The 71,476-nt window shown below is 39.4% G+C and overlaps 6 protein-coding genes across 12 annotated transcripts in view; 3 read left to right on the forward strand and 3 right to left on the reverse strand.

Annotated features, from left to right (window-relative positions):
• Positions 1 to 5,905: 5,905 nt before the first annotated feature.
• Positions 5,906 to 9,708, forward strand: LOC121799818 (putative pentatricopeptide repeat-containing protein At3g16890, mitochondrial). Of its 5 annotated transcripts, XM_042199309.1 has the most exons (4): positions 5,906 to 8,327; positions 8,809 to 8,978; positions 9,094 to 9,166; positions 9,576 to 9,708. In XM_042199309.1, exon 1 carries the CDS (start codon positions 6,002 to 6,004, stop codon positions 8,156 to 8,158), a length of 2,157 nt encoding a protein of 718 aa, XP_042055243.1. In that variant the 5' UTR covers positions 5,906 to 6,001; the 3' UTR covers positions 8,159 to 8,327; positions 8,809 to 8,978; positions 9,094 to 9,166; positions 9,576 to 9,708. The 5 variants fall into 5 exon arrangements, with proteins under 5 accessions (XP_042055243.1, XP_042055240.1, XP_042055241.1 ...); XM_042199306.1 differs by having other exon boundaries at positions 8,809 to 9,166; XM_042199307.1 differs by having other exon boundaries at positions 8,826 to 9,166.
• A 1,338-nt stretch (positions 9,709 to 11,046) lies between these two features.
• Positions 11,047 to 15,994, forward strand: LOC121799820 (AMSH-like ubiquitin thioesterase 3). Its single transcript, XM_042199311.1, has 14 exons — positions 11,047 to 11,296; positions 11,657 to 11,721; positions 11,825 to 11,900; positions 12,000 to 12,176; positions 12,249 to 12,349; positions 13,183 to 13,288; positions 13,379 to 13,425; positions 13,612 to 13,933; positions 14,106 to 14,195; positions 14,280 to 14,342; positions 14,739 to 14,813; positions 15,222 to 15,284; positions 15,378 to 15,430; positions 15,577 to 15,994. The coding sequence occupies exons 1-14, from the start codon at positions 11,174 to 11,176 to the stop codon at positions 15,749 to 15,751; spliced, it is 1,536 nt and encodes a 511-aa protein (XP_042055245.1). The 5' UTR covers positions 11,047 to 11,173; the 3' UTR covers positions 15,752 to 15,994.
• A 137-nt stretch (positions 15,995 to 16,131) lies between these two features.
• On the reverse strand, positions 16,132 to 20,549 carry LOC121799817. Of its 2 annotated transcripts, XM_042199304.1 has the most exons (7): positions 20,201 to 20,549; positions 19,522 to 19,583; positions 19,042 to 19,216; positions 18,866 to 18,924; positions 17,211 to 18,773; positions 16,953 to 17,097; positions 16,132 to 16,872 (listed from the first exon to the last, which is right to left on the reverse strand). In XM_042199304.1, exons 3-7 carry the CDS (start codon positions 19,151 to 19,153, stop codon positions 16,199 to 16,201), a joined length of 2,553 nt encoding a protein of 850 aa, XP_042055238.1. In that variant the 5' UTR covers positions 19,154 to 19,216; positions 19,522 to 19,583; positions 20,201 to 20,549; the 3' UTR covers positions 16,132 to 16,198. The 2 variants fall into 2 exon arrangements, with proteins under 2 accessions (XP_042055238.1, XP_042055239.1); XM_042199305.1 differs by lacking the exon at positions 19,522 to 19,583.
• Positions 20,550 to 33,041: 12,492 nt separating this feature from the next.
• LOC121801097 lies at positions 33,042 to 34,481 on the reverse strand. The gene is made up of 2 exons (XM_042200557.1): positions 34,417 to 34,481; positions 33,042 to 33,438 (listed from the first exon to the last, which is right to left on the reverse strand). The coding sequence occupies exons 1-2, from the start codon at positions 34,479 to 34,481 to the stop codon at positions 33,042 to 33,044; spliced, it is 462 nt and encodes a 153-aa protein (XP_042056491.1).
• Positions 34,482 to 40,572: 6,091 nt separating this feature from the next.
• Positions 40,573 to 41,082, reverse strand: LOC121801098 (zinc finger protein 6-like). The gene has a single exon (XM_042200558.1). It carries the CDS (start codon positions 41,080 to 41,082, stop codon positions 40,573 to 40,575), a length of 510 nt encoding a protein of 169 aa, XP_042056492.1.
• Positions 41,083 to 60,861: 19,779 nt separating this feature from the next.
• Positions 60,862 to 71,476, forward strand: part of LOC121799821 (importin subunit alpha-2-like) — an 11,452-nt gene continuing 837 nt past the window's right edge. The window contains exons 1-12 of one of the 2 annotated variants that reach the window (XM_042199312.1): positions 60,862 to 60,983; positions 61,062 to 61,277; positions 62,095 to 62,191; positions 62,306 to 62,397; positions 62,497 to 62,628; positions 62,804 to 62,989; positions 63,101 to 63,264; positions 63,342 to 63,420; positions 63,580 to 63,708; positions 63,933 to 64,060; positions 64,148 to 64,504; positions 64,636 to 65,169. In XM_042199312.1, the coding sequence (XP_042055246.1) occupies positions 61,068 to 61,277; positions 62,095 to 62,191; positions 62,306 to 62,397; positions 62,497 to 62,628; positions 62,804 to 62,989; positions 63,101 to 63,264; positions 63,342 to 63,420; positions 63,580 to 63,708; positions 63,933 to 64,060; positions 64,148 to 64,502 (1,572 nt within the window). In that variant the 5' untranslated portion in view covers positions 60,862 to 60,983; positions 61,062 to 61,067 and the 3' untranslated portion in view covers positions 64,503 to 64,504; positions 64,636 to 65,169. Of the gene's footprint in view, positions 60,984 to 61,061; positions 61,278 to 62,094; positions 62,192 to 62,305; positions 62,398 to 62,496; positions 62,629 to 62,803; positions 62,990 to 63,100; positions 63,265 to 63,341; positions 63,421 to 63,579; positions 63,709 to 63,932; positions 64,061 to 64,147; positions 64,505 to 64,635; positions 65,170 to 71,476 lie in introns of those variants that run through there. The other variant, XM_042199314.1, reaches the window with a different exon arrangement.

The raw sequence follows: 71,476 nt of genomic DNA on the forward strand, positions 1-71,476 counted from the left end.
GAAACTGAATCAGGTCTCAAATTCCATAGTAGGCTGCCAAATAAGATATTTCAATTGTCAAATCAAATTTGCAAAATTTTGGCATCAATGAATGATGGTTCCAACATGTCATGACATGAGATGATCAATCGTGGGAGGATTTAGAAGCATAGACAAATGTCATGAGGTAGCACTGATCATGGTTCGATGACATCATGTTACTGAATAATGATGTCACATCAATGGATTCACAGGGTTGCAACCAACGTGAAGTGAACTTTTTAGAAAGATCGGCTAGATCAACCACGTTAAGGAAAAAGAGACACAATAGCCTTAACTTGGTGTTGCAGAAAGAAAGTCATTGAGCATGAAACAATATGTGTAGTGAAACTGAGCTAAAAATTTCACTTCTGCAAGGAAGAACTTGCCGCATGCATAGTTACGAAATAAAAAGGTGTACAAAAGTTCCAAGAAGAATATTCCCTCATTTGAAGAAACATGTTTGGGAATGGGATCGTACTGAAGGTCATAACTACAAACAACTTTAGAAATGAAGTTCAAAGGCGGAAGTTCATAAAGTCAAAATATTGTCCTTACAAAAGATGAATCAAAGAAGACTACTAATCAAGATGTCCAAAAAAGACGAAGGCAACCACAAATTTTCAAGAACTGAAAGTGAGTCATGACATGACATAGGAAAAAGAAATAATGAGCATTACTTGCAAGGTTTGAGTCAAACAGAGTCTTAAATTGAACAGGGCTCCCCGTTAATCGAAAGAACGTAGAAAGAATTTCTTAGGATCCAAGTAAGTACTGCTGATTAAAATCATTCATTATAGCCACGAGGGTCACACTCTCTCGTTCATCTTTCTGAGGCCGAACATGGTAACATCGTTCTACAAAATTGCGGATTCCAAGTTGAGATTCATCGTGTCGTTACAACTAATAACAGTAGTCGAAAGCCATATCTTCATATATTCCTTGCACGTGATAATCGTCATTTTCTTAAAACGTTGTAGTTATACTCGCGCTCTCAACATGCTATAACGGTCGTTTTCGCCGCATCGCTACTTTTGACCGAAGATCGGATTTATCTATTAGATCGCAGGTATGATCTCTACATCCGTTGTAGGATCATTTCGCATCTCTTCTTGCTTCGAACATTTTCTCGTTTGGAACATCTCTTCAATTTGCACTTCTTCTTTTCTTAAACTCTTTATCATATGCTACGTCTTTTCGCATTCTCCTTGTTCTCGTCATTCAGAAAAAAAAATTCTGAATTTGTAATCATTCGATAAAGTTCGAGTTCACACCACATATTTCCATTTGTCCTATCACTCGGAAAAGTGATCTTGCATTTGTCAACAACTAACTTCGATATCATTCAAAACTTTTGAAATAAAATTTTCTTCAGACTCTTACACTTTCCTCAAAATTTTCACATCTCACTTTCAGCTTTAGAGTAAAAGTTTTGACTCAAAACTCAAAACATACTTGAACATCCACTTTCATCACTCGTATAAAACACTCCATAGAGTAACGCTTCATACTTCGCACCTCATAACATATATAACATCACACTTCGATGGCTCAATTTTCCAATTTTTTTTTTAATTTTTTTTTTAGTTTTTTTTTTCAAATTTTGTTTTTTCAAATTTTTTTTTTCAATTTTTTTTTTAACAACTTTCCACAACATAAACATTTTTTTCTCAATCAAACTCCACTAGACAACGAGTCATTAATATTACAAAACATCAACCACAAAATCCTTTTTCCATTTTTTTTTCTACATATCAAACCATGCAAATCTTTCAAAACTCATAACACATTTGTATTCCAAACAAAACACTCATGCACTTCACATATATGTTTGAAACAACATTCTTAGATTACTCATTTATTTTCTAAAAATTTTAACATTCTCAAAACAACTCATCAACTTTCGTCATTCATGTAAAACACTCCATCATCCTATGTTGACATGCTCACGTCGTAGTACTTTCACACATATAAAACATACTTAGTCTTGCTCATGCTCCATATAATCACATCATAACAATATCATGATCAACATACCACACGTGCTTAGATCATCTTGTCAATCATGCGCATACTTCACATAATCATACTATCACAACATCGTGTTCACATATATAACACGTGCTTAAATTTTCATGTCAATCGTACTCATATTCCACATAATCATATCATCAAAATTCATCTTCACGTATAACATTCATTCACATGCGTACACTTGCCAAAACATCCTCATCATATCATCATCAATTTCATACATCGATCTCACATTCTTTCAACAACTTAAAACATACCTCACTTTCTTTGGTTGAGCGTGATGCCTTGGATGTTGAGCCTTCGTGACACTTCCAGTTTAAGGTTTACCATTCTAGACTTAAGGTGAAAGAAGACTCTCGGACCAGAGCGAAAGAACAAAGCTCTGATACCACTCTGTCACGACCGCCCGTACTAGGGGTGTTACAAACGAGGCGATCGTGACCTAGGGTCAAACATTTAAGTATAGCATTTAAGGATAACAGTTCATAAGAAATGCTCAATTAGCTTAAAAGAATAGTATTTTAGTTCAGAAATATATATAGCAGCGGAAATAAGGTTTCAAAGAGAGTCAAGGATGACGCCTATGTATGAAGACACAACACATCCAAATTCCCCATGCCGACTCAACATCCACCGCAACATCCCGCTCAACCTGCACATAGGGAAAACACATGCAGGGCTGAGTACTTGTTGTACTCAATGGGCTCATGCCGAAAACATTTTCATAAAAACAGTTATGTCATCCATACCAGTGATCTCGAGTTTTATGTGTAGTTAAGAAATATCACGAGAACACAAAAACATTTCAAAGTCTGGCCAGACAATCAATCTCCCCACTTTCTCATCAATCATTCAATCACATTCTCTTTCCATAGTGCGACGAAAGTGTGGCCACACTATTCGCCCACGAGACCGGCCGACTAGCAAGGACGGCTCACGATCCCACTTGTGTACACAGCCTGATAGGGTTTGCGGCCCTACTCAGACCCGAATTCGTTTCATTCATTCATTACAGCCATATAGCCTAACGGAGCAAGCTCAGACGAACTAGGCATCAGGCAACAATCTCATAAACAAAACATCATGGCATGACATAACACTTTAAACCACCCTTATTTCTCCATAATCATACTTTTGAAAGCGTAAAAGAGTTTAGTAAAAGAAAGCCCACCTCGTTTGCTTAAACCATTCAATATCCATTTAAGGCAACCCTCGTTCCTCGAGCTCACGTATACTCAATCACCCTTGCCAACGACAAAACAGATCAGCCTTTCGTAAATTTATATTATCATGCATGTCCTATCGTTCCTTTTATCATTCTCTTACCCATATATAAATCATGTATATCACTTATAACATAACAATATAGTCATCTTGTAAAGATAAATATTTGGCAGAACTGCGCAACCATTTTGTAAAAATCACTATAAAATCACCCGACTTCCGTTGGGGCTAAAACTTTACCAAAATGCAGTAGACTCATCAAATAACTTCCAGTTTAAATTTAATATCAAAATACCCCCTTTTGGTCGGTCAATTCGGAAACGTAACCTACTGGTCGAGAAAATATTTTCTGACAGAATTGCACAGTCAACTTAAAAAATTCACCAAAAATTCATCCTTCCTCATATGATGCTAAAATTTGGTCACAACACATTAGACACATTCAAGTTCACCCAGTTAAAATTTCACACCGAAATCATATCATTTGGTCAGTCAAAACATTTATGCAACTCTCTGATCGGAACATAAAATTCTAGCAGCACTGCGCAGTTCATTTGAAAAATTCACCGTAAATTCATACGATGTCCAATAAGGCTGAAATTTTCACAAGACTCAGAAGACACTTCAAATTTTCATCTAGTTCAAGAATCACATCAAACGGAGGTCATTTAGTCGGTCAAACAGATTTCGAAACATTCTGTCCGAGAACACACGTTACTGGCAGAATTGCGCAGTCGACTTCAAACATTTTTCAAAAATTCATTTTTCGACAAAAATGGCTGAAATTTATATGAGACACAGAAATCACCTTAAAATTTACTCAGTAAAAAATTTTCGTATCAAAATTCAACCGTTTGGTCAGTCAAATACACGTCGGAATCCACTGTCCGAACACCACAAATTTCATACTCAAAATTTCGAAATTAGGGTTTCTTCCACAATCATCCAAACAAAATTTTCTCATGCTTATAACACACAATCATGCTTGATAAGACTCTCTTAACATGTTTGCACATAAACTTAGATCATTTACCAAGGATTCAAATCAAACTTCACACAACTTAATCAAAAATCGCATAACTATCAAAGTTCTCAAGCAAACTCACTTTCCCACCGATTAACTTTGCGATCTATGATTCCTACACCCTCTATATGCATGTAGGATTCAAGAATAAAGTTTCAATGAAGGAGATGAGAAGAAAATCTTAGTTATACCTTCTTGAATCAAGAAAAACGAATGGTAGAAACAAACGTTGACACGATTCGTCCCTCTCCCTTCACCGCTGCCGCCGCTGCCACGAATCCGCCGTCGCGGATCCGCCGCCATCGGCTCCTCCTCTCTCTTCTCTCTCTCGGATTCTCGATTGCGAAAGAAATGAAATGAAATGAAAGGAGGTTGTATTTATAGAAAATATTTTCATAAAAGACAAAAATTCACGTCTTTTTGTTTCGATGTGACGCGTAATTAATGTGGCATTGAAAAACGTGCCTGATGTGACGCGATTCTTATCCAATTGGAAAGCGTGCCTGATGTGACGCGATTCTTATCCAACTTTTCGTCTCGATTTGTTGTCGAAAGTGTATTTGATACGTGGTTTATTCTTTCGTGTAGGTAACGATTTAACGGGTCGTTACAGCTGGATAGAAAAGCAATGAGCGTGATTCGTCTGTCGCTGCCCAAGAATGTGGCGTATTACACGACTACATCAACATCGACAAAGGAGATGATGAAAACATTGGAGGAAATGTATCAGAAACCATTCACAATGAACAAGGTAAATTTGATAAGACGATTGTTTAATCTGAGAATGATAAAAAGGAAAGCCGATGCATCAACATCTGAATGAGTTCAACATGGTCAATATGCAATTGAACTCAATTGCTATGAAATTCATTGACGAAATTTGTGCTCTAATGTTGCTATCGTCATTGTAAAAGAGTTGGGTTAGCAAGCACGCTAACAAAAGCTAGCGACACACAGGCAAAACTAAATTTAACAAATAGAGGGATCTAATGATTGGTGTGGATATATATCGCCAAAGAGAATCAGGATCTTCTGTTTTAGTGTCAGTATTGAGTATGGAACATAAAGACAGATCGAAATAAAATCTGAAATGTGGAATGTGGTGATTGTGTACAATAATACATTTACCCAAGATAGAAATACAAGTGTCGGGTCTGCAGGTCCAATCTAGGGGGATTGTATATAACACCGTTCACATTTGTGCAAAATAGAAATGCAAAAAGAAACACAAGTGTCACCTCTCTCTATCTTAATCTAGTTTAGCGAGCACAAAACTGTGGATGTGACACCATGTCTAAATTTATAATAACAATCTCTAATTTTTCTTTATATGGAGTATATGTTCCACTTTTTTTATTTGGAAGTGTTCATACTCTGAGTATAGTTGAGTCATTTTTTTCTCTCTCTTATTTTATTATCTTTCCACCTAATATACTTCATTAAACATCTTTTTTCTTAATCCCAAAAAGAAATACCTCAATTACGTTGGAATTGGAAGTAATAACTTTTGTTCTTTAAAATTTTAAAATTCACCAAATAAAAGTGAAACATAAGAGAGAGTGCTACTATAAAAAAGTTTTAAGTTTAAAGGGGAGGTTTCTTAATTATCCCTATAAACCCTAAACCCATAATTCGGTTCAATTTTATAAGAAAAACACTTCTTCAATCTAAAACACAAATCTTCCTGTGCCCAATTTTCCTATGAGAAAGCTTTCATCTTTGGCTTCTTGGGCTGCACCTCAAATCCAAAATGTTGCTGCAAAAATTCAAATCCCGATTAAGCCCAGAAATCCGTCACCCACAAAACTGAAATCCCCCAAAAATGTCGTCCAAAATCGCGTAGTTTCTGCAGCGGGTAAGCTTGAATTCAAAAATTCTAGTTCTGCTTCAATTTCACCTCCCAAACCTCACATTTCAGATCGTGACCAAAGGTTGAACTCTAGAGTTATTGATCACGGCTACTTGGCTGAAATTCTGTCCAGAAAAGACTGGGTTTTGCTGCTAAATCATGATTTTGATGCTAACAGAGGTAATTTGAATGCAACAGCGGTGGTTAGCGTGTTGCAGAATCAAGAAAATGTTTTATGCGCGTTGCGGTTTTATGTTTGGATTTCTAATTTTAGTGCTTCTCTTGCTAAGAATCAAATGATTCGTAGTGCTTTAGGCAATGCCCTTTATAGGAAAGGTCCAGTTCTCTTGTCTGCTGATTTGATACATGACATCCGAAACTCGGGTTGTCAAGTGAGTGAGGAGTTGCTTTGCGCGTTAATTGGTAGTTGGGGAAGATTGGGGTTGGCAAAGTACTGCTCTGAGGTTTTTGAGCAGGTTTCTTATTTAGGGATTACTCCCAACACGAGGTTGTATAATGCTGTGATAGATGGGCTTGTGAAGTCCAATTCGCTCGATTTGGCATACCTCAAGTTTCAGCAGATGCAGGTGGATGGCTGTGTCCCGGATAGATATACGTATAACATCCTCATTCATGGGGTCTGTAAGGCGGGCGTGGTGGAGGAGGCTCTTCGGCTGGTGAAACAGATGGAGGCTTTGGGATATTCGCCTAATGTGTTCACATATACCATCTTGATGGATGGATATATCAGGGCTAGAAGCATAGACAAGGCCTTTAGGCTTCTTGAGACGATGAAGGCTAGGAAAATTAGCCCAAATGAAGCAACATATAGGTCACTGATCAATGGTGTTTTTAGTTCTGTTGCCCCGGTTGAAGCGTTTAGGTTGTTGTCAAGATGGGTGGATAGTGAGCTCGATCTGCCTAAAGTGGTTTTTGATAGTGTGATATATCACCTCTGTGATCATTCTTTAGCAAAACAGGCAGCAGACTTTTTAAGGAAAGTTGAGGCACGGGGTTATTTTCCTAACAGCTCAATAGCTAACATTGCCATGGCTTGTTTGATTAAAGGATTAGATGTTGAGGAAACATGCCAGATATTTGAGCATTTCATTAAAAGAAGTGTGAAGGTGGATTTAAACACTAGTTTAGCACTTGTTGAAGCATTGTACAAGTCAATGAGAGAAGAGAAGGGCAATCAATATATAAGATGGATATTCGAAGAAGGACTTTTCAACAGTGTGTTCTCGTATAATATGGTGATTGACTGCTTTTGCAAAGCTGAAATGATGAATAGAGCATTAGAAACTTTCGGGATGATGACGAAAAAAGGTGTTTTCCCTAATTTGGCCACTTTTAATACCCTTATTACAGGGTATTACAAGTTGAGGGATGTAGATAAGGCACGAAAAATGCTACTGATGCTCTTTGGTCAGGGTTTTAGACCAGACGTGTTCACTTTCAGTTCTATGATTGATGGCCTATGCCAGGTTAATCGGACTGTTGATGCTTTTGATTGTTTCGAAGAGATGTTGGAGTGGGGAGTCACTCCCAATTCTGTCACGTATAATAGTCTAATTCGCTCGTTGTGCTTATCCGGGAATGTTTCCAAAGCAATGAGATTACTGAGAAAGATGCAAATTGATGGAATCCAACCTGATATGTATACATTTAATGCTCTAATAAAGAAGTATTGTAGAGACCGTAAGATCAATAAGGCCCACAGGCTTCTGAAAAGCATGCTGACACTGGGCTTGCGCCCAGATAATTTTACATACATTGCATTTATCAATGTACTGTGCGAGTGTGAGAGGTTTCATGAGGCGAAGGGTCTGCTGACTTCGATGGAGATGAATGGATGTAAGCCTGATGCTTATACGTGCAACTCGTTTATTGATGCCCTGGTCAAGTCAGGGAGGTCTCAAGAAGCCATGGACGTATGGTCAAAATATAAAGAGAAGGGACTGACTCTGAAACCTGTCCCTTCCAGATCTGAAGTTTTGGTTGGTTGATTATTTCATCAAAGATGGACAAATTTTCATTGCTCCGTCAAGTGCTGGTATAGACACCAACCATCCATTACAAAGTTCATCTTGTCATGTAATATGTCTGTGGATAGCCTGAGTTGCATGGTTGAAGTCGAAATAGAAGGGCTTGATGCCAGTTCAAAATGGCTCTCTGGTTAGTTATTTAGTTTTTTTTTCACATCTGTGAGATTAATGCAAATGAGGTTGAATCGGGCTACTTGAAGTCGATAGATCAGTAAACTGGTAGTTATTTGCATTGTCAAGAAACCTTAATCATAACATTGTTTTATTTATTTGTAAAGAGTTTTGGACAACCAAGCATTGAAAACCTGAGTTGTGTAACTATTTTTGTTCAGTGAAATGTCAAGAATTTCGGATGAGACGATGTTAATAAATAATGCTTGTTATTTGTGGAGCATTTACTTTGTCTAACTGACATGTCTTACTTTCGTTATAGCGAAGTGAACATACCTCCTGTTAAGAACTTTTCTGTTTCGATTCTGGAACTGTGCGTATGACTAGATGTGTATGACTAGCAACAGATATTTTGGCATTCGCTGTGTATTATAAAATACTCTACTGCTTTGCTAAATGAATGTGTAAAGCTTACTGATTCTCTCTCCATATGTGATCAGGACATTTATGCCTGCAGGGAATCTCTTGCGCTCGATTAATGTAAACAGAATTCTTGAAGGATTCTGCTTGAAGCTCTAGCTCGTTTCTGGATTGGAGATGTTGCTGTTGGTCGAGAAGCTGTTGGCTTTGTCATATCAATATTTTGAAACTTCACGGTTTTGCCAAAAATGTGTGAATACTATTGGTCTCAGGGACCTTCATATTTCTGAATGTGTGGAAGTATTGGAGTGTATAATTGTCACTCAAAATTAGATCATTACTTGTACTAAAAGCTTCTCGTGCAGGTGTGATTTCTTGCCCTTCAATAAAAAAGTAAGTCAAAGTAGGTGTGAACGGCCTAACCATCCTCTTATAAAGGTATGACCATAATTTCAGCAGATTACCTATACTTACACTTTTTTTCTTGATTTATTTTCTATAGTTCTGCTAATGATAATTAATTACTTGAAAATCATACCACTCTATATCTAGTTGGATACGAATGTGTTTTCGGGTAGTTGTGGCAACTAGAAAACGAAACCGTTTGTCTGATTCATAGCTATATATACTGCCAAATGGCTCTTCCATTCAGTGTTTTCAAGTGCATTTTTCAGATGAGATTCTCAGCATCTGCTCATCGTTTCCCTCTCGTTCCACTTCTGCTTTACATCTTTGTATGCAGTAGTAAATTTGGTACAACTGTATAAGCTTATTTGAGCTGTCATTATTGTTCAAGAACTCTTGTAAAAATGCTGAGTTTTCTTTGTTTCCATGACATTTCTAACAGGAACGGCGTATGATTATCCCCATCTAGGTGCTGCGGGTGTGGTTGCGGACCAGTATCTGCCCAAAGCAGAACACGAGGAGGGAGTGACAGGGTTTGTCCCTCAAGCTGGAATCATAGGCACCGGTCCTTCCCGTATCTTTGACAAAGCCCTCGGATGCCTCAGAGCTAACTACGTAAGTGATCATAGCAAGAAACTAAAAAAAGGCAGTGTCTTGAAACGAGCCGTGTGTGCAGATCTACAACAGCTGCGAGGAAGCCCACAGGCTCACCGAGAACGGAGAGCTGCACGTGCCGGAAGATGACACAGACGAGTACTGCAAGGGGCCATGCATAGAGGAGACGAAGCACGTGCTGGGGTGCATGGACGGGATCCTGAAAGGGTTCGTGTTCCTCAATAGTGCGACACTGGATGACGTGCGGGACACCATCGAGTCCGGATGCTATGGACCTAAACGAGGTGCGTGACATGTTTTATTTGTTTTGGGATTTTGCGAAGTATTTTCTTGAATTTTGTGTGTTGTGTTTTAGGTAATTTTGATGTGCTTGAGCATATTCAAACGAGTGGTGGTGTCAAGAAGAATAAGGCATTGAAGGTTGTTTATGCATTTGTGGCGATGGTGATGATGGCTTTGATGCTGTGATTAAGAATATTAATTTTTTTCATTAGATGAAATATTTATGTATGGATTTTATTTATCATATGATTGGATCAATGTGTTGGGATTAATATGAATTTACGTGGATTACAATCTCTAATATAGGTGCAAAGTCGAATTGAATTTTGATCTTTAATTTTTATTCATAGAAATATAAATTTATTTGGTTCGATTTTAGATAATAGAATCCGATTAGATGTTAAATACATTTATAGATATACTAAATCAAAAATACTAAAGGCTAATATGAAGTTGGTTAGAATAACTCGAAGACAACATCAAAATCAAATAATGATTATGACAATCTAAGAAAATAATAAAGACAACAACAACAATTCTTGAATGTACAATATTTTAAAATTTTAGGGCACGTTCACTTTGATTTATAAGTATGTAAAACATTTAAATTCTATTTACCCTTTAATATAAGGGGACCCTACCATTTTATGTACCTCATTTAGTTTGACGTCATGAAAATTCGGATATATTGTACTCCGCAATTGCTTGATAATATCAAAATCAAGGGAGAGTGTGATATTTCTATAATTATGTATTTTTTTTTCTCTTTGGTTAAAAAGATTTTGTACTCCAATCAATTTTGGAGTACAAATGTGAATAATATACAAAGAAAATATAAAGAATTAAAGATTGGGATGAATATATTACTATTTTTTTATACTATATGTTTATTAAAATAAATTCGCGTAAATTCATAGTAACAAATTACTTATAAAAAATAGCTAATACGTAATCAATAAGACGCAAAAGAATAAATTTTGATTAAGAGTTAAACCTTAAATTGACTGAATGTCGACATGAAGAGATCACCGATTTAACCACTCATTCAAAACGACTCAGTTTTATCAATTTTAATTAAATCCCAACGCCCCTTTTTTTTCTCGCCGGAGAATCGAATTCCTGCCGCGAAATCTCACCGGAAAAATGAGGCGGCCGTCGTACTCCACTTCCCCGATCAATTTCAGCGCTATGACGCGGAAGGTCGACGTCGACAATCGGATCCCTCTCCGCAATTACTATCGTATCGCCGATAATATCCTCAAACAGGTCGGAACTCGTAACCGCGGATTTGTTTATTCTGCTTTTGATTAATTTCAATAATTCAATGCGTGTGAAGAATTTTCGTCGTTAGAGTCGAACTTTAGTTGATTTTGAGCTTCTACTTTCTAGCTTTGATATTTTAGGACTTGGTGCATATGAGGTTTTTATGCTATAATTAGTTGATGTGAGATTACTTTATCTTTTGGTGGTGCTGAATTTCAGTGAGCTGGTTTTTAAGCTTTTAATTCGTGTAATAGCAGCCCGCGGCATTGATTGACTTCAGAGAATGTGCATTATCAGTTCATAATCTGTGAAAGGCTGTATTAGATGATTGATTCTTAGATCATGTTTCATGTGTTTGTGCAGGCAAATATCTATAGGGAGGAAAAAAACTTGATCGACCTGTATGTTATACTGCTAAGATATTCAAGGTAAAGTGTTTTTAATTGCTTACACATCTGGACTTGTCCTTTGTATGTTTTGGGTTAATAATGAGTGACTGATGCTTTTGAGATGTGCCCTGAATTTAAACAGTTTGGTGTCAGAGACTATACCATACCATAAAGATTACCAAGTTTTGTGTTCCAAAGAAAGAACTTTCTATAAGAAGGTAAGTGATTTATCTGTAATTTACAAATTTATATGTTTAGCTTATCAAGTTTTAGGGATAAGGTACTAGATAAGTTTGGTTCATGTCATGGTGTTGCAGAAATTGCTTGCCGTGCTAGATGAGCTGGAGGCTTTAAAGCCGAAAGTGCGTCTTCAGTTAGATGAACAGAAAACATTTAGCACTAATAGTCAGATGCATCAGCTTGATGGTCCAACTAGTGTTTCTTACACGCCTTCAGTAAATAACAACGCCTCCTTAAACTACAGTAGCAAGCAGGTATATATTGAGATTGAAGGTTTGGTTAAATTTTTTAAAACCTCCTTGCTTAACTTATTACTTTTGTCTCAGATGTCACAACAGATTACTGTGCTTTCATCTTCATTGAAGCAGAATAATGATTATGCTAGATATTCTTCATCAAAACCTGTTGAGTCTCAATTCCAGAAGATGTGAGTGTATTGCTATGATACTATACCTAAATCTATTACATCAAGTCGTAATTTATATACTCCCTCCGTCCCATAATAGATGGCATATTGGGAAATGGCACGGGGTTTTAGGAGATATTGTTTTGTGTGTTAAGTGGAGAGGGAAAATAGTATATTTATATTAATGTGAGAGAGAACTTTTTCTAAAAAAAGGAAATGTGACATCTTTTATGGGACAAACTAAAAAGGAAAGTGTGACATCTATTATGGGACATAGGGAGTACAATAATAGAAATAGGTTGTGATTATTTATAATATCTTAAGGATCCTCATTTGTTTCGTAATGAAAGTTAGGAAGATAGTTTCCTTTGCCAGATATATTGTTTAGTATTTCTTGATGGGCCAGTTATGTTTGTTCGTTGCAGTATCTATCTGTATGACTATATATGTCATTGTTACTTTGATTTTTTCTTGAATTATGTGGGGTATGAATAATAAGGCCAGAATTTGGGATAGAGAGGCTTCATGTAGTGGGACTAACATAAACCACAGTTATCTAAAGTAGCTATTTAAAGCATCTTAGACCCATCCATCATAACTTGTCATTATCCTAACTGGGTTGATGAATTTTGAAACCATCACTCCAAATTTATGAACACCCAGGTAGAACCATAAGATTTCGCTCATGCATTTGGTAACAGCCATTTATAGGGTCCAAACATATCTTGATTAGAATTGGTTTTGCTTTAGATGTTCGATACATAATCTATCACTTACTTTTCAACTGCTGATGCAGTGATGCTTATAATATGCTCGGGCGAGTTACACGTAATGATTATTTTCTGCATTTTCAGGTCTCTTGGTTTACCTCTTCCAAAGCAGGAAACATTATCCAGGCATTCATTATTAGGACCAACTGGTCTACGTGGTCAGTGGCTTGGTCCAAGGGCTGAGGTTAAGGTAAACCATAGCTTCTTGGTGTTTACATTTCCCATAAACAAAAACCAACTACATATTCAAAATTTATTGAGTCCTACTCTTGGTTCACAGGTTAATTATCCCACTAATATTGTTGTGGATGCTAAAGAATTCTCAAGGTATGGGGTCAAATTAAATGTTTCCTACCCCCCCCCCCCTCCCCCTTGTTTGGCATGCATTTAAGTTTGGAACGGACCTCTATTTGCTTAGTTGGTTAAATGTACTTGGTGACTAAAACCATGCACCGGTGTCTACTGCAAATTAGCTGCTTATTACATTTCAATCTTGTATCACTACTTTTATAGTCTGAATCAGGTTGGGCAACAAGAACTAGTGGCAGCAAATGATGGTGATTCAAATGCGGAAAAGTCAACAATAGAATCTGTGCTATCTTTGGATGATGGCAGATGGCTTGCCGAGGAATCTGGTCCTCTCCAAGGGAACGTGGAGAACAATGATTTTCAGTTGGGAAATATCAGGCAACCTTCTCCACCTCCTGTCCTAGCACAAGTGATGCCCGAACATCGTCACATATCTCCATCAAGAGTTGCAGACCCAAGACCAGGACCAGCAAATTTCTCTCAGGATGGCTTGCCTAGTTCCAATTCTTACCAAGATCTTCACATTGTGAGTGTGGTGTCTATTCTTAATCTTGTACATGTCAGAGCCTAATTGAAACCCTTTCTTAGTTGTTTCAAGTTAGAAAAAACCTTTCAATGTTTTAAAATATCATACTAAATCTACAGCTTACTTTTTTTTCTCTGGAATATGATGCACATATGTTTTGCTTATGCTGTAGCCAGTGAAGATACTTGATGATTTCTTGCGATTGGCTCGAGAAAATACTACAAGGAATTTGGAGACATGTGGTGTTCTTGCTGGTTCACTTGTAAGTCTTCAGTTTCCTTAAACTGCTTTTGGTAGCACAAAAATATGATAGCTGAACTAGTTTTTGCATTTTGTTGGATTGCAGAAGAATAGAGTATTTCATATTACGACGCTCATTGTCCCAAAGCAGGAATCGACTTCAGACTCGGTATTGCATACAACTTCATATTTTCATCTGTGATTTTCAGCTTTTCACTTTTCTTGTTGTGTGATACTATCATTTTATAACCCATTTGATAGACTGCTTCTTCCATGGGGTACAAGAATGATTTTTTATAGAAAAATCAAAATATTAATATTGCAACATTGCAAATCTCCTCCAGTACAAAGGGAACTATTATAAGTTCCTTTTATAGTGAACTTTGTTATTGACAACAGTTATGGTATTTTTGCCTATTTGTTGATCTCAATCCAATACATTCCACTATGCATAAAGTGGATGCTATGATGTACATACAGTTAATTCACACATTATCCAATGTGTTTTAGTTTGAATTTACTTTTGAAAAATGACAGTTTAATATTCTTTTTTCTTTATGTTCAGTGTCAAACTTTGAATGAAGAAGAGATTTTTGATGTTCAAGACAAACGCTCCCTTTTTCCTCTTGGATGGATTCACGTAAGTATTAATACTAGCTTGGGTAACACACTTAGTCTTTCTCTTGGCTATTCTTTCCTCTCATTTCGTTGTTATGGATTATTAATACTCACTATCCAACTGTTACATCATATACTTTCAGCCTGAGGGAATTATGCTTGCCACCATTGGTCGTGTTTCACTGTTTTATCTTTTAGCTTAACTTGAGCTAATTTACTTGCACCATTGTTTTCCTCTTCTGCCTTCTATGTGCACAGTACTGAATATTTATATCACTTTTTAAAGTTCAACTTCTCTGGAAAGAAACTAGGTGATTTGAAGGCAACTGCAAATGGAAGGAAAAAATGGAAAAATCATGCAAAAGCAAATTTTGAATAAATTATGCAGATATCATATTCTAAATTTGATTAATTTTTGGTTGCTTTGCAGACACATCCAACACAAACGTGCTTTATGTCTTCCGTTGATCTTCACACTCATTATTCATATCAGGTAATATAAATGTGTATTTGTGGTAGTTGATCTGATCCCCATTCCACATCAATATCCTTTCTAAAATTCTGTTTTTCCCCCGTTTGTTTCTAGGTCATGTTGCCGGAAGCAATTGCAATTGTTATGGCTCCTACAGACACACAAAGGTAGGTATATCTCCCAAATAGAAAAAAATCAATAAAAAAGTTTATTATTGGTTTGTTATGAAAGTTAATTCATCTGGGAGTTGCTTCTGCTGGCCATTCTTCCATAGCAACAAGAAGATTGACTAATATTTATGCGCTAATCGCAGCCCTCATGGCATATTCCATCTCTCCGACCCTGGTGGTGTCTCTGTGATTCAAAACTGCCAACAGCGTGGGTTCCATCCTCATGAAGAGGCTGAAGATGGAAGCCCCATCTACGAGCATTGCTCCCATGTTTATATGAATGCCAAGTTGAAGTTTGACGTGGTCGATCTTCGTTGAACGTGTATAATTTCAGAGACTGTATAGGTTCATTATTTCTGAATTTTGTAAACTAGATCACCTATTACTTGAATATCTATTACCTCGATTATCATGGGTTAGTTGATGCTGCTAATGATTTTCGACCGGATGAGTTTCGGTTTTCATGAGGAATTAGGCACGTGCGTGCCTCTGCTGTAATTATCACGACTGTTGTTTCTAATTGCCTTTCTTCTATGATTTTGTTGATATGTTTCCTTGCAATGGAGAGTTGGTGATATTTGGATTCTCTTTTTCGTGTGTGTTTCAGTTGTTTGTAGGTCTCTCTCTTTCGCATACATTTTTTACAGATGCTAGTAAAACTTACTACTATTTCATCATCTCTCTCATTCACTTACAAATAGGAAAATTATCAGTTGGAATAAAAAATCGAAGCAAACTATACGATGAAATTGGTGTTCAAAGTTATTAAAGAACCAAGATATCAGCAACTACCTCATCTATCAAAGAATTAAGAATGCGCGACTGAATCTGTAACCCAAGCTCGAACCTTTCGATGTCGTAGTCGAGCCATTTCCCGTATGTGCTACAGCTCATGTCGCTCTCCACGAGCTCATCGACCATGAAATCTCCCATGCCACCCCATCTCGAAATCTCTCTACATACATCTTCAGCTAGTCTCTCCTTCCTCTTCACTGTGCTAACACCCTTAGCCCACAGCTCATACCCTCCTGCAGCATATCCTCTGCATCTCGTTTCCAAGCATTCTGTCGCACAGTCGAACACTAGCCTCCTGCTCATGCTTGAGACGAGCTCAGAGCCGTCGAAGCACTTCTTGCAACTTTCCAGCTGATCAAACATATGAGGGCTGATGATCTCAGTAGATCTTCCCATAGCATAATCTTTAAACATAACCTCAATGCCACATAACATCATCTTAACATAGTCGAACTCCCAGCTTTTCAGCTTCCCCTGTCTGGCCGAGGTTAAGGTGATCTCTCTCCTCTTTGCTACAGTCCCAGCAGAAGTTGAAGAAGCTGAGTCTGATAGGTCGAAATCTACTTCACATGAAAGGAACGTGTTCATGGAATTCCTACTGAGTGAGTCCTCGGATTGAAGTGATGTACACTTGTTTCCACCACCTGTGATATTGATAAGTAATAGTTAGTTCATTAATCCCTAATTAGTTTACCAATGCAAAACGCGATATGCATCGTCGTACCTTCTGTACCACGATTACTCTCTGCACTATCTGATGAATTGCAGCTCTCTGTGAAGGAAAAGTGTTCAAAAACAGAAACCGGACTTGGATGTCGGTAATTGAGAAATGTCCTGTCTAGTGATATGTTCTTCTGTCCACTCATGCCCTGAAACGAAGCTCGTTTGATTAGCATGTGGAAAATGGAGGAATCTATAACAATCATTGCTTGTTCAAAGATTTAGGTAATGAGAATGGCAAACAAGATGGTAATCAATGTACCTCAAAGTGTCGAAGGGTGCGAAAACTTGACCCTGGCTGGCCTAACGGATCAAATGAGTAATCTCCGCTTCTCGTTTTATGGTCTCCTAGCACGCTTGAGCTGTGTAGAGAAACAGGCCCCGATTTCTGATGGGACAAGTCAGCCTTATGAGCCAATTCTTTAAGTTGCTGCTCTAGAAACGTGCTTAAAGAGTCGCCTCCTCTAACGTTATGTCCCGAGAAAGTGAACTTTGAAGCTGCCATACCATCTGCATTCAGCATCATCCTCTTACTAGGAGAATCCACGGGGTAGGGCTTTCTATTTTCTTCAAACTCAGTCGTCCTCAATGGAGTAGTGAACGTGAATGAGATGACATCCAATCCTCCACCACTTTGTGTATCCATGATATCAGCAGACTGCATAACTTTCCCTTCAATGGATCTCTTTTTACAAGTGACTCTTTCTGAGCTACAAGACGATGTATTGCTTTTGTCATCTCTAGTCTCTGTGCTCGACTTCCTAGAGCTCAGTTTGGAGGTACCTAACGGTTTACTGGAATTCTGTCGCCTCACAAAAGACTGATCCCCACCAACTGCTTTCTTCAAAGGCGGCTTTCCTTTATCAGCAACACAGTTCTGCTTCTGATTATTCTGTCGGAGCACACCAGAATTCTTGTGTGTGGATGGCTTCTTGTTAGGAGTACTCTTTTGTGCCCCCGACTTACTCGTGAATAGCATGTTTGGACTGTAAACATTCGCTTCAGCCTTGCTCCTAGTCGAGCTTAGACCCTCTCGTTTCTGGACATTGGCTTTAGCCTGCAGTGCAAGTGAAATGGACTTTCCCTTGCTTTTCACAGCGGATGTAACTTCGGCAGAATCTTGCAAACTGCTTACAGACATTGCATCTACGGAGCCACTATTCGAGCTCTTAGTAACAGAGCTTCCCCTAGTGTTCTTCACACCTCTCGACCTCTGAGAACCTTCAGAAACTTTTGGGAAAGGCTTATGTGCTGCTTGGACCTTCTCCTTCGAATCCCTTACTTTCAGAGACGAACTAGCCAATGGCAGCACCGGTTTTTTAACCACCTTAGGCCCGGTGTCAAGAATCCGAGCAGCTGCTTCCATGATGTGAGCAGCATCCTTAGGTGGGATCGAAGTCTTGCTTTTTATAGGAGAAAGGAGCTTGTGATGAGTAATAGGTATCGATTTAGCTGATCTTGGTGGCAAAACTTCGGTTTGGAACTTCTCAATCGGCCTCTGCTTCACCTTCTGATACTTAGGCTCCGTGACAGATTGGACACCGGGCTGCTGCTGCAAGGAGCCCAACTGCATGATCTGAGGGTCTTGGCGATAATCAAGAGTCTTAGATTGGTAGTACGAGCCAGGAAGAGAGTGGCTGTAGGAAAACGGTGTGCAGGGCTCGAGGGTATTGGATTTTGGCAAGGGTTCCAATCCCATGAGGCGTGCTACAACTCCGGGGCCCTTGCTTCCATACAAATCCTCATCAGTTACAACAGATGAAGCACAACTATAAACGCTACTTCCTTTCATACTTGGTCGAGCTGAAACCTCATCCTCGTCCATCTATACGTTGAAAGAGAAATGTCACATAAGTAATATTCCTACAAACTATCAGACGCTGAAGAGGCTCGCCGTTATTAGATCAATAGCCTCACCATATCAAGGCGTGTCATAGGCAAGTTCCCATCACATCTCTTTTTCTGCTTGGATTTCTCTACATAATGGTAAGGGAAGGGTAAGAACTTGCCTCAAAAACAACACAGTACAACTCTTGCCATATACAAAAATTCAGCATTTGATCAAGAAAAGTTTGTGAAGGAATGTTTTATACCGGGGCAATCTGACTTGCTCGAGAACAACTTCTTTCGAGATTTTGCATTCCAATCAAATAGTTGGAGGAAGCTACCAACACCACTCTTGGAGCTTTGCTTCTCGATTCCCATCTTTGCAATCCAATGTTACAACACAATCACTTAAGGGACAAGATGGAATAACATATTCTGTATCTGCAATAGAAGATCATGCCATTTGATATCAAACAATCATGTTGTAAAAAATTCTCAAAGTTTCTTCTGCAATTATACACTTTAACAATGGAAGCAAATTCTCTCATTGTATACTCATGCTGAAACAAATCAAGAAATGATTTCAGCGGCATGAAAACAATTTTCTTCATCAATTTATACTCTCATCTACCTAATAAAATTCACAAAGCAATTGCTAAAAAATCAGCCAAATTTGAACATTAACAATGAAAGCAAATCTCTGCAATGAAAGCAAATCTCTGTTACTAAATTTTCTCATTACATACCACACTGCAACAAACCAAGAAATGATTTCACCGGCATGAAAACCACAGCCTCTTCTTTAGACCTATTTATACAAAACCATATTCATGTAATTTAGAATTCAGCAAAAGATGATGCATAATGATATATGCTTTAGCCCAAAAAAATTAAATAAAAATGCACGTTGACTGAATATATTTTCTGTGCATAACAACTTCAACAATAAAAAGATATTTTCAAACCAATGATTTCAGTTCCTTAAATCTAGAACTAATCTACAAGTCTACAATACCCTTTCTTGGAAAAAGAAATTACGAAAAGAGGGCAAGCAATATAGCATCTGAAAATCCAACATTTTATCACAGTAATTATAGTATAAAAAACACACACACAGCATAAATCCATCTCTCAAGCATTTTTTCAAGAATTCTGTTCTTGATTTCACCCATTTCTCGTTTCTTTATAATCACTATATCATTGCAAAAACAAAAAAGAATTACAAAATCATTTAAAATTGATCACCATGACTATCTCTTTCACCAACACTTTCTGAAACTATACACACACATACACAGACACATGATTGAAAACTCTCAAAATATAATCTTTTTTCCAGATAAAACCACCCAAAAAAGACAGGGACCCTTTTCGTTATCTCAACGTAACAGCATCAAAACAACGTTATAAAAAAAGAAAACTCACGCAGCAGAGTTGAAACGAGGACCCTTCTTTGCAAAGATTCAATTTTTATGAGCCAAAATCGTTTCTTTATCAAGAAAAATGTAAATTGCTGCAAGAACAAAAAATGGTTTCGAACGTTGGGAGCTGCAGATAGAACTCCTGTCAGAAAATAAGCAGTGAAGAAGTGAGGGTGTGTTTTTGAATGGTACAACTCGCTGAATCAACATTAAATGAGACAGTGGGGAAAATTTGATTTTTGGAGTGATTTTAAAGAAAAAGTAAAGACAAATATATTATTTATATGTTTGATTTGTGTGGAAAGCTTAGTTTTTTTATTCAAATTCTCGAAAAAATAGTTTTTGTGGTTAAATTTGCAGAAAAGGTTAAAAAGGAGTGTAACGTCTCTTTGTGAGAGGAAGAGATTTCAAATTCCAAATAGAATCGACATGGCCACACTCTCGGCCTCGAGGGTTTAATTGGGTGTTTTGCGGTGTACGGAATCAATTTATCTTTTGATTGAGGAAAAGATTAAGAAAAGTAGAAAACTAATTAATGTCTTTTCTAAAAAAAAAATGGGTGAAAGTATTTATACTAGTTTGTTTGTTTATCGTTCAACAAATTTATACTATTTGGGAATGACTTTTAATTTCTTTTCTTCTTTTGCTTAGAATTCAATTCTATTGTAGAAAATTTTCAAATTGAAGCTATTGATTTTTCTAAAATATTAGATTTGGGAATTTAGGGAAAAAGATGGAGGAAGAATGTATGTAGAAAATAATCATAAAGGAAATGTTTTCTTATTATAACAAAAGACGTAGTATACAAGTGAGGTTGTAAATTCTTTTATAGGAAGATATATCATATTTGCATGTTCAACAATTTGAAATGTAACTTTAAGGAAAATTGAGCATGACATTTGAGCCACTTGATTCAAACGTCTAGTTTATTATACATTAAAGACAGAAATGGATGTATTTATTTGGGGGCCATTGTCATGAAATAAAAATTTATACGTAGGACAATATTTCGTAATGAATAACGTTATTATCCAACCCAAATTTGAATGCAAATGTGTTTTGTGATTATATCGGTGGCATATTTGAATTATTTAAGTTAATGAAATTTTGAGTTTTGTAATTGTTAGGAATTGTGCTGCAGTTAGTGACAAAATATATTAAGTTTGATAAATTGTACTAGTACTATAATTTATTTAAAATTCAAATTTCGCTCAAATAGAAATTGACATGGCATTGAAATTTTAATATTTTGTAATATGAATTTTATTATTTGATTGCTTAAGTGTAAATTTTACATAGCCAAAATGATTAAGCATCACATGTCTCACTTCAATGCATCCATATGGGAGTGCTATATAAATTCGTGTTACTGTGTTAGCAACCAAATATTTAAAGTCATATGATGTACTCCATTTGTCTGCGAATAGGAGTCTCGTTTTTCCATTTTAGTCACTCCGCGAATCGGAGTCCTGGTTCACTTTTATCATAAATGGTAATAGGGTCACACCTTCCACTAACTCATTCCACTCACATTCATTTAAAAACTAATATATACAAGTGAGACCCCTATTCCACTAACTTTTTTCCACTCACTTTTCTTAACATTTCTTAAAACTCGTGCCGCCCATAAATGGGACTCCTAATGGCGGACGGAGGGAGTAGTATCAAAACTTCGGTGTCAAAGTCAGTTTTCAATCTAGGAGAATGCATTAAAAAAATATGAAAATGATCAAAATTTTTATAGTTGACATCAATTTCATAATGTACTACGAATTTAAATGAATAGTAGTACTAGTTTTTGTTGGATAGCAAAACTTTAATGATCATCATTTGGGTTGGGTGTAAACCTAGTACTTATATGTTAGGAGCATTTTTATAAGTTATAAATTAAATAGAAGTATTTCAACAATAAGAGAAAATGTTGTTGATGGCACATGAAAGAAATACTAGAATTTGGAGATGCTAAAGATGCAGAGGTGCCGTTGCTAAGAAAACATGAAGCATTCGACATTGAAGAAACGTTAAGCATGACGTTAACCTTGGTTCGATCGATTCTATTAGAGAAATACTGAGTCAAGTGAGATGTTGAATGTTAACTTTGTGCAGGGCTACAATATGTTGCAGGTTAAACGTTGTAATAAAGTTCAAATAAGATAAATTCGAAAAGGCGAAAGAGCCAAATATAATTGGTGTTTCTTCCAACGTACTATTTAAATTCCTGCATTTCGAATACATGATTATGAATTAAATTAATAATATGATTATTCCATCGGAAATCCTCATTCAATTACATACAACCACAATTTAATCAACAAAGCGATGAATCAATCTTAAATCTTTATTAATTAATTATGTTCTGAACCACTAGACGAATTGGAATAGTATATACATAAACCTTTGATTACAAAATTCATTCCATTGTACTATAGTACATAAGAAATTCATTCCATTGTACTATAGTACATAAGAGTGTCCACTATGGGACCGCTGCGCCTATAGCCCCGGCAGGGGTGGTCTATAGTGAAGGTGTTGTCCGCCCCCGGGGCGGACGAGGAAAATGGGGGCGGTAGGCGGCGGACGGGCATGCGGCGAGTTTGGGGAAAGGACGCGCCTACTTCGGGGCAGACGCGGCGAATAGGCGGGGCTGCTATAGTGGAGCCTTGCCCGGCGCGGCGGTAGGCGGTGATTTTTTTTTAATTCAATTTAATTCACCTATAAATACAACTCATTCCATTCATTATTTTCACATCATTCCAACTATTCACCACTCAGAATTTCTCTCACTAGAATTTGTGGTCAGAAATAGACAATTAGTGGAAAGACACGTGGAATGCTCTGATTCAACAGGTGCAACACCAGGCCGCCCAGGAGGATGCGACACGGTTGGCGGAGGAGGCGGAGGCTGCGATCCCTCGTGCGATTACTCATCGACGGACCATCCAACGAGACCACGTCGGTGCGCACCAGCGTCTAATGACTGATTACTTTGTGGATAACCCCCGTTATTCACCCGAGATATTCCTCCGGAGATTCAGAATGTCGCAACGGTTGTTCAACCATATAGCGACGACGGAGCGTTACCGGTGCTTCACCCTCCGGCGTGATGCCACTGGCCGGATCGGGCTGTCTACGCAACAGAAGTGCACTGCTGCAATCCGGCAGCTTGCCTACGCCAGACCAGCCGATATTTTCGATGAATACCTACAGATGGGTTAGACGACTAGCCTCACGGTGCTTAGGCAGTTTTGCGGATCTGGCATGCGTATTTCGGTGTGGCAGGTTAGAACAACGACATCAATGTTCTTCAGTCATCGCCGCTCTTCAACGATGAGTGCCGGGGGAGGGTCCAGAAATCAGCTTCGTAGCCAACGGCAAGCAGTACAATAGGGGATACTATTTGGAAGATGGAATATATCCGCGGTGGCCCGTATTCGTCAAGACTGTCCGCCAACCGGTTGGACCGAAGAAATAATATTTTGCGCGCAAATAAGAGGGTGCTAGGAATGATGTTGAGCGTGCTTTTGGTATCCTACAATCGCGGTGGGCCATTATACGGTGCCCGGCACGGGTTTGACACGAAGATGATGTCGCGAATATTATGTTAGCATGTATCATATTGCATAATATGATAATAGAAGATGAAGGATTTGCGGCAGAGCGCTGGGCACCGGAAGAGGGCGCAAGTACAAGTCATGGTGTTGCCTCTGTACCGATCCAGATGGGTGTACCACAGAGCAATGAATATTTGATCCAACGTTTCACTGATATGCGCAGGACCACATCACATACCACACTCCAGGCTTATTTGATTGAAGAAGTGTGAGCACGTAGGGGAGGTGGCGGCGCAGTGTGAACACCTTTGTGATTTGCACTAGATTAAATTTCCGATGTATAATTTTTCCTGTACTTTAATACGACGAAAAATTAGTGTTTAATTTTAATTTCTTCACGTATAGTTGTTTTCTTCTAATTACGTATAGTCCGATAAATTTATTCAATTGCTTGAAACATTAAAATAAAAATTGATTATAAAATTTTGAGGCTATCGGTGTCCATCATAGCGACAGAAAAAAAAAATTTAAGGATGTGAACAAAAACTAGGGCGGGGTTATTTGGGTGTCCGCTTTATAGTGAACACCCTAAATTGCTGCAAAAAAAATAATCACATCAATCAGTTTCAGACTTCCTTCTCTGTACCAATATTTAATGAACATCCAATCAATAGACGACAAAAAAACACATCGTCCTTTCGCCATTTCTTTGAAAATTGGTCTATGACATTTTGATGAAAGTCTCTCTATGCCAATAATAAATGATTTCTAGAATGAAGATTAAAAAAAATGATTGGGATGGTCTTCCATAGTTGTGACTAAGTTTTCTATAAATAAAGGCTCTGTTAAGTGCTCTCTCGTACAAAGTTATTTGAGACATTTTATAGGCCAAAGTTATTTTAGACATTTTATAGACACAAAATTAAAAAAAAAATAATGTTCAAAAGTTAAAGTGAATAAATAATAAAGTATAAAAAAAATTAATATTCGAAAGAAGAGATGGTAGGAGGAGGTGAGAGAATAATTTGTTTGTCCACAAAATGATCCACTACCTTGAAAAGACACAAAAATGACTTAAAAATCTTGGGGCGCCGAAAATACTAAGACCATCTCCAATCATACATCAAAATTCATTTTTGTTGTAGAAAAATTCACTAATTATATTGTAAACCCGGACTCATTTTTGATTTTTTTTTATGGAACACCACTAAATATGAGTGTATGATATAGTTATTGTAAAAAAATTGTGAGATATATATTAAAAATGATGTAAAATTTGTGTTTGGTGTGAATGGTTGAAGTAAAAATTATGACTCATATACTTAAAAAAAAGTGGATTTGAGTTATGGAAAATGATATATTTTTTTATAATATTACTATTTTGTCAGTGATCCCATGATTCCCATATATATTTAAGAAGAGAGACTTTAATATGGCCCATTAACAACCTAAACTTAAACCATCAATTCAGTTTATAATAAACAATATTTATGCAAGGTTCAAACGAGTCTCCTACCTTAATTATAAAATTTAAGTATCAATATCAGCCATCGATTTTGGTGGATGAAGTACCCCATTTTAGGATTCATGACACTGTAACCCTTTTTAAAGATACATTTAAGAGATACGTAGTATATCATGACATTAGGCAGTTTTTAAATTACCTCATTTATAGCATAATTGTTGTAACTCATATTTCCGATTTGAAGTGTTCATGGAGGTTGTCATTCATCCTCTTCTTCTTTTCCTAATTGATTTTGCATTCTTATGGCATTGTTTTGTACTAGTACTTATAGTTTTGAAGTAAAAATTGAGTGGAATGTGTCAGTGGAACGTGGTGCCTACCTATCATTTACTTATAATAAAAGTTAATTAGGATTACTAATGAAGGACAAACTAAAATAGTAAATCGAAACTTTTGGTGGTGGATTGAGTGAATGTCTTTTTAGTCAAACAATGAAACCTGTAAAAACTAAAACTTAAAAAGAAAGACTTGAAAGGAAATACTTAGAAAGAAACTCTAATTGAGGAAAAATATGAAAGCCAATTACTATTGATCAATAACTTTTTCATCTTACTTATTCTAACTGATGAGAAAAACAAACATAGACAAAAAAATTTAAAGATTTTAGAAAACCTTAATTTATAGAAGAAAAAGAAATCGAGAAGTCATATCTACATACATAATTTCATATACCGATACACCAAAATTGGATCTTGTTGTAGAGAACAAATGGTCATAAGTCGATTTCGTCCGTTAATGGACGAAATCGAGTGAAAGAAAACAAAGAGAGAAAAATTTGTAAAAAATGGAAAGAGGTCAACCTTAAATTTCTCAATCCATAAATCCATTTTGCAGTAATGCATAGTTGATTCGATGATGGCGATATCATTAAATTTTAATGTTATGATTAAAAAAAAGAGTAAGGAATTTTGCTACTAATTTTTTCGGCATTATGCTTATTCTTATAATAGAGATGTTCATGAGTTCGAGGTCCCTCCTCTATAGCTAGATGTTGCATGACAGACTAGGTGTAGCTTTTATTCTTGTATTATGGCAAAAGCCCGTTTTTTTACCCAAAAAAAAGTAAGGATATATAACTCTCGAATATTTAGGGGTGATCTAACAACTTTTCTCTGTAGAATGTGTAAGAATCAATCAATACAATTTAAACCAATTATATTTAACTTATTAGTGTTTTTTATATATAGTAAAAATACTAACATATACATAGTACTTGCATTGTATGGATGGATAACTACTGAAATTAAATTTATAGTAAAATAATTTATTCTGTATTGATTAAAATGAATTTTTTTTATGGACAAAACATTGACATATATATAATCTATATTACACTTGTGAACAACTAGTTGAAAATAAATTTACGGTAAAAGAATTACTGTGAATAGTGAATAATTGAATATTCGAAATTATAAATTGGTTAATGAATATTCAAGATTTTACAAACAAGAAATAATCAATTAATGAGGATGGATATTGCAGTATTAATTATGGAGTACTATAATAGAGTAGAGTAATAGTAGTATTAATTTTCTTAGTTAAATTGAACTCAACTCAATAGCTTCAACCCAAAAAGTGGCCTAATTGGACTTGGGTCACCTCATGCCCTACTACAACATAGAGAGTCCAAATTTTCTTGAGAAAGAGAGAAATGTGGTAGGCCATATGGGTAAGTTTTGAATTACCTATTTTCACATAAATTCTCGAACTTCCCCTTAATTTAGATTAATTTTTTTAATTTTGATCAAAATTTTCTTTCCATTTACAGATCAATTATATATATATATATATATATATATATAGGGAGATGATCAAAATAAGTATGTGTTTAAATCCAAAAATGCAGACCAAATCTCAGCCCTAGGATTAGATGATCTAATGGTCAATAATTAACCAAAAACACGGAAGGTCATAATTAAGCAATTTTAGGTCATATTATAATATTTGGATTTAATGTCATACTAAGATCGTTTTAGGTCATGCTTTGTTAGCATGACCTACAAATTACCTAATTATGACCTAAAAGTGCCCTAATTATGATATTGTTCTGCGTTTCTGTATTTAAATCCAGTTTTGCATAGATCAAAACCCTATATATATATATATATATATATATATATATATATAGAGTAGTGATTTAGGGCAAATGTCCATTAAGTACATAACTAGAGAATAAATCTCAGTCACACATCTTAATACTCCAAATTAATCTTATGGTTTAACTATTTTTACATGTTTTAAATAAAAAGTAATTAACAAGGGTATTTTTGGAAACCATATTCAACTCCAACCGTCTCCTTCAATTTTCCAACTCCAATTCACACTCCTTTTCCTCCCCCTCTCTTCCTCCTCTCCCCAGCCTCCGCTGCCGAGCTCAACACTACCCGCCGCAAAATAGACGTGATCACAGCCTTGAAGCAGCCAAGATATGATCGGTTGCATCGCCACGGCCGCCGAGAGAAATAGGAAATCATCGGCGCGGCGACAATCAAACAGGTTGCAAAGGAGAACGCCAGCGTCGTTGCAGATCGGTCTTGCGCCGGAGTGGAAGGCGGCGATACCGCTTCTGTCGCCATTGATTCAATCGCCGACCTCCGATGGTGTGGCGTTGGAGGGATATGTTCCAACGCGAATTGAATGTGTCAAAATTCCTCTAGATTAATTAAGTTTCTGATGATTGAAAATTAGATGATGTTCAGTCGAAGCTGGTGAGAGAAGAGTTCCATATGTACTGGATGAATATTGTAGATGTTAACAATGACTAAGAATTGATAAAGACATACAATGGAAGTGTGGTATACAATTAGAATCATATTTTGCATTTTGCTTTTGTGAAATGCTATGATTTTTAAATTCTTTAGTCAATATGATTCTTTGTATAATCGATCCCAAGGAAGTTTATACATAGTGGGTTTTACTTGTTTTGTGTTAACAAAACACATTACTATCATTCTAATAGTGATGTGTTTTGTAAACAAGAGTGAAGTAAAATCATGCTAAGAGTGATGTGTTTTATAAACAAGAGTGAAGTAAAATCATAATAAGAGTGATGTGTTTTGTAAACAAGAATGAAGTAAAATCATTCTAATAGTGATGTGTTTTGTAAACAAGAGTGAAGTAAAATCATGCTAATAGTGATGTGTTTTGTAAACAAGAGTGAAGTAAAATCATGCTAAGAGTGATGTGTTTTGTAAACAAGAGTGAAGTCAAATCATGCTAAGAGTGATGTGTTTTGTAAACAAGAGTGAAGTAAAATCATTCTAAGAGTGATGTGTTTTGTAAACAAGAGTGAAGTAAAATCATGATAAGAGTGATGTGTTTTGTAAACAAGAGTGAAGTAAAATCATGCTAAGAGTGATGTATTTTGTAAACAAGAGTGAAGTAAAATCATGCTAAGAGTGATGTGTTTTGTAAACAAGAGTGAAGTAAAATCATGCTAAGAGTGATGTGTTTTGTAAACAAGAGTGAAGTAAAATCATGCTAAGAGTGATGTGTTTTGTAAACAAGAGTGAAGTAAAATCATGATAAGAGTGATGTGTTTTGCAAACAAGAGTGAAGTAAAATCATGCTAATAGTGATGTGTTTTGCAAACAAGAGTGAAGTAAAATCATGCTAAGAGTGATGTGTTTTGTAAACAAGAGTGATGTATTTTATTAACAACAGTGAAGTAAAATCATGCTAATAGTGATGTATTAATATACATCTATTCTTCTTTATCTTATTGTGACATTTCATCAAACACATATTGTGCTCATATTAATATATATCTATTCTTCTTTATCTTATAATGAATCTAACCAAAAGATTTACATAAAACAAAAAAAATAATAACAAAATTTACAGATAATCAAAAACAATTTCACGAAAAATATTTTTGAAATCCATTGAAAATTTCCAACAGCTGCAACGATCACCAGAAACTTCTCCTCCATCACCGGCGGCTTCGCCTTAGAAGCTCCGTCTCCTCCTCCGTCGGCCTCGAGGTCCCTCTCGGCGTCTTCGGAGAGCTTCCAGTAGGAGCATGATCGTGATGGACTTTACACAATGGGTTCGCAATTCTGGCAGCTTTGAGATGATCGACCATATTCAATTGAAGGCGTGAAATTTGTTAACCATAGACTCTGATCAATTTAAAAATCGGAGGCTGATCGTAATTTGAGGTAGAGTCGATCTCAATTTGAGATTGAATCTGTATCAGAATTGATCGCGATTCATATGAAAATTTGACATAGAAAGGATCGCAATTTGATTGTTAGTTGAAAAAAATCAGAATCAATCACAATATGAGGAAGAATTCATCATGAAATCTGGGATGAAGTTGATCGTGAAATTTGGAATGATATCAAAAATAAATCTGGAATATCATATGGAAATCACGATCCATATGAAAATATGGGACAAATTATTATTTCCAAAAATGCCCTTGTTCACTTATTTCTTTATTAAATATGAACGTTTAATTCAACATTTAAATTAATATGGATTACTATGATGTGTGGTTGAGATTTGTTCTCTAGTTATACACTTAAAATTAGTTATATCTTGATCACTCCCACATATATATATATATAGGAGATGATCAAAATAAAAATGCATTTAAATCCAGAAATACAGCCCAAATCTTGGTCCTAGGATTAGATGATCTAATGGTCAATAATTAACCAAAAACACGGAAGGTCATAATTAAGCAATTTTAGGTCATATTATAATATTTGAGTTTAATGTCATGCTAAGATAATTTTAGGTCATGCTTTGTTAGCATGACCTAAAAATTAACTAACTATGACCTAAAAGTGCCCTACGTATGATATTGTTCCGCATTTCTGTATTTAAATCTAGTTTTGCATAGATCAAAACCCTATATATATATATAGAAGTGATCAAGGTATAACTAATTTTAAGTGTGGCGTGCTGGCTTTTAAGAGAGGGTTATTGATTCAAGTTACATGGAAGAGATAACTGAACCGGATGGATCAGTTAGCAAATGTCGTTGCCACTTGTTCAAGTTGCTCTCGCTCTCGCGCACCACCAATGTAACTTATAAACTCCCAATTTTGCACTACTTTAACAGTAAAGCGGCAACTTCGGGGTCGATCCCACAGAGAAGCTAGTGTATCAAGTGTGTGAGTAGTGAACAGGGGGTTGGCTGTTGCCACTCTTTAACTTTGAGAGTTTTTAACTACTGACTTTACCTTAGACGGAAAAGTAACTAACTACTTGCTCAAGGGAATTTTAACTACTGGGTCAAGTGAATTTCATACTGTAATGAAAATTAACTACTTAGAATAGTAAACACGATGACGAAAACAGAACAACTTCGATTTTATACTCAGTATCCAAACGAGTACAACGAATATGCTGAATGTAAAAAGCTCGTAACTTTAACTACAAAGCAACTTGAAATTAGACTAAGCTAACACTTCGGAAAATACGAAAGCAAGTAAAACCGAGAAGATTCTCGGTGGGAAACTAGAGATAACGCCGACAGATATCGAGTATTCTGTAGAGCTCACTTCGGACGCCGTTTAACTAAACGTTTCTCTATCTAAGCTATCTAGAGAACTGAGCTAAACTAAACTAAAAACTAAAGACAGAAAGGTAAAAGATCAGATCCTTTTGCGTGGTGGCACATCCTCTATTTATAAGCTCGGCAACGACCTCTAGTTGGATAACGATCTTGGCAGGGAATATTCGCTCACGCTGAGAGCGAGCGACTCATCGATTGCTACGTACTCTTCTTCTAGAATGACGTCGCTTTTCAGTAACAAATTCATGACTCAGCTCCGTCCTTGCGTCTCTTATATCAGCACGTGTCCCCTTCTAGAACGTTGTCCTTGATAACAGAATAATGTGCACCATTCAGCTCATTAGCCTCACGTGTCCCTCTTCTGGAAGCCAGTGGTCCCCTCCTTGACTGCTTGATTACTCTCCTTGATCAACTCCCCCGATTTCTGGCCCTTTTCGCCTATTGTACTCGTTTGATCAGTTTGGCCTTGTTGCCTTGGTCAAGCGGCATTCCTGCACGTTTAACACTTGCTTTGCGCGATAAACTGATCAAATAGCATACATTTTACCCCTAAACCGATGCATGAAATGGGCCTTATCAAAGTGTATAACTAGAGAATAAATTTCAACCACACAAATAAATGCAACAAATATTATTTATTTTAATAATGTAAAATAGGTCAGGGGTATTTTTGGAAATCACATTATGAAATTCATAAGCCCATACGGAATTCATTTCCTTCCAAACTGAGATTGTCGATGTTGTGCTCCTCGACTAGGGATTTGGACGAAGAGGATTAGGGCTTGGATTTGGAGGTGTCGGTGTTCGAATTTGGGTCTGATGAGGAAGATTTCGTATCCTTACTTTGGTGATCTTGCTGCAGCTGCTTCTTGAGGAGGGCTTTGGCTTCGGATTCCCGCTTCTCCTCCTCGCGCAGCCGCTGGAGTCGTTTCTGCTCAATTTTGGAACGCTTGAAAAACTTCTTTCCGCCGACGTCCTGCTCCAGACTCTGTCGTTTCTTCTGCAATTCCTGCTTAAGAATGTCCATAGTCTCGATTCAATTATCGGGAAGATTGGTTTGATTCAAGAGTGCGTAAGTGAACTTAGGATTGGTCGGCAGGCCAACGGCGGCGTCGATGAGGGCGGGCACTGCCTCGGTCGATGGGCGCAGCGACGGGGGATGACGATGAACAGCACAGACAAATACAGAGAAATACTCACCTCGAACATAAAATGGCTTCAGATTATTTTCTACTCACCTCAACCAGATCTACGAATGAAGTATACACATTTCAGTATTTTAAAATACTGCAAAATAGAGAAAAATCGGCATAAAAACCATATATTTGAGGTCAGCATGAAAAAAAATTGGCGAATTGGCGTTAGCCGTTGTTAAGCACTTGTTGCAGATTCGCAAGATTATGAAGATGAAACTAAAAAAAATTGGACAAATTAAGAGGAATCGGGCGAACACTAGCTTAATTATTCAGCAAAGGCAAATGGATTTCGATACCTTCTAATTATAACCCTGAAACACATCACTATAACCATGTTTTTACTTCACCGATGTTAACAAAATACATCACTATAGCAAAAACTCAAAGAAACATCACTCTAACCCTGGAACACATCACTATAACCATGTTTTTACTTCACTGATGTTAACAAAATACATCACTATAGCAAAAACTCAAAAAAACATCACTCTAACCCTGGAACACATCACTATAACATGTTTTTACTTCACTTATGTTAACAAAATACATCACTATGGCAAAAACTTAAAGAAACATCACTCTAACCTTGGAACACATCACTATAACCATGTTTTTACTTCACTGATGTTAACAAAATACATCACTATAGCAAAAAATCAAAGAAACATCACTCTAACCGTGAAACACATCACTCTAACCGTGAAACACATCACTCTAACCATGTTTTTACTTCACTGATGTTAACAAAATACATCACTATAGCAAAAACTCAAAGAAACATCACTCTAACCCTGGAACACATCACTCTAACCATGTTTTTACTTCACTGATGTTAATAAAATACATCAGTATAACAAAAAATCAAAGAAACATTACTATAACCACGGAATACTTGGTGTATACAGCCGGAACCTCTGGTTGTATAAGTCACATTACACGAAAATATTGTAGATTAAAATAAAAAATAGTAGGAATCCCTCTCCCAAAATCACTCTCAAATCTCGACACTCCCACCAATCTATCAGCCACCAAACCAACCAAAACATCTACCCTCCGTGCCCCGCCTCCCCCGGCGCCGCCCTACCCTCTCCCACGAGCGCGCCGTCGTAGTACACCTCTGTGACTGCCTCGTGGAACTTGAACAACGCCGCATTGGGGTTCTTGATCGAGACGCCGGCCACCAGCGTCGGGTTGTTGTTGTTGGATAGTGAATTGAGGCCAACGATTTTGACCGAGATGATCTCGAGCGATGGATGCTTCACATGAAAGATCGTGAGCATGAGGATGAGTGTTGTGACGGCTAGGATTAGGAGAAGCGCGGCGGAGCAGCCGCAACACTTGAGGCACCGGTGGCGGCGGTGTGATATGAACTCCGGTGGAAAAGGGCTGAGCTTGGAGTTGGCGGGGATGGCCGGGGCGAGCGGCTTCTCTTGCTCTCTTCTTCTGCCATGGATGAAGAAAATTTACGTAACCTAATTTTTTCTGTGCAATGACCATTATACCCCCGCCTTGTTATTGTGAACTAAATTAGTGATAGATGGAACTAATTTTTCCTTTAAATTCGAAAATCACATGTATTAATACTATCCCTTGATTTTCTTGATCTTGTGGCTGTGATTTATTCTCTAGTTATGTGCTTAATGAGCACTTGCCCTATATCACTACTATATATATATATATATGGGAGCGTTATTCTCCTATTCATCCCTTAGATCCTTTATTCTTCTTAATATGGGCCGTTAGATCTCATTCATCAACGGTCCAGATGATCTGCATTATTACACTATAATGGTGCATTATTAGTCGGTGTGCATTATTCAACTGAAAATCTGCATTATTAAATGACACGTGGCACCAATCTAACCGTCGGATGACAAAATCGTGGGGCTGAGATTAAAAAGAACAAAGAACAAAAGATACAAAAAGGAAATGAATACATCCATATATATATATAGGAAAATGATCAATACAAAACTTGATCTCAATACAAAATCAAGACCAAATTCTGACCATGAGATTAGGCAATCCAATGGTCAATAATTAAACAAAAACACGGAGGGTCATTGTAAAGCAGTTTTAGGTCATATTATAAACTTTGGGTTTGAGGTCATGTTAAGATCATTTCATGTCATCCTTACTATAATGACGTAAAAATAAGCTTACAATGACCTAAAAATGACTTTTGTATGCTTGGTTCTGCATTTTTGTATTAAGAATGGTTTTGCATGGATCAAAACCCTATATATATATATATATATATGAGTGTTAAGGTCCTTTTGCTCCCTTAGATTTAAGTTCCTACTTAATGTGAACCGTTAGATTAGATGGATGGGCGGACCGGATGAAAACTTGATAACTTATCCCGTGTTGCATTATTAGGCCTAATCTGTGCATTATATGGGTAAAATAGTAAAACAGCACCGTATCAAAAACCGCTCAAAACGGAAGGAGTGGAAATTAAGCGGGATTTTGCTACGACCTACCATCTACTCACTCTCTCTCATACTCCAAACGTCTCATCCTCAATCCATCACTGCAAATCGTCTCCCCAAATTCCCCCCATTTTCCAAACCCTAGCCGCCATTGGAACCAACCGGAAATCTACAGGGACCGTCGATTCTCGTCCGTTTCACTGTCCAAACCTCACTCCCGCAGTGCGCGATCATCTAGTTGAAGGCGACGAAAAGGTAGTGTTGAAAAAGGTTAATTTTTTGGTATTACCCACCGTTAATCGCCGATATTCACCGCCTACCACACCACCTACTCATCGATTCACTAATTTTTTCCCAAAAAAGTCACTATTTTCAAACTCGCTTTGGTCACGATTTTCTGTAATCATAAAAGCGTTTTCATTTTGGTAGGGTTCTGTCTATTATTGAATGTGTAATTATTTACTGGTTCACAATTGTGTATTGGGCGATTATGTGGAGAAAATGTTATCGGATTTTGGTTTTTGGTTCGTCTCACAGATATATTATGACGAAAAGAGGACGACCTTCAAGATCTCAACCAACCCAGGCTGCAGGTGAGCAATCTATTTCATTTGCATGTAGAATTCCTGGAGTAGTTGTACATCAAGTAGTCTTCCTTTGTGCATTCGTTGACATTTTTTGTACATGGGTGAATGAGTGAATGTAATATTTTTTGTGCATTATTTGATTGGTTGGGTACATTATTTACCTTGTATTATGCATTATTTGACTGCTTGTGTACATGGGTGAATGAGTGAATGCAAAATTCCTTTGTGCATTATTTGATTGAATCTGTACATTATTTAGCAAGTATTATACATTATTTATCAAGTATTATGCATTCATTGACTGCTTGTGTACATGGGTGAATGGTGCATTATCTAATGTAAATGCGACACAATATTGATAGCTTCCGTTATAATCATGTTCTGATGTTTATGTTGGACAGCAGCGAAGCAGCTTAGATTGGACATCGACGAAGCGATCGATGATATAATTCCAGTTGCAATTGCCCAGAAATTTCGGGAGAGATTGGCCGAGGCTGAGCATAGGAAACCGAGGCTGATGATTGCCCAATTATAGGCTGGGGTGATTGTTTGAACTCTCGAATTTTTTCGATAACTCATGTTGGTAGGGGAAATAGCCGACTTGTGGCTTGGTCTGTTTTGAACAATATGTACTGTGCTTCTTGCAAACAGAAACACTTTTTGGTATTAGTGTATGATGACATTAACTCAAAACATGTAATTGATGTATATTACAGAATAATGAAACGTCACTCCCAAATAATGGTAAATAGGAAGAAAATAATGTAGAACAAGTTAACTGTATTTTAATAATAATGTACAACAAACTGCATATAATGGATATAATTAACCGAATAATGAATGTAATGTGCTTATTAATTAATTGTACTAGAATATTAATGTACAGACTATTAAGTGATTGTGAATAAAAATGTACAACTTCATGAATAATAATGTACATTAACAGTTTCGTAATGCAATGTGTAATGTACAGAATGTGTGTAATAATGAATTGTACTCGAAACATTGTGTGCAGTAAGTTAAGTGCTAGTAACCAATAATGTACAACTTCATTAATGATAATGTACGTTAACAGGTTAATAATACAATAATATTATGTATAAAATGTTGACAGTGGTAATACTAATAAGACTAAGACAACGATGTAAATCATAAGACTAATCCAAAAAACAAAACCAAAAATGTTGTGAGGTGCAAAATACATCAACTTTTCCTCTTGCCCTTCCGCAGCTCATTCTCCATTGCCATCTCTTTAAGCATTGGACAATTTCTAGAGTCTTGATGGCCCATCTCATCGCACGCCTTACACCGTCTAAGAGGCCTAGTAGCCTCTTTTACAGCCTTTTCTCTCTTGGAAATCAGACGGATCGCTGAGCTGCTAGCGTGGCCCTTGGTTTTGACAACATCAGGAGGATGGACCTCAACTACTTCAGGCCTTACCATGCCATAAAACTCTTCAATCATTCGCCTCTTTTCAGAGGCGGACGTTGTAGGAGTTCCAACTTGAAGAGAATTACCAAGTATAACCACCACCACTGTATAAAATCGCAAAAAAAAACGGCTCAGCAAACATTTATATTACAGATCATGAATCGTCCATTACTGAAAAAAAAAAACCATTATAGAGTAATATTTGTGCATTATGTATATCAGTAAAAACTACTCCCTAGCTGAGATGATATCTAAACCTTAGGTGAATGACTGAAACTCGTGGACTTTGGCGACAGTTTTGTTACTTAATACATACTACACGCTAGCCCCAAGGATTGCTAAACCCTTGGGGAATACATGAAACGTGCGCCGAACAATCAAACACTACCAATCTTAAACTAAACTGCTCAGCAAACATTTACATTACAGATCATAAATCATCCATTACTGAGAATAAAAAAACCATTACAGAGTAATATATGTACATTATGTGTATCAGTAAAAACTACTCCCTAGCCGAGATGATATCTAAACCCTAGATGAATGACTGAAACTCGTGGACTTTGCGACGGTTTTGTTACTGAATACATGCTACACCCTAGCCCCAAGGATTGCTAAACCCTTGGGGAATACATGAAACGTGCGCCGAACAATCAAACACGACCAATCTTAAACTAAACTGCTCAACAAACATTTACATTACATATCACAAATCGTCCATTACTGAAAATAAAAAACCATTACAAAGTAATATATGTACATTATGTGTATCAGTAACAATACATGCTGTCAGATTATACAACGATCGATTACTCCAATAAATCGGAATTTCAGTTAACAACTCAGATTAATAATCAATGAAGGCAAAAAGTTGATTACCTTCTTCCATTGTTCAGTAAAAACGAAAGCAATGACCGAGACCTCCCACAAATCGGTATATTTAGAGAATAAATACAACCCCTGTCTTCTTCGATTTAGAAAAACAGCCAACAATTTAGGACCTTAAAGTGTTCAATAGAGAAGAGACGCTGAAAGTTTAGGGAGAGAAGACAGATTGCAGCGTGAAATTGTGGAGAATAACCACTGTGATCTTTGATAGAGATAATCAAGGAAGTTACCATAACAAACTAATTTGTGTATCCCAATTTTGACCTTTTCAATTTTTTTAATCATTTAAATTAAATTCATGAGGCATTATTTTCGGTCATCAGATCTTGAAAATGAAGGGCCGAGATTCAGTTGGACAATAAAAAAAAATGAAAAAAGGATATGAATACATCCCTATACGTTATAACAAATCATGGTGGAACATGAATGAATCGATGACAAATACAGTTGGAGGACAAAGAAGGTTTCTTTAAATCACTAATCAGTACTTAATTGACAACTATGAGTATTTGAAGTTGGCCAAAATACACTATTTTATTTGAAAACTAAGAATCTACTTAGTTATAGTATTAAAATAATAACTAAATCACATCCCACGAAAAAACACTAATTCACGATTGCAAATATTTATAGTTGTGAATTATAGCAAAAAACTTGAACTAAGCATTTGCTATGTGGGATGGAATTTTATGTAGTGTTGTAATGTGAATTAAGTGGAGTAAGAATAACTAAGAGAAAAAGGAAGATGGTATTGTTTTCATTTTAGGAAATATTTTAATTTTAGTGAGACAATCTATAAAGGAAAATGTGATATTTTTAATGAGATAGAGAAAGTATAATATTGGATCTTAAATATTTTCAAAAGATACCAAAAATGAATCTTATAAATGTCTAAAGGGCATCCGCAACATTATTGTACATACGAAAATACTATCCACATTTTTTCTAATTTATAGAGTATTTCCGAATGAGTATGTCATTACAAAAAAATTATAGCGTATTTCCGATTAAGGGCATCGGCATCCACATCATCATTTTTTTAATATTTGCAAAATCCATACGAATTTAAAAAAACTAATAAATTAAAATACGAATTTCAAAAAATTCATTTCATTTAATAAAAATTAATACATTACAATGCGAATTAAAAAAAACGCAAACTCAGCGACGGCGGTTACGAGCCCACACTTCTTCAATCATGTCGCTCATGAGCTGCGCATGATCTTGTTGGTTGCGCATTGAGGTCTGTCTAGATAGAACCTCATTGAAGCCTAACGGTAACCCTCTATCAGATGTCTCGGTCGACGTGCCGGACGAGCTAGATGCACAGTCATCTTCATTCCAATCGGTGATGCTTCCGCCTTCATTCTCGACTATCATGTTGTGCATGATTATGCACGCATATATGACATCGGCGATGACTTCCTTGTACCAGGAATGAGCCGGCCGTTTCACAATTGCCCACCGTGATTGGAGCACACCAAATGCCCGCTCGACATCCTTCCGCGTCGACTCCTGCTTTTGCGCAAATAAAACCCTCTTCTCACCAATTGGGCAGCTGATCGTCTTTAGGAAAACTGGCCACCGTGGGTAGATGCCATCGGCCAAGTAGTACCCCATATGGTATTGGCGTCGGTTGGCAGTGAACTCGATGGCCGGGCCGTTGCCGTTACATTGCTCGGTGAAGAGGGTGGACGAGTTGAGGACGTTAATGTCGTTGTTCGACCCGGCTACGCTGAAGTAAGCATGCCAGATCCAGAGTCGATGGTCAGCGACGCTGAAGTAAGCATGCCTGTATCCACTTGTGAATTGGCCTCTCCACGCCGTCGGACAATTCTTCCACTGCCAGTGCATACAGTCGATGCTCCCGAGCATCCCAGGAAACCCGTGCGCCGTCTCGTGCATCTGCATCAGACCCTGGCAATCAGTGGCAGTCGGCTTGCGCAAATATGTGTCGCCATAGGCCTCTACTATCCCCCGACAAAAGCGCTTCAGACACTCGCGGCCTGTAGAATCCCCGCAGTGGAGGTACTCGTCAAAAAGGTCCGCCGTGATGCCGTATGCCAACTGACGAATAGCAGTCGTGCACTTTTGCAATGGTGTAAGGCCGGGTTTGCCGATGCCGTCCTCCCGAAACGTGAAGTATTCATCACGTGAAGACAATGTCAGAACAATGCTGAGAAAAAGGTACCGCGACATTCTAAACCGGCGGCGGAAAACAGTCGGGCCCCATCGTGGTTGATCGGCAAAATAGTTTTCAACCAGACGTCTGTGAGCTTCCGGGTGGTCGCGTCCATTGCATGCCGCCATAGCCTCTTCAACGGCTGCATCTAATGCTTCTGACGTCGAACTACCGGACTCAGACGAACTAGAACTATTGGTGTCGTCGCCGAGATTCATTTTGGTTGGATGTTGAGAGAGAATATGTAAAGAGATAGTCGATATGTTCGTATGTACAAATGAATGAGAAACAAGATTTAAATAGAAAATCAAAAACGCGTGCCATCGTCCGCGACCATCGTCCGCGTAGCCCACAGTGGGGCGGACGATGGCGCGGCCGATGGCCTATCGTCCGCGTAGGCCGCAATGGGGCGGACGATGGCGCGAACGATGGACATTGTCCGCGCTATACTCCGCGCCCTTAGTATAGGGCGCGACGATCGTCCGCGGCCTATGTCACGCACCCGCAATGGGGCGGACGATGGCGGGCGCGGACGATGCGCGCCATCGGGCGTGCCATCGTCCGCCCCATTGCGGATGGCCTAAGTATGAACGGGTGTGAAAGGAAAACTGAAGGGTGTGAAGTGAGGGGAAAAAAATGTGTGTGTGTGTGTGTGTTGGAGATTTTTAATTTTTCAACTATCCGAATTACTAAAAATTTAAAAATGGGAAGTGCCATGTGGCATGTAGTCAAACATCCACACGAAACCGGTGCGTGCTTAACGCAACCACTAAGCAGGCCGCTGCTTAACTCCTATATAACTAAGTAACTATTAACATGTGTTTATTCAACAATACTATACGCCAAAAGCATCTATATATTTTACTCTATTTCCTTCATTCTTTTACTTTTTCATCGACTGATGGACCTATACTACTAAATCCAACAATTTGAGTATGTTTTGATATGATAACCAATATGGTTTTATTGTTTGAATCTTGAAATACTATTTAACTCATTGCAAGAAAGAACTGATTTTCAAAGCAATCACACCTACTAATAATTATAACACAAGTCATCACAGATGCAGATCAACATCCAATCCCTCGCTGCCATCTGTCGTCAGCCCCTGTCTCTGTGGCCCCACCTCACCCCGGCTGGGATGCGGTTGGGCCGCGTGGTACCTCAGGGGTACCCCGGACAAAACACGAGGTACAATCTGTGGCTGATGCCCATCATGTGATGGGAGCAGCAGCCTCCCACCCCCGCCGCCAGACCGGGCTCCGTGGGGCCCGATCAGGTGCACCGCGGCCGCCCCCATGCGCCGGTGGTCCGCAAAGAAGTGGGCCCGCTTCGCCCTTTGCCTCTCCTTCTTGTGCGCGTTCTGGTGGCCACCCAATGCCTGCGAGTTGGCGAATTTCCTGTGGCAATGCTGGCACTCAAACCTCTTGCTCTCGAGGTCTAGCGGCGGCGCGGGGGCATTTTGGTCATTTCGCAGCGAGAACCCGAAGATCTTCATCACGGATGGTGGTGCATGTGCATAATCTTGGTGATCATGATCACATGCAGATGATGAATGCTCATCCATCAAAGAGAAATTAAAATTATATTGTTTTATAAAAAAAAGTAAATTTTGGGTATGAGGGCAGAAGTTTGATGTATGCATGATCTTGGAGTAGAATTAAGTGTAATATATATGGAGAGATATAGAGAGAGAAATGTAAGGATTTTAGAATGGGATGGACACTATTAGCCCTACATGAAAAAGCAAACACATTGTGAAAAGTTGGTCAGATGAAGAATCAAGGCCAAAATATACATGTAACAGAAGGTATGTTAGAGCTACCTAGATTTTAACTAGCCATGCATTTTTGTGTTTTTAATTATTTTATTTTAAAAAATTCTAGCTAGGCTAAGATCCCACTGCATAAACTGCTACTAGTGCACGCTCATATTAAACCAACCTTTTTCAAGAATTGACCAATTGCTGTAAAAAAATGTTAATTTGTGATTAGTGTGGATTATTTAATCAAACCTTGAATGATTTAATTGTGAAAATACTAAAGATGGAGTTGGGCCAATCATGTCTAAAGATGATGATGACCAAATCTTGTGCAAAATCCAAGATTTTTGTCTCTGTTATGCATACTCACCTCCACCTATGCTTTGCAAAGATACTCATAGAGTATAGTTGATCTCATCAGCAATTGATTGGACTCTAATCAAATGTGAATGCAATATAGTCTAAAAACATGATTCACATAAACTACCAAAAAAATGATTTTATGCCTACTTTCATATCACCTTACACACACACACACACACACACACTACAACTTGGAGTTCTTGAATTTTAGGAAAATTCATCAGAAAAGTGAATGGCAACCTAGGTAGAACAAAACAAGCATGATTTCAAGCGATGATAATGATGGTTCATTTATTAATTTTGATGATTATTTTCTTGACTTGATTAAATTAGAGCATGTGAGTAAATGGGGTCAGACCACGTGTGGGTGTCGTGTTTGTGGGCTTATGCCAAGTACAAATGAAGGTAAGGATAAGGCATCAAATGAATCCATTACATTATATAGCCTTCTTTTGTTGTTTGTGATACAACCCCTTTTTTCTCATGTTATTCACAAGTACAAATAATTCTCTCCTGCCCACTTTGTTGTCATCCACAATCTCTCTCTGTCAAGTACATGTGTGTGCACAGCAAACCCTCCCACTAAGCAAAGATTCACAATTTGGAGTAGGGCATCTTGTGTTTCTATCCCTTAAGCGTGATGAATTGATGGTGGTGTGTCGACAAGACGACATTTCTTGCTTGGATAGGACGAAACAAGGGATAGGGGAGACAGAGAGTTGTGGCGAATGGCCTAATCCGAGGAATAGTGCAACCGAAGTGACCTCAAGGTTGACGAACTTCCATCCTCCATCAAAAACTCATTCCACACTAAAACCCTAATCAAACCCTAATTTGGTGGTGCTACAAGATTTTCTTGCTGTAGCTAAGGATATGTGTAGTGGAGGATCGAATTTCAATATCTTTTGTTTGCTTTTGTCAGCACATTTTCAACTAGGGTGTCAATTTTTTTTTATCAAAGTTACATAACAAGATTGCAAAATCAAAGTGATGGTCCACCTATAGCATCTAGGTATAGCCGCTTCAATCTAGCCTAGCAACCAAGTGATCGCGATTGATCAGGTCCGGTTGGATGTAGTATCCGACCATATGCATGTATCAAATTTTTTTTTATTTCGAGTGACAACAAATAATTACATAACGACCGGGAGGTGTACCAACAGAACAGTCTACCACATGTTAGCGTTGACAGGCATCAATTTTTCTTTTTATTGTGTTCCCAATTTCCGTTTCTCTCACGAGCGGTCTAATTTTCCACCGTCTCCCTCCATCTACTTTTTTTTATTATGGATAATGGATACGTGAAATGTAGGGTTCGTTATATACAACAATAGTGACATACAATACGAGATAAATTAAAATTAAATTTGTTCAAGATTAAATTATTATATGAGTGAAGGTGGAATGTATGATCATGAGAAAAAAATATAATATTCCCTTTGTCCAACAAAAGTATATACTCTTCTCTTTTATGGTCACACAAGAATATGCATTTTTTAAATTTAGAAACTTTTTTTCTCTTTAAAGAGGTGTGACTCATTATCCACTAATAATACGTTAATTACTTTTTCTTTCTACATCTCTCTTATTTTATCAATCATGCATTAAAACTCGTATCCAACTTAAATTACGTACGTTGGTGGGACTGAGGGAGTATTGTCACTATTAAGATATGCCATATGATATATTGTTAAGGGCCGAGCTTTAAGAGAGATACAATTGAAAAAGAGATAAGACTAAGCATGACCTTTACTCATAAATAAACATGGAAATCAAATGAGCTCGTAGAATATAGATGTTAGAGAGATAAGTGGTAGATAAATAAGCGGTAGAATATGGATATTATACCATGGGTTAATTATAGATAATGGCTTTTGAATTAATAATGAGGATGCATAATTTAATTTATAATGAATAGTTAGTAAATGTATAATACTTCCTGCACCAGATGTCCGATTTTTTTCATTTCCGATCATCCACTATTACATGTCTAATTTACTTTTGTGGATAAATTTTAATGTGTAATGGATAAAGTATGAAATAGAGATAGAAAAAATAGGATAAAGGGTGAAAGAATTAGACATTTTTTCATTTCCGACCATCCACTATTACATGTCAAATTTACTTTTGTGGATGAATTTTAATGCGTAATGGATAAAGTATGAAATAGAGATAGAAAAAATAGGATAAAGGGTGAAAGAATTAGAACAAGTGGTGAGAAAGTTTTTCTAGATATATATAAAGGAAACTAATTTTGGTGGACATACCAAAATAAAAAATATACTATTATTTTTCGTAGACGAATAGAGTATTTAATAAGTCCGTTTCAGAATTCAATAACTCATCACTCAACCTCATTATAATACCAATAATATAAAAGTGGAGTACATATTGAACTAACTTTCTTCATCTACGTTCTTTAAAATTTGTGTCGAGTCAAAGTGAGAGACATATTACCAAACGGATGAAAGTATTTTACAAAGATTAGAGGATTCTCTAATTAAACCCATGTTCGTGTGTTTACATGCCCTTGAATCAAAATGATCTTGCTAGTACGTTGTCAAAACTCAAATGTAGACCCTCGATATTAATGTCCTTACTTTTTGTTGATTGGAATTTTTTAAGATCGGAATTAGGTAAGGATTCTCATACATCCTAGCTAGCTACATAGTGACTTACCACCATTGAGTTGCTTGTCGGGCTCTGATGAATTGATAGATAAAGACTATATCGGGTTCGACCGGACTATGAATCAAGCCTTATACTGATTTGATCTTATATCTAATGCACACCCTCAATCATGAATTAATTGTTTTTGATTGATAATGAGTAGCATTAGATTATTAGATTGTGAGTTGTCGCGTCGTGCCTAGATAATTGAAGTGAGATACCTAAGAGATGACTACAAAAGTGTACCATTGATATATAGCAAGATAGAGCCATGTCAACTTTTAAGGTGCTGCCTAAACAACTATAGCTTATCACAATTGACGTCACAAAATAATTGTTTGCTAAATTACGAAAGGAATTGCACGAGTGAAGGGCCCTTTTTGTCTCTCCACATCTCCCACCATGAAATGTTTATGTGGATTAATTGTTGTGTCTCTCTCTCTTTGTCGTATTTGTGTTTGGGTATGTGTGGGGGGAGGGATTATTATATTCTTCATAGTTAGTGATGCTAAATATGCTATACCTACATTAGATGGAATATTTATAGTTATCCCATGCCAATTTGATCATTCTTTAGAGCTTCAGATCAATCCTATGCAAGTGTTTTTATTCATGTCGGTCATCTAATGATACGAAACGGAAATTATAGACATGAAATCAGACTTATATTTATAATCACACGTTGAGCATATAACACAACAGTTATAAATACTTTTGTGTATCAAGATTTGTTTTCCCCGATTGGCCCAATCCTACAAGTGAACCTACTACTTTTGGTATCCATGTGTATGGTTAATCCTATATAGGGGTGGAGAAACGGGTTATCCGTGGGTATCTGCACCCGACAAGTCGGATACCTGTACCCGATTTTAGCCAAATTTATTGTCCCAATACCCTCCCCGCAACATATCGGGATTACCTGATACACGTGTCGGGTTTCCCGTACCCGACATAGCGGGTACCGGTAGCCGACTCGATACCAAATAGAAAATTTGAAAACACTAGTATCCGACAATGTTCCCTAATTTACTATATTCATATAGATTGTAAGCTTTGAATAGATTGAGAATAAAAGTGAGGGGACACTCAATAGTTAGTTCCGATGAGTTTTCAATCGTATGTTTGTTGGAATATAGAAATGTTTCAAAAGAACTCTTAGAACTCTTAGATTCTACAAAGTATTAAAAGATGATATATGGCTAATACTAATAATATCGAGTATTATCGGGACTAACGGGTATATGCGTGAGTAGTGGGTATAATATATGGCTAATATTAATAATATCGGGTATTATCGGGATTAATGGGTATACCCGTGCGGGTAGCGGGTATACCCATTACCCGCAAACCTCTAAAACACACTACCCGATCCCGCCCCGTTTCCCGTTATCGTCGGATAACGGTTACCCGATACCCGGCGGGTAATGAATTGAAATGGGAATTACCCATTACCGCTACCCATTTTGCCACTCCTAATCCTATACACTAACAATTCCTTGACACACAATACAATTGGAGAAAGTTAGGAGATCTCGATTAACATATACATTATAGTACTATTCTTTTTCGGAGATTGTAATAGAAAAAAATGAAGGATGTAATTTCATTTTTAGTGCAATTAATGCCATTGTGAATGCATCAATTTTCACGTGAACCTAAATACCTTTTTGTGATTACCAAAACTTACATTTGTGCCATATATTTCATTGAATTTCCATTTTTTTAAACACTATAAATTTGATTTTTGTTTAAAAAAAATCAATGTTATAATAGCACGCTGATAATAAAAAAAATCTGACTTCAGCTTAATTTTATGAAGCCACTACTGCATAGAAGAGAAAGACATAAAAGAAAAAAGAGTCAGAGCATCCACAATGGTCTAGTACCTCACATAGCCTTCCCACTGCCACATCATCCAGCATTAAAATCTTCCTGCCACATCATCTGGACATGCAACTGGACATCAAATAGCCCTCACATAGCCTATCCACATCACTAATAACAATTATATAAATTTAATTTACAATTGTAGCAACATACGGAATTTAATTTACGAGATAAATACAGGAAAATTGAATAATACTATTAAAATTTCAAAAAGTACAATAATTAAAAAAAATACATTTAAAAATTACATAAATCTAAATAAAAACTAATGCCTTCCAATCCTCCGCGCCCACAACTCTTCAATTAAATCCTTTTGGAGTCGAATATGAGCCTCCGTCTGACGCATGTCGGCATGTGCTTGGAGGAGGGCTTCTTCATCGTGAGGTACCCCACCTCGTATGTTGGCGGCGGCGACGCCGTGGCTTGGCCCAATCAGTCAGTTGTACACCTTCATCTTCGACAATCATGTTGTGCATGATAATACATGCGTACATTATATCAGCAATGCAGTCGACATGCCACAAACGCGTTGGTCCCTTAACTGCAGCCCATCGCGCCTGAAGCACACCAAATGCGCGCTCCACGTCCTTTCGCGCCGACTCCTGCCGCGTCGCAAAGTATGCCTTCTTCACATCTGATGCTCACCGGATCGTCTTCACAAAGACGGGCCACCTAGGGTATATCTCATCCGCCAAGTAGTAGCCCATATCATGCTGGTTGCCGTCGGCGACAAAACTGATGGCCGGACCGACGCCCTGGCACTGCTCGTTGAAAAGGGGCGACGAATTGAGGACATTTAGGTCGTTGTTCGAACCGGCTATCCCAAAATACGCATGCCAAATCCACAGCCGGTAATCAGCTACGGCCTCGAGGATCATCGTGGGATTCTTTCCCTTGTAGCCGGTAGTGTAGAACCCCTTCCAGGCAGCGGGACAGTTCTTCCACTCCCAATGCATACAATCTATGCTGCCTAACATTTCCGGGAACCCATGCTGCTCCCCGTGCATCCGCAGCAGATCCTGGCAATCTTCGGGGGTAGGCTTTCGGAGATACTGATCACCGAATACTTCAATCACGCCCTGACAGAAATACTTCATACATTCGAGGGCAGTCGTCTCACCGATGTGGAGGTATTCGTCCCACATGTCTGCCGAAGTGCCGTAGGCCAACTGTCTGATTGCCGCAGTGCACTTTTGAATAGGGGTGTGGCCGGGTTTGCCAGCCGCATCGTGCCTGAAGTGGAAATACAGATATCGCTGCTCCAAACCGTTAACAATACGCATAAACAAGTCCCGCCTCATCCTAAAACGACGCCTGAAATGGTTGGCGTTAAAACGCGGCTCCTCTGCGAAGTAATCTGTGAACAGGCGCTGATGTGCAGCTACATGATCACGATCAACCACTTGTCGACGGCGGACAACTGGTCGTGGGCGAGGTACCGGCGGCTGCATATAACTCTGCATCCATCGATCAACCTCACGACTCGTATAGACATCTAGCTCTTCGTTCAGCATACGCTCGTACTCATCAGCATCCCCATCACTACCACCACCACTACAACCGGCATTACTCATTTCTTAAATTGATCTTGTACAGAAAGAAAGATAGAGAGAGTACTCGTTAAAACAAGTGGTGTGAATGAAAATGACGTCCAAAGCGCGTATGTATAGTTTTTTCGAAAAAAAATATTAAATTCTGACGCCGGTCTGACGCCGATCCGGGGCCTACAATGGCGCCGTGAGGATCGGCGTTAGAACCGGCGTCACCGCACGAATCGGCATGGGTACGCCGAAATTGACGTCGATTTCGCCGACGCCGGTCGCAATGGTTCGGCGTCAGAACCGGCGTCGGCGAAAAATCGGCGTCGCGGTTTTGACGCCTCCATTGGTGATGCTCTTAAAGAAAAACGTTAATAGTAGTACTCCACATTTCATGAATATCATCATGGATGGATAAATTTGCACACAACTATTCCATGTGAAATTTGTCAGACAAAACATTACGAAAGTGATTTCATGGAAATTCCCATTTTGGGTGTCTTCATTTTTGTTAAAGTTATGAATGATAGTGATGGATCAAGAACTTCAACAGGAACCTGTTTCAGATATATATACTCCATATTGAAACAATTATTATAATTATTAATTATTACAAAGACCAAATCATATGTTCACGCATTTTGTAGTTGATGCATGATTAGTTACTTTCCAAAAGACTAATCTTTAAGTGCAGTTTTTTACAGGATTGAAACCTGGCTGATTTAAGACATCACTCAAAATCGAGCCCAAATCGTTGCAAGAATCATGTGGAAAATGGCAGTGATGGGGTGCGTACTAAACAAGCCCAACAGCAATGACGGCCCATCAGCCCAAAGCCCAAGGAAGAGTATGAGTTCGGCATTACCAAAGAGTTCGGCCCCAGCCTACAGCTCGGTAAAAGCCAACCAATCAAGCTCTACTCTCAGATCGGCAACCAAAGCAGTTCGGTCTCAGTATTCGACCGAACAAAGAGTTCGGCCTCAGCCTACAGCTCGGTAAAAGCCAACCAATCAAGCTCTGCTCTCAGGTCGGCATCAAGCTCTACTCTCAGATCGGCAACCAAAGCAGTTCGGTCTCAGTATTCGACCGAACAAGGAGTTAGTGGACCCATACAGGATTTCCACAACTTCCAACACACCCACTACCACGTGGTGTCAACTCAGGCCACGATCGTAGGCCATGACCTACGCTACATCCACGATCTTAGGCCATGACCTCCACGACATCCACAACCATCATTAGTGGTGATGCAAGCCACGATCTTAGTTCAATGTATAAATAGAACTTAGATCAGATAGAAGAAGGTTAAGCTCTCTAGAGATAAAATATCATATAGCAAGTCTGTGTTGTAAGCTGTAATCCCAGATCAAGCAATACAATCTTGCCCTCCCTTCTTCCCGTGGACGTAGATTTACTTCAGTAAATCGAACCACGTAAATTCATTGTGTCGTAGTCTTTATTCTCTACCAGCATTTACTAACATCAGAAATTCGCGGATCCATCACTGGCGCCGTCTGTGGGAACCAGAGAACAAAATTTGTGATAAAGCGAATTTTTGACCCTTTTTCCACCCCAAAAAAATGCATACCAGATCACATACTACCCGTAATACCGTTCGTGAAAACCATGAGGAAGCTAGTCCAGCCCGCAGGTCCGGAAAACAGCCTCGGGAGACATCTACTTCCAGTTTTCACGATGAAGAAACAAGCCGCTCAAAAGGTCCACACACCGAGTCTTCCCAGCAGCCTGATTTGAATGAGGCTGTCAAGCTGTTCTTGGCTGAGAAGCAGGATGAGTTCTTAGCCTTCCTGCAAAAGAGCCAAGAGCCGAAGACGAAAACGGTGGATTCTCCTTCCTCATCCAGACATGAAAGTCACTACCGCAGTAGTGCCGTGTCTTCCAGGAAGAAGAATCCTCAACCCCGACATGTTCCTGTTCCTCCTCGGTACCGGAATCACAGGAGATCTCCATCTCCTCCATACCGAAGAGATGTCGGGTTCGCCATGTACGGAGCATTGAAGACTCCGTTCTCGGACGATATCACCCGAACTCCCCTTCCACAGAACTACCGAACTCCGTCGATGACTTATGACGGGTTGGTGGATCCTCATGACTTCCTGGGACGCTATCAGTATAACATGGCGAACCAGGGTCTCAATGAGGTCCATATGTGCAAGCTGTTCCCCGAGCTGCTTATCGGGAACGCGAGAAGGTGGTTCGATAGCCTCCCCCAAGGCAGCATTAGATCTTACCGAGATCTAATGGATGCTTTCCACAGGAGGTTCTTTCAGAAAGCGGAAGCCCGGATCACTTCGGCTCAGCTGCTTTCTATACGTCAAGGTCGCGACGAAAGGATCAGCGACTTCATGACGAGATTCCACAAGGAATGCCTACAAGTAGATGATCTCAACGATCTACTTGTCATTTCGGCATTCCAAAATGGAATCCTGCCCGGAGCTCTCTACAGAAAGCTCGTGGAATGCAGTCCGCAAACAGCTCAAGAGATGTGGGACATTGCGGACCAGTTCTCCCGTGCCGATGAGGCTGACCGTCGCAAACGGTCTTTAGACAGCTCATCCCGAGGAGACAGGAGGAAGCCCGATCATAGCGATCAGGGACATCCTCGCCGAACTCCTTTTGGCGATCAGGGACATCCTCGCCGAACTCCTTTTGAAAGGATTCAAAGGACTCCGGTGCAAGACAGATTGGGACCCCGTCTCAATCCCGAGAAGCCGCCCGCTCAGTTCGTACCGCTGAACAAGCCGAGAGCGGAAATTTTCGAACTGCACTCTGACCTGTTCGAAAAGCCAAAGCGGATGACGAAATCAGCCGCGCGCCGACCCCAGGATAACTACTGCTCCTACCATCAAGACCACGGTCTTGATACCGAGGAGTGCAGAAACTTGGCTGCAGGTATCGATGTTCTTGTGAGGGCAGGGACATTGAAAAAATACCAAAGCAAGCAGTCAAAGAAGAATAAGAAGCAGAGAGGTGCGAACTGCGCTCCTCAGGATCCGAAAAGGCAGCCGGATCCCGAAGACGATGACGAGCCGCAATATGATGGAGTAATCCAGACTATTGACGCTCTCCCTGCCGGGAAGACCAAGTCGTCCCTGAAGTCAGAGCGCAGAGGCTCCAATCGAGAGGAGCCAACGCATAAAAGGCTGAAGCAGGACGAAGTGATTACGTTCTCGGATGCTGATCCCGTCCCGGCCATCTCTCCTCACCAAGACGCCATTGTCATCCAAGCCGGAGTGGCAAACAAACTGATCCACAGGGTGTTTGTGGATACAGGAGCGTCAGTCAGCATTCTTTTTAAAGAGTGCTTCGACAAACTAGAAGTGGACCCAGCTCGGCTCAGTCCGGCTCCGCTTCCCCTGAAGAGCTTCGCCCAGGAGGACACCCGCCCTGAAGGTATTATCAGCCTTCCGATCACGGTGGGGAAAGCGCCTACTAGCTCCAGTACGATGATTGAGTTTTTCGTGGTGAAAGCTCGGTCCCCGTACAATGTCATCCTGGGAAGAGACTGGCTCAACACAGTTCGGGCCATTTGCTCCACTTATCACCTCACCATCAAGATCCCTACTAAAGGAGGGATAGCGGTCATCCGAGGTGACCAAAAGAGAGCAAAGGAATGTCTGCAAATTGCGCTTAGAAGTGCCGAGCAGTCAGATCGGCACCACCAAGCATAGCAATCACAGCAGCCGGAGTCAGAGGCAATGACCGAAGTCATACCGGAGCCGAATTCGATGACAGTTCAGCTGTACGAAGACGATCCATCCAGAACGGTTAAGATCGGCTTCGCGGGAACGCCTCTACTTCGGGAAAAAACCATCCAGCTCCTCAAGGAGTATAAAGACGTCTTTGCATGGTCTCCGTTGGACATGACCGGAGTGCCCCCCGAGGTAATCACTCATCGTTTAAATATTGATCCTTCGGTCCGGCCGATAAAACAGAAGCAAAGACTCTTTGCGGCAGAACGAAGTCAAGTCATCCATGACGAAGTCCGTCAATTATTGAAGGCGGATGTGTTATTCGAAGTGAAGTATCCTTCGTGGGTGGCCAATCCTGTCATGATCAAGAAAAAGGAAGGAGGATGGCGGATGTGCATAGATTTCACCGATCTAAATAAGCACTGTCCCAAAGATTGCTATCCCCTTCCGAACATAGATAAAAAAGTAGAAGCTTTGATAGGCTTTGAAATTTTTTGTTTTCTTGATCTATACAAAGGATACCATCAAGTTTTAATGGATGAGATTGACGCTTCAAAAACGGCCTTCATTACTGATTTCGGCATTTTCGCTTATAAAAAGATGCCATTCGGTTTAAAGAATGCCGGAGCCACTTATCAAAGGATGGTAGACAAGCTTTTTCGGCACCTGATTGGAAAGGAGGTCGAAGTGTATGTTGACGATATAGTCGTCAAAAGCAAAAGCACTTCGGAGTACGAGCACAACCTCAAGTCCACTCTCAACGTGCTCAAGAAAGCCAACCTCAAACTTAATCCCCAAAAGTGTACCTTTTTGGTAGATTCGGGAAAGTTTCTGGGTTGTTGGGTTTCAAAGGACGGACTCAAGGCAAACCCCTCAAAAGTTCAAGTCGTTCAGAACATGGCAATGCCGAAGTCCATACATGACGTGCAAAGGCTAACCGGATGTCTCGCCGCACTGAATCGATTCCTTTCCCAAGCCGCCGAAAAGCAACTGCCGTTCTTCAAGGTGTTGAAAAAGGCACCAAAGTTCGAGTGGGGAGCCGAGCAGAAAAAAGCCTTTGACGAGCTCAAAAGTTATCTATCCGAGCTTCCTATTCTCTCTGCTCCAACCGAAGCCGAAGTAATATTCTTATACTTAGCGGCATCGGATCAAACCATCAGCGCGGTGCTTGTACGAGAAGAAGGCCTAAAGCAGCTTCCCATCTATTTTACAAGCCGAGCATTAAGAGGTCCAGAAACCAGGTATCAACCTCTGGAAAAGATTGCTCTAGCATTAGTAAATGCAGCAAGGAGACTGCGGCCATACTTCTATGCTCACAAGGTATGCGTCTTAACTGATCTGCCACTTCGGCAAGTGTTGACCAAACCAGAAGCATCAGGCAGAATCGCCAAGTGGGCTATAGAGTTGGGAGAGCACACAATTGAATATCTACCTCGGAAAGCCATCAAGGGACAAGCCTTGGCAGATTTTCTTGCAGAAGCAAAGTTCGATCAAGCAATTCCTGTTATTGCCGAACAGAAGAATTCTGCCAATGCCGAACTAGCACAGCCCTTGGAATCCGAAGTAGAGCCGCCGGACTGCTGGAGCGGATTCGTAGATGGAGCTTCAAACAAGATGGGAAGTGGAGCTGGTATTCTACTTGTCGCTCCCGACGGACACGAGGTAACCTACTCACTTCGGTTCCTATTCCCCACTACTAATAATGAAGCCGAGTACGAAGCCCTCCTGGCCGGACTCCAGTTAGCGCAAAGTCTGCTCGTCAAATCTCTCAAAGTCCATTGTGATTCACAAGTCATAGTAAATCACATGTTGGGTACAAGTGAAGCTCGTGACGAGAGAATGAAGAAGTATTTGGACAAAGCGCAAAGCATCAGCCGAAGTTTCTCCTATTTTCGGATAATCCGCATTCCCAGAGCGGAAAATAGCCGAGCAGATACCTTAAGTAAGTTGGCCTCAGATCCGAGCTCAAAGGCGGAAGAATTAATGCATCGAAGCATTGATGAAGCCGAGGTACATTCAGTATCCAGCTCGCCGAACTGGATGACGCCGATCTTGCAGTATCTGGATCAAGGACAATTGCCCGAGGATAAGAGAGAAGCTCGGAAGATCACGTGTCGAGCACTTCGGTACGAACTTCATGAAGGAGTCCTCTTTAGAAAGTCTTACCTCCAGCCGTTATTGCGGTGCGTAGGACCAGAAGAGACGGACTACATCCTCAGAGAAGTTCATGAAGGATCGTGCGGTAGCCACATCGGAGCCAGAGCTTTAGCTAAAAAAGTTCTGAGATGGGGATATTATTGGCCAACCATGGTACAAGAGGCAGTGCAGCTCGTCAAGAAGTGTACGAAGTGCCAAATTCATGCAAATGTCCCAAGGATGCCGCAGACCGATCTATACACTATGCAAAGCCCTTGGCCTTTCATGCAATGGGGCATAGACATAGTGGGACCACTTCCTCAAGCTCCTCGGCAAATGAAATTCTTTATCGTTGCCGTGGACTACTTCACAAAGTGGGTGGAGGCTGAACCATTAGCTACGATAACGAGCTCAAAGGCATTGGACTTCGTCTGGAAGAACATAGTGTGCCGATTTGGCATACCCCACATCCTCATCTCGGATAATGGGACTCAGTTCACCGACAAGACGTTCAAGAATTGGTGCCAAGAGCTGAACATTCAACAGCGGTTCACTTCGGTCTCCCATCCCCAAGCAAACGGACAAACGGAAGTAACGAACCGGATTCTGGTGAAAGGGTTAAAAGCTCGGTTAGAACAAGCCAAAGGACAATGGGTAGAAAATCTCCCTCAAGTCCTATGGTCCTACCGAACTACACCCAAAACCTCCAACGGTGAAACTCCGTATAGTCTGGTGTACGGCACTGAAGCCGTAATTCCGGTGGAGATCGGCGTACCCAGTCCCCGAACTCTAAATTTCTCCTCAGAAATGAATGACGACGGACTAAGAGCAGAACTAGATCTCGCCGAAGAAAGAAGAGAATTGGCGTGCATAAAAGCAGCCAAGTATAAGGAGCAAGTAGCCCGGTATTATAACCAAAGGGTGAAAAAGCTTCAATTTCAAGTGGGAGATCTCGTCTTGAGAAACAACGAAGTAAGCCGAGCAGAAAAGCTGGGCAAACTCGAACCCACATGGGAGGGTCCATATCGGGTGTCAGAAGTCCTCGGCAAAGGGTCTTATAAATTGACTCACATGTCAGGAGAACAAGTACCCCGAACATGGCACGTCTCCAACCTCAAGAAGTTCCACTTGTAAGAGACAAAAGTCCGGTCAGTCCGTCTCGTGTCTAGTTCGGTCATAGGGGTATATGTTTTTATTTGTTTGTTTCTTACTTGTACCTTTTACTTGTCGTTTTTTTTAAAAAAAAAAAAAAAAAAAAAGTTTAAAGTTTTTTTCCTTCATCTTTTTCATTTTTTCTCTATGTGTTTTGTCTCTATGTGCTTGTCGTCTCTTACAAATGGTACCAAGGTATATCGTTCTTTAAAGACTGATCCCCTTTTTAGATCGATTATTAAAGACTATTGTGAGTCCAAGCTTCTAAGGAGGATATAAGACCACAATTCAGCTTAACAAGCAGTCCGTCTGAAACGAACTGCAATAAGCCAACGATTGTGAGTCCAAGCTTCCAAGGAGGATACAAGACCGCAATTCAGCTTAACAAGCACTTCGTCTGAAACGAACTGCAATAAGCCAACGATTGTGAGTCCAAGCTTCTCAGGAAGATACAAGACCACAATTCGGCTTAAGAAATAAGCACTTCGTCTGAAACGAACTGCAATAAGGGAAAGTCCGATCCACGCGATAAACCTCGCCGAATTAGGACGACCAAGTTCGGTCAAAGAAGTTTACCTCATAAGACCGAGGACGACCATGTCTAGTCAAAGAGGTTTACTGCATAAGACCACTTCGGTTAACTGGGAAAGTCCGATCCACGCGATAAAACTCGCCGAATTAGGACAAGGGAAAGTTCGATCCCGGCGACAAAAATCGCCAAATTAGAACACAAACCAAGTCCGGTCAAAGAAGTTTCCTTCATAAGATCAAAGACGAGTCCGGTCAAAGAAGCTTACTTCAAAGTCCAAATACGAGTCCGATCAAAGAAGCTCACTTCATAAGACCGATGACGAGCACGATGAAATTGTTTCGCTGAACTGTAAGTAAGCAGTGATAAAAGCGAAAGGAAAAAATTTCATTTATTAAATCTCGTTCGGCAGACAATTCAGCTCCCCTACGAGAAGGCATTACGCCATTACAAAGGACTATTCTACTGTCCTCGGTTGCTAAAGTTAAGCCACCTATCTGCAAAATCCTCTGGAAGCCGAGTTCGGTTGTTCCGAGCAGATGAAGAATAAGCAGGTCGACGAGATGCTATCCTCGACCCAACACCTCTTCCGCGAGCCCCAGAAGCTCTAACCCCTCGACGATGAAGAGTCTCTGCAATAAGCATCCGCTGATCTTGCTCGCTCATAGTCACAACTCCTCGGCGAATTTCAGTCCGTCCCTGTCTTGACGATTCCGGTTGCTCCTGAGCCCGTTCTCGTCTTGACGTTTCCGGCTGTTCCGGAGTTCGTTGTTGACTTGGAGTAGGATTTTGAACAAGGGAACCAGAGGCTTGATCTGGAGTGCGAGCATCTGTTGGCGGGAAATGCCTAAGGAATCTCTCGATTGAGGGACGCCGGGAAAGAATGATGTCGTACCGAGAAGCCCAGCGCCGTAATGATTTCACGACTTGTTGGCAAGCCGAGCTCTCCAGCGCATTGTTCCTCCGGAGTACATGATATTCCTCCCACAGTTCGTCAACTCGACTCTGAACATCTGATATGGTCACTCCCCCGCGCACACGGATGTAATCCTCGTACGCAGTCCTCTCAGCAATGGTCGTATTCAGCTCGGCCTCCAGATCCTTCTTATCGGACTCTAAGTCCTTATTATCGGCCTCCAGCTTCACTAAACGAGCCAGAAGCTCGTCATTCTTCGTCTGATCGGCTATAGCTCTTTTCTCAGCTTCGTCTAAAGCCGAAGAGTACAGCCGTTTCCAGTGAAGTATCTCCATCTCCTTGAGTACAAAGCAGCTATATTAGTTCGGCAGCTGTACCGAGCAGATAGTAAAATACAACAGGAATAAAGGCGAGTACGAAAAGCTATACGAAGACAAGTGTAGAGAATTTTTCATTCACAAGGAAAATTTTTTACACTAGGAGGGCTTCAAGGCCATTTTACAAGGAAGAAACTAGACTAAGAGAAGGGAGACGAAATCATACTCCGCCAGCTTCGTCTTCGGCTCCTCGGTCTGGTTCAGCTTCTTTCTCCTGAGCTACCTCAGCCTCGGCCTCGCATCCTGCCGGCCTCGCCTCCACCTCCTGATCGGCTTCCTTCTCCGGATGCCCGGCCCGCTCGACTTCGGCCTCCTGCTCCAGCGGCTCGGCCTCACCCTCTCCGTTGTAAGTCGAAGCGGGTGAAACGGGTCCCACGGAGGCAAAGATAGCCTCCAGGTTCTCGTCCCGATCAGCTCGACAACTCCGGACTCGGTCTGCAGAAAGCAAGACCGAAGATGAAGCGAGCTCCTCAAGGAGCGGCAGATTCTGAAGCCGAGCTGCTATCTCTCGGCTGTACAGAGGCAGCACGACGTCGGCCCCCTGCTCGCCCTTATCGGTAATTAGCCTTACCAGACTACCGACAAAGGCCGAGAACTGGCTGCTCAAAAAGAGTTTCTCCGTGTAAACACGGAGAGCCTCCCCCTGGGCAGCCACGGCGGCAGCCTCCTTCTGAGCCTCCCGGTGCTTCGTCTGCTCTTGCAGGATGATGAGCTGGTTTTTGGCTGACCGGGCTTCATCCTGAGCCGAGATCCTAGCAGCTCGGGCCCTCTCAAATTTGGCCTCAGCCTGTTCGGCCAGACTACGAGCAAGATGCAACTTCTTCTGCATCTCCTCGTAGTCGTGGGATGCTTTGGAGAGCTCCACGGAGACGAGCTTGGCTCTCTGAAGATGAACAAGGAAAAAACTCAACAGAATGGCCATCAAAAAATGTGGAAAAGAAGCCAAGTCAGAAAGCTTACCTCCACAAAATTGGTCGGCCATTGAAAAGGCTCAGGGACGTGTTCCGGGATGTCTGCAACCACCTCGGAGATGACCAGGTCTTTCCCCGGCACTCTTGGGGACTCATGAAATTTCCCCTTCCCTTTAGCCGAACACGGCTCCGGCTCTTTCGGATCCGAAGAAGAGGTTTTTTGCCTCTTCGGATTCTTCTCGGCTTCAGACGCCGAGCGAGGGGCTCTCTGCCCCTCCGGCTCCACAAGCTCGGAGGACTTTCGGATAGCCTTATTCAACATGTACACTGCCAAAAAGCAAGAAAGCCAGGTTAGTTTTCTTCGTTAAAGCAGTAGAGCATAAAGATAAAGAGAAATCCTCACCCTCGGCCTCTTCGTCCGAAGACGAGATGTCGAACACGACGTCGCCCTTGACGAGCTCAGACTCCGTGTATTGTTTCCTAACTATGGGAATCTTGTTGAGCTCGCCATCGAGCTCGTCCAACGGTTCAGGCCGAGGATGACGGATAACGGACTTCGGCCCTCTCCAGGGAAAACTAGGAGCCGCGGTCCTATCATAGTAGAAGAAGCGGTTTTGCCACTTCGGCCACTTCGTTTTACAAAAGGCCCTAAAGGGCTGTACAGGGATCAAGTAAAACCAAGACCCCTTCCTCTTAAATTGAAAGAATTTAAGGATCGCCTTCAAAGACAAATCCCTTCCTAACTTACGGAGTTCGGCAGCGAAGGCCGACAAGTGCCTCCAAGAGTTCGGAGTCACCTGGCCTAAAGGAAGCTGAAAAAAATCTAGTAAATCTATAAAGGCAGAAGGGAGGGGGAAACGAAGCCCGCATTCTAAGCAGGCCTCGTACACGGTGGCGTAACCCTCCGGCGGGGAGTCAGCCCTATGATCACCGTCAGGTACCACCGCCTTCCCCCCAGGAAAAAAGTATTTTTCGGGTAGGGATATCACAGTATCCTTACTCAAAATACTATGGAAATACTCTACGGTCTTCTCCCCGGACTCTTTCCGGCCAGAAGACCCCTTACCGCCTCTCCTACCGCTACCCGACTCCGAAGAAGAAGAAGAAGACATTTTTCTTACTTTTTGAAGGTGAAGAAAGTCTGAAGAAATTCTTGAAAGCGGAGAGAGAATTTTCGCAAAAAAGAGAGAGTGCAGAAGAAGCAGTCGCAAAAGTGCTTCAATGATGAAGAAAGGAGGTATTTATCAGATTCGGCGAAGATTTCAAAATCGTCGCACCGTTTCGAATCCCACCTTTTCAGGATTCAACGGCCGGATTTTACTGTCGCATTTAATGCAAGGCACGTCCCCTGACATCAGCCTCCCCCTTGCCTTTATCCAGAATGCCGAAGTGACTCACTTCGCCGAAGTGATTCACTTCGCCCTTCGGGGGGGGGTAGTGATGGGGTGCGTACTAAACAAGCCCAACAGCAATGACGGCCCATCAGCCCAAAGCCCAAGGAAGAGTATGAGTTCGGCATTACCAAAGAGTTCGGCCTCAGCCTACAGCTCGGTAAAAGCCAACCAATCAAGCTCTACTCTCAGATCGGCAACCAAAGCAGTTCGGTCTCAGTATTCGACCGAACAAAGAGTTCGGCCTCAGCCTACAGCTCGGTAAAAGCCAACCAATCAAGCTCTGCTCTCAGGTCGGCATCAAGCTCTACTCTCAGATCGGCAACCAAAGCAGTTCGGTCTCAGTATTCGACCGAACAAGGAGTTAGTGGACCCATACAGGATTTCCACAACTTCCAACACACCCACTACCACGTGGTGTCAACTCAGGCCACGATCGTAGGCCATGACCTACGCTACATCCACGATCTTAGGCCATGACCTCCACGACATCCACAACCATCATTAGTGGTGATGCAAGCCACGATCTTAGTTCAATGTATAAATAGAACTTAGATCAGATAGAAGAAGGTTAAGCTCTCTAGAGATAAAATATCATATAGCAAGTCTGTGTTGTAAGCTGTAATCCCAGATCAAGCAATACAATCTTGCCCTCCCTTCTTCCCGTGGACGTAGATTTACTTCAGTAAATCGAACCACGTAAATTCATTGTGTCGTAGTCTTTATTCTCTACCAGCATTTACTAACATCAGAAATTCGCGGATCCATCAGGCAGTAACACACATGCTGATGTTGCTCAGAGCTGGAACACCTCAAATTGATGAGTACATTTGCAAGAGATGAACTATTTGTCGTTAAAATCGCTCTTTTTATTTTGCGGAAATTTGTACATTATACTATGATATTTGATCGTAAAACTCATGAACTTATTAGGCTATGTAGTGAATTTCCCATGAATTCAGTTTTTCTCCAACTTAAAACCAAGCTCGTGAAAAACTCCCCAAATTCATTAATTTTTGCAACAAAATTTTAAGTTCGTGGAGCATACTAGATTCAACCAAAATTTGTGATTTTAGAGATCATTTTTTTTTCAGTTCTCACAAGGTTTCCCATTTTAAATGTACTCATTTTTTCTCTCAAATTATGTCTGTGGAATAAAATGTTTTTATGTGCATTTTCCTATAAAATTTTAGATCCAAATACTCTCATATACAAATAGTACTATATTAAATATGAGTATCAATATTTCAAAGAGAAAATATACGATCCATAATATCACAAACTTTTATTATATGTGATATTTCCACGAATATAAATTTTGGTTGCAAAAATAATCAATTTAAGCTTTTTATTTAATTTCCCACGAGTTCATAATTTTTATGACTAAATTTCAAGTTTATGAATGAATATATCAATTTTTGGGTTTTGAAATTAATAATCTTAAATTTAATAAGTTTTCACTATGGCAAAAGGCAATTGCATGTTGAAAATTTCAGATTTTGCATTTTGTATATTACTACTAATTATTAAACTTTTAAATTAGTAAAATCCAATTTGTATATTACTACTAATTATTAAACTCTTAATTTAATACTATGATTTTACGACCAATTAAAAATTTCAGTAAATATTAGAGCTAAATTGGATTGCTGGATAATTGATGAATGTTCATCTTGCGTGACATTATTTGATGTAAAAATAATATCGAGAAAAGTGAAGCAGACTTCAATTGATAAATATATCATGTCAACAATCTTAGCTAGAATCTTAGTTGATTATAAAGTAAATTAAAAACAATTTAATATTAATACAAATATTTTAAAGATGGCGAAAAATCTTTGATCTTTAATTTAATAAAACAGAAAAAGTCTGTAGTACTTGTTGGGATAATGAAGTAATGAACCGCAAGGAGGGGGATTATGTAATTATCAAGAAATTGAGGGTTGAAGGTTTAATTAAAATAAGATGGTTCGTGGCACTTGCTGCACCGGTTTCCGGTAGCCTCAGTTTTCCCTCATGCGGCTGATAATTGTAGGAAAAGAAACTTCGCGTAATTCAAATCCTCTCTCTCTCTCTCTCTCTCTCTCTCTCTAGTCTCTACCCTCTATTCACTATCAACGCAGGTAAAGCCATTTTGAATTGAATCCTCTGTGTGTTTATAACTGGTGTATGTATCTAATAGGTATGTATGTATTCTGTAGAATACGATGTCGCTGAGGCCGGGCGCTAGGGCAGAGGTGAGGCGGAGCCGCTACAAGGTGGCGGTCGACGCCGATGAGGGGCGGAGGAGGAGGGAGGACAACATGGTGGAGATCCGGAAGAGTAAGCGCGAGGAGAGTTTGCTTAAGAAGCGTAGGGAAGGCCTCCAGCCGCAGCCGTTCACAGCGTCGCTTCAGTCCTCCGCGCTCGAGAAGAAGGTCGGTCGCTTTAGTGTTGGTTTGTGTGTTGAAATTGGAAGTGTTTGGGAGTTGGTTTTTAGATTTTGCCTAATTTTAATTTGTGTATGTGTTCTGTTGAGATTCTTTTATTTGATTGAATAATTGCTTGTTTATGTAGTTTTAGCTGAACTAAATATGAATATATTGATTGATTGATTGGTTTGGTATTTTCTATCCAATAGTTATTGTTTGATTTGTTTGTGAAATGCTATTTTTTTTAACATGCATTTGATTGTGGCAGAGATAAAGTCTCATATGTTTGATAGAATCTCTATTACTACATGTATAAAAGTAGTACATGTCTTCTCTGAGGAAGTATGTGCGTGTGGGCTATCGTGTTCACTATATCCGACTCTTTTCTGTGTTTTACAGCTTCCATCAATCCATACACATAAGAATATGCTGCATGTGTTGGATAAATAATTGATTTTTACCTCTGTGAGAATCTGAGGTTTTCTGTAACTGAAATGGAGACTGTTTTCTTTCTTGAATAATACTCCCTCCGTCCCATAAAAATATAGGCAATGAGTATGGCATGGGAATTAAGACAAAAATGGTAAAGTAAGAGAGAGAGAGGAGAATGGTATGGTAAATATTTGGCTTGACGTACGGAAAGTGCACATATTTTTATGGGACGGAGGGAGTAAATATTTGGCTTGACATACGCAGATTGTTATGCTTGTCAATTCAGTTTGTGATATTTTGTGTGTGCTTACTCATTTTTTATTTGTAGAGTGGTTGTGTTTATTGTTTTAGTTTTTACTTGGGGGAATTATAGCTTTCTATTTCTATGCAGTTGGAGAGTCTTCCTGCTATGGTTGCTGGCATCTGGTCAGATGATAACAACTTGCAGCTTGAAGCAACTACACTATTCCGCAAATTACTATCAATTGGTAAGACTTCCTCCCTCATTCATATATAATTACTCTATGTATTTCTTTAGGTGATTTTCACTGATAGTGGAATTGTCTTTTATGATGACTAATTGTTTGCAATATATATATCAGAAAGAAGCCCTCCTATTGAAGAGGTTATCCAATCTGGTGTTGTTCCTCGGTTTGTTCAGTTCCTCATGAGAGAGGACTTCCCTCAGCTTCAGGTATCTATGTTACAGGATTTCTATTGAAAGAGTTACTGTAAGTGATGTCTGCATATCTCTGTTTTCTAATGATTTTATCCATGTTGTGATCCCTTACAGTTTGAGGCTGCATGGGCACTGACTAATATTGCCTCTGGTACATCAGAAAACACCAGAGTAGTTATTGATCATGATGCTGTGCCAATTTTTGTGAAGCTTCTATGTTCACCCAGTGACGATGTCCGTGAACAGGTACATCCTTTATACATAGACCTTTAGTTTGGGATGGGAAGTAGGCTTCCTGGAAAGGTGGCAAAAGCACCCAGTTGCCAGTCTTATTTTACAATATATCAGGTTTTGTATGTACCTGGCCTAGTGGACAATTTTGTTAACAAAAAGTGTTGGTTTTTCTTTTTGGTTCCTGTAGGCTGTGTGGGCATTGGGGAATGTTGCAGGTGATTCTCCTAGATGCCGTGACCTTGTCCTTAACAATGGAGCCCTGGTCCCCTTGTTGGCTCAGTTGAAGGGCTCTACTAAGCTGTCAATGCTGAGAAATGCCACCTGGACTTTGTCAAACTTCTGCAGAGGCAAGCCACAACCTCCCTTTGAGCAGGTATTGGCTTTGATTTTCTGTTAAAAGTGGAGCACAGCTGAGCACTATATATTTATTTTTTCTTTGGCTTATGGAAGATGTTATTTCCTCTAATTTGCTGAACATTTCCAGGTAAGACCGGCAATTCCAGCCCTTGAGCGTCTTATTTACTCAGACGATGAAGAGGTACTTACTGATGCATGCTGGGCTCTTTCATACCTATCGGATGGTACAAATGACAAAATTCAAGCTGTGATTGAGACTGGTCTCTGTCGACGCCTTGTTGATCTCCTTCTGTAAGTGGCATTTATATAAATTTTTGATTGGTCTCTGTACTTCTTGTGTGTTATTATGATTTTACTTCTTTCTGTAGCCATCCCTCTCCTTCTGTGCTTATCCCTGCCCTCCGTACTGTTGGAAATATTGTGACTGGCGATGATGTTCAAACTCAGGTATCCACCTCCATTCAGTTGCAGCTATTCGATTTTCATGCTAGTACTTTTGCTTGTTGGAAGCTCTGATGTTTGGTGATTAGTATTGAGTATTGAAGTAATTTGGCGTTTAAAGATTATATTTTTATCTGCTCTTTAATTCCATTCTCTTTCCTTCAGTCAATCATTGAGTATGGTGCACTTCCTTCACTATTAAGCTTGTTGACTCACCATCACAAAAAGAGCATCAAGAAAGAAGCCTGCTGGACAATTTCAAACATCACTGCTGGAAACAGAGAACAAATACAGGTAATAATCTTGCACTTGGAGATGTATTGAGTGTCAATTGTATGATGCCATGATTATCATCTTGTCTTAATCTTCTGTGAGCGTAATGATTTGTTGAGTTATATTCTGTTAAAATCACTGGCTTTTTCACTTGCTAGGACTGATTATTTTGATGGATTCTTTAATGTGTCATTTTATGCTGTGTTCTGTGGAAGTCATTATTATCAATTTTTTTTAAATGGCAGGCTGTAATAGATGCTGGCTTGATAGGTCCCTTAGTCAATCTACTTCAGACTGCCGAATTCGATATAAAGAAAGAGGCTGCATGGGCTATATCAAACGCTACGTCTGGAGGAACCGATGAGCAAATCGTGTAAGCTCAATGTTTTCAAGCTCATTTTTTGGATCAGTTCGATCTCCATTTCCCTCTTTACGAAAACTGCACACTTTCTTGATATAGGTACTTGGTCAGTCAGAACTGTATTAAACCTTTATGTGATCTCCTGATCTGCCCCGATCCAAGAATCGTGACCGTTTGTTTGGAGGGTCTGGAAAACATACTGAAAGTTGGGAGCAACTATGGAGATGTCAATAATTTTGCCCAGTTAATAGATGAAGCAGAAGGGCTAGAAAAGATTGAGAATTTGCAGAGTCATGACAACAACGAAATCTACGAGAAGGCTGTAAAGATACTCGAGTCCTATTGGCTAGAGGAGGACGAGACTTTACCTGCTGCTGCTGACGAAAGCCAGACCGGATTCAACTTTGGAGGAAATGGCCTTCAAGCACCACCTGGTGGATTCAGTTTCAACTGAAGGTTAGTTCTCTCACTCTTCTCATTCTAATCCCTTCATTCAGAAACGCGTCGAAAATAAAAAAAAAAATCATATGATGAGTCTGCATCTTTTAGGACCCAAGAATCATCATCCTTTCATATTTTTTTTTCAGTCTGGTGTACAGCAGTTTCTCTGGTTGGTAGTGATACCGATTAGGTCGGTCAAGGGTCAGGAGTTGCAGCATGGGTCGAGTCCAGGTCTGGTCAGTTTGCAACACTCCTAAACGAGTTTGGTGAGTCGGGTCCAGAGTCGGTCAGTGTTATGGAGGTGTGCCCTCCTAGTACGTGTCGATCTGCGCCGTGCTGGTCAATTGAGTAACGGGGTTCCAGCTTGGGCAGAGACAGTCGGTCGGGTCGTATCTGGTCATTTCCCCTTTATGGTTGGAGTTGTCTAGGGGAACCCTACATGGAATGGTTTTTCCATTTGAGATTGGCGATGTGGGGAGTCTTATGTGTGCATGTATACATGCTTTTAGTTGTCGTAGTCCTAAGTCGTGGCAACGGTATTGTTTTTATTTGTTTGATCATGCTTAAGTTTTAAACGTTTTGTCACTGCGGTCATATTTGTCTATTTATGTTGCTTGCAACAGAAGTGATTTTGAGTCATTTGGAGACCATTTATATACATATATATATTTATTGGATCATATTACACTTGTGAGGTTTGTTTACTGAAGTGGGAATCGTGATAAGGTTTTATACGTGACTGTTTCTTTTTTCATTGTTTGAAAAACATGTGGAGCAAAAATGAACTATAGGTAGGTGTTATCTATTCAAGATTGATAGCTATATAGTACTCTCTCTGAAAATGACTTTTCTTTTTTATTTGTCTAAACTATACGCACTTTTATCTCTAATTTATTCTCACCCTTCTACTTTATTCTCTCTACCTGACACATAAAATAAAGTTACATAAATTCTTGTGCCGTCCAATGAAGGGTCATCTTCCTTGGAACGGAAGGAGTACTATAACTAAATATTTTTATTATTTGGATTTCTTTATCTGCGAAACATAAATGTTTGTTTGAGTCCAACCTATTTTATTTATATAAATTAATAATCAATTATAAATATTACTAGTAATATATACAGTGTTAGATGAGTGTAAATAAGTACTCCCTCTATCCCATCGAAGATGACTTATTTTCCTTTTGATTTGTTCTAATTAAGATGACTCATTACTAAAAATGAAAACGCCTTTATTTATAGTTTACTCTCTTTTATTTTATTCTTTTTACTTAGATCATTTTCGATCATTTACACTAAATTCAAATCTATTTTTGAGTATATTGTCACATCGGAAGGTAGTTTTACTCTACCCATTTACACCAAATTCGAAATTTGCACAATTTTTGAGTTTTTGTCTCAAAATTTTTTTGCAGTGACATTATATTTGGTATTGTTTCATGAAAAACACCATTGGTGGGGTTGAGTTTGGTGTATGGTTAAAGAAAATTTGTAAACCAAAGTTCATTTTTAGGATATGATTGGAGATGGTCTTAACATGGAACAAAATTACATAATATTTTGTGTCGGCCCAGACAATCTTCCATCATATATAGATAAGAATCAAATCAATTCAAAATTGGAGATATAAAAACAGATTAATCTTCTATCCTAAATGTTGAAATGAAATTGGAAAGGCTCGTTGATTGATTTGTTGAAATGTTACACACAATCTCAAAAGATTAATACACTAGGATATAGGATTTATTTAGTCTATAAATTCTATCAAATCAATTAAAATCAATTAATTCACTTATATGAAATTATTATGTTAACAAACTAGATCGGATTTGAGGGTGGGGGCCCACCATGTATGAAATAAAAACAAATGTTTAGTTAATAAGAATTGGACATGTTTTGGAGAGATGTTTTATGCACTGAATTTCATATTTCTATCCCCGTACCCTTTTACTTGGTTGACTGCAGGAGGGAATTGATTTTTTGGGGGGGCAAAAGGGTCATTTACATGTCCATCAATTAAAACACACGAAATTTGAAAGATATAATTATGGGAAAATAAGTCTGCAGTGCGGGCCCTTGTACAATATTGGGCCTGATGGAATTGAAACATGTACACTAAACAGCAGATTTCGTCCTTATTTGGGTACAAAACCAGCCATATCAGTTCAACTGAACACGCTTTTATGGATAAGAATCTTCTAGTGTTCAAGTTGTGAGGGTTGGGATGCCCATAAATTAATTTGGATGAGATTTGGGATGGTAGGGCCCACATATAAGATTTTTATTCCGGCTGCTTAAGTAATGTATGAGGCATACCTACAATGAATGCCCAAAAAGCCTTCAATATGTTTTGGCAGTCCACCACCTCCTGCCCAAAACGAAAATTTTGGAGGGGTAAAGAAGGAAAATTGCCTTCAATTCTCGGTCCTGATTTCACTTGGGTTTTAAAAACCACCAATTTTGAGAGAATTGATTTCAGCACATTTTCATGGTAAATAGTGCGGGCCCATATTACATACTAGGGCTGAACAGAATTCAACAAAGGAACTTGAACACCACAATTTGTCAAGATTTCAGCCCATTTCTTGGTATTTCTATGAACTTGAACACGCGAATCTTATCGGAAATAGATTAATTTTACAAGGCAGATAAAAATTTGGAGATATAAAAAAAAAGTGATTTGCTAGTGAATTTATGGTTTCATTTATGTATCATTGCATCTTTTGCCAATTTTTTTACGTGATGTCACTGTTAGAGAGAATCCAAAATTAAATTTCAGGGGAATGCCCAGTGGTCTCAATGTCTATTGATGATTTTTGTCCTAAAAGCCAAAGGTGAAAATGATTCATAAATATTCGAATGTTTTTTTTTCCTTTTAAGTTTAAAATGTTGAAATGAAATTGGAAAGGCTCGTTGATTGATTTGTTGAAATGTTACACGCCATCTCAAAAGATTAATACACTGGGACTATAGGATTTATTTAGTCTATAAATTCTACATCAGTGTTCTTTCAAGACTGGTTCTTTGTCGGGCCTGTTGGAGATATAGCTATAAAAATACTAACCGAACGTAATACAACCCGAGAGAAGATCATAGAAAGAAAAACAGAAATGAAAAATTACAATTGAAATTCGAAACTGTAAATATGAACTTAGCCGAGTCGAGGAAGACCTCTTTTCGCAAGACGAGATACGCCCCGGTAATGTTCTCGGTTTTGGCGTGTCGTCCCCAAAGATAAAACGGCTACGTCTCGTTCGTTGCAACACCGCAGTTGAAACGAGCTCCGGCGAACTGGAAGAGGAAGAGGGCAGAGCTTCGAAAAGACTATGCAGAGAGAGTAAGTATGCTTGTGATTTGCAGTGTGTGAAATGCAGTGGAATGGCTAGCCTATTTATTAGCCAAGCCACCTTGCAAGGTCAACCAAGCCATGAAGGCTCATCATGGCGCATTCGTAACCGTCGGCGGTTACAAGCTTGTGGCAGGAGTGTGCCTTTTGCGTGTGGAGCGTGTGGATTTCTCATGTGGCAGCTTTGACTGTGCCACGCTTGACGATGTGTCAAGCCACTTGGATAGCTGACTCAGCGGTGGTCTAAAAAGATTACTACGGGTTCAGACCCGAGCCCAAAGACCACCCAAAGACCACGAGCACGGGCTCGGGCGGGCGGGCTGCGGCGGCAGCGCGCGCGTGTGGGCTCTTTCACCCATCTTTGTCCACTATAATTATTAAATAACATAAAGTCACTTAATTTAAACACATTAAAAGATGTGTCACTTCTCCAATGTGGGATAATTAACACTAGTTAATTATTCCCTAAGCTTAGACTCCAAGCTTTAATTAAAAAGCTAATTATGCCCAACTTTAATCCACTATTTATCACTCACCGGAAATCGGATTTGAGAAAGTGAATATACTACATTTATCTATGTAAAATGTAGATCGACGCTATATCATTTAATTTCACAAAATTAGATGTCTCATCACATTTATTATTTGGTCAAAATCCATTGACCGGGCATATTTATTCCATGATTTCTACAATCCCCCACATGAGTGGAAAAAGCCAAATGCATATGCTTGCAGACACAAGCTCAACCCTCGAGAGGTATATAAGCATAAGGATAGGTAGTTGTTGGCTTTGAACCCTCCATAGTCGACACCATCGGATACACAAGCGGCTTAGTAGCGCGATGCTTTGAACTAATCCCCCACGGCGTGTACCGAGACAATGGTGTTAACGCTTAAACACCTCAACCTCTTCCGTTCTCACATTTTGTGTCCATTGCGGTCTTGGACACCACTTTAGATTCATATGTGCGTTTCATGAAGCGACCACACTTCGTACTTACATAGGTGATTCTTAGTCAAGTACCTTGCCATACTTGGTCTCTTTGAGAACTCCATCTCTTTGAGATCCTTAAGAACCATTAAAAGTCATAGACTTATCCTTTACCACTAGGCAAGTTCTCCAACACTCTATTGCTCTTTAGGGAATAGATATAGTTGAGTGTTTCTCATGAACTCTCATAGCTTAGTTTTCCCATTGAACCAAGTTCTTGGGATCTCCAGTCATCATGGTTGGGTTACCACTATGATAATTCTTTAGTTTGTGGATTTCAAACCCATTCTCTTTAGCAGTTTGTTCATTTGATCACGGTTTAACCCTTTGGTTAGTGGATCCGCTAGATTATCTATTGACTTCACATAGTCAATTGTAATCACGCTAGTTGTGATCAAGAGTCTCACGGTGTTATGTCGTCGACGAATGTGTCGAGACTTCCCGTTGTACAAGCCATTATTCGCCCTTCCAATAGCGGCTTGGCTATCGCAGTGAATCATCACCGGAGGCACAGGTTTAGACCAACATGGAATGTCGTCGAGGAAATTCTTAAGCCACTCGGCTTCCTCACCAGCTTTGTCTAAAGCTATGAATTCGGATTCCATAGTTGATCGGGCTATACAAGTCTGTTTCGTAGATTTCCACGAGACAGCAGCACCCCCAATAGTAAAGACATATCCACTAGTGGAGAGTGAGTCTTTATTATCGGATATCCAGTTCGCATCACAGTACCTTTCAAGCACCGGGGGGTATCTTGCAAAATGCAGCCCATGATTTTGAGTATGTTTTAAGTATCTCAAAACCCTTACAAGAGCTTTCCAATGTTCTTTGCTTGGATTACTAGTGTAGCGTGCTAACTTGTTCACGGCGCAAGCAATATCGGGTCTCGTACAATTAGTCAAGTACATAATGCACCCGATAACCTTCGCATAATCTTCTTGTGCGACAGGTTCGCCTTTGTTCTTGCTAAGGTGAACATTTAGCTCTATAGGCGTCTTAGCCGGCGTGCTATCCTAAGCATTGAATCTTTTTAGCTCTTTCTCCACATAGTGAGATTGTGTTAAGGTGATTCCCTCAGATGTTCTTGGAATCTTCATTCCAAGAATTACATCGGCTAGACCCATGTCCTTCATGTCAAAATTTATTTTCAACATGGCTTTAGTTTCGTTAATTATTCGGGTACTACTGCCCATGATTAACATGTCATCAATGTAGAGACATACTATAACATATCCGTTATTAGTATTCTTAATATAGACACACTTGTCACACTCGTTGATTTTAAATTCATTTGATAACATTACATTATCAAATTTTAAGTGCCATTGGAGCGGCGCTTGCTTTAATCCATATAAAGACTTAACCAGTTTGCAGATCTTATTCTCTTGTCCAGGTACTACAAAACCTTCTGGTTGTTACATATAGATCTCATTTTCGAGTTCACCATTTAGAAACGCAGTTTTTACGTCCATTTGGTGAATCTCAAGATTGTGCAATGCAGCAATCGCGAGAAGCACTCTTATAGAAGTAATTCTCGTTACTGGTGAGTATGTACCAAAGAAGTCATGTCCTTCCTTTTGTTTAAAACCCTTGACTACTAGTCGGGCTTTATATTTATCAACTGTTCCATCGACTTTAAATTTCCTTTTAAGGACCCATTTACATCCTAGAGGTTTAGCACTTTCGGGAAGATCAACCAACACCCAAGTGTTGTTGAACAAAATTGAGTCAATTTCACTTTGAACAGCTTCTCTCCAATGCAGCCCGTCTGGGCCTGCATAGGCTACTTTCAAAGACGTTGGTTCTTCATCCAACATGAAGGCAATGTAGTCAGGACCAAAAGATTTTGGTGTTCTAACCCTATTGCTTCGTCTCGTTACTGCCTCATTTGGATCAGGCCTAGCACGCGTGCGAGATTCGGGTTTTTTATCTAATTGTAACACCTCGAAAAAAAACTAATTAATCTAATTAAATCTTTTCCTAGTTGACTTGGTCAAATATATTTCTCTAAACCATATCACCAAACGATTTCCCCATATCTATACTCCCTAAAATCTCTCCAACCACCAAATCCATCAATATCTATCAGTTTTGCCTAAATATATATCCAATCAATCCCACGATCTTTCTACACATAAATTCAATACCAAGAAAAACCAGGAACTAAAATTTAGAGAAAGAACCGAGTTGGAGAAGAGAGTTTTCTGCCGCCTAAGAAGGTAATCACCGATCAATTTCCAGCCTTGATTTCCTTGCATTCATTTAGGATAACTCTAATTTTGGAGTATGAAATCTGTAGTATTCGGACAGTAGGTTCCGACGCATGTTTGACCGACCAAACGAACTCCTTTTGATACGATAGTTTTTTCTGAGTAAACCTTAAGGTGTCTTCTGTGTGGTGTGTGAATTTCAACCAATTTGGACGAAAGATGTATTTTTGGTGAATTTTTGAAGTTGACTGCGCAGTTCTGCCAGAAATTATTTTTCTCTACTAGGGAGTTACGTTTTCGATTTGACCGACCTAAAAAGATTATTTTGATGTGAAATTTTAATTGAATGATATTTTATGTGTCTACTGTATTTTGGAAAAGTTTCAGCCCCAACGGAGACCGGATGAATTTTAAATAATTTTTACAAACCACCCGCGCAA

Source organism: Salvia splendens, chromosome 4, assembly GCF_004379255.2.
Source record: "Salvia splendens isolate huo1 chromosome 4, SspV2, whole genome shotgun sequence".
Classification (NCBI taxonomy): Eukaryota; Viridiplantae; Streptophyta; class Magnoliopsida; order Lamiales; family Lamiaceae; genus Salvia; species Salvia splendens.

Coding starts and splice junctions, on each gene's coding strand:
- LOC121799818 (XM_042199306.1), top strand. CDS start 6,002: ATGAGAAAGCTTTCATCTTTGGCTTCTTGGGCTGCACCTCAAATCCAA.
- LOC121799820 (XM_042199311.1), top strand. CDS start 11,174: ATGAGGCGGCCGTCGTACTCCACTTCCCCGATCAATTTCAGCGCTATG. Junction 13,289..13,378: donor GTCCAAGGGCTGAGGTTAAG/GTAAACCATAGC, acceptor CTTGGTTCACAG/GTTAATTATCCCACTAATAT. Junction 14,343..14,738: donor AGGAATCGACTTCAGACTCG/GTATTGCATACA, acceptor CTTTATGTTCAG/TGTCAAACTTTGAATGAAGA.
- LOC121799817 (XM_042199305.1), bottom strand. CDS start 19,153: ATGGGAATCGAGAAGCAAAGCTCCAAGAGTGGTGTTGGTAGCTTCCTC. Junction 18,774..18,865: donor CTATGACACGCCTTGATATG/GTGAGGCTATTG, acceptor TTCAACGTATAG/ATGGACGAGGATGAGGTTTC. Junction 16,873..16,952: donor GAGTAATCGTGGTACAGAAG/GTACGACGATGC, acceptor TCAATATCACAG/GTGGTGGAAACAAGTGTACA.
- LOC121801097 (XM_042200557.1), bottom strand. CDS start 34,481: ATGGTAGGTCGTAGCAAAATCCCGCTTAATTTCCACTCCTTCCGTTTT. Junction 33,439..34,416: donor TTTGAGCGGTTTTTGATACG/GTGCTGTTTTAC, acceptor CATCCATGGCAG/AAGAAGAGAGCAAGAGAAGC.
- LOC121801098 (XM_042200558.1), bottom strand. CDS start 41,082: ATGGATGAGCATTCATCATCTGCATGTGATCATGATCACCAAGATTAT.